At 44.1% G+C, this 54,432-nt stretch overlaps 2 protein-coding genes across 2 annotated transcripts; both read right to left on the bottom strand.

Moving 5' to 3' along the window:
• Positions 1-26,980: 26,980 nt before the first annotated feature.
• PGAM2 (phosphoglycerate mutase 2) lies at positions 26,981-34,958 on the bottom strand. The gene is made up of 3 exons (XM_034436922.3): positions 34,452-34,958; positions 30,411-30,591; positions 26,981-27,202 (listed from the first exon to the last, which is right to left on the bottom strand). The coding sequence occupies exons 1-3, from the start codon at positions 34,863-34,865 to the stop codon at positions 27,033-27,035; spliced, it is 765 nt and encodes a 254-aa protein (XP_034292813.2). The 5' UTR covers positions 34,866-34,958; the 3' UTR covers positions 26,981-27,032.
• Positions 34,959-42,823: 7,865 nt separating this feature from the next.
• On the bottom strand, positions 42,824-45,904 carry PPIA (peptidylprolyl isomerase A). Its single transcript, XM_034436921.3, has 5 exons — positions 45,504-45,904; positions 43,948-43,978; positions 43,771-43,859; positions 43,346-43,518; positions 42,824-43,136 (listed from the first exon to the last, which is right to left on the bottom strand). Exons 1-5 carry the CDS (start codon positions 45,570-45,572, stop codon positions 43,001-43,003), a joined length of 498 nt encoding a protein of 165 aa, XP_034292812.1. The 5' UTR covers positions 45,573-45,904; the 3' UTR covers positions 42,824-43,000.
• Positions 45,905-54,432: the final 8,528 nt, after the last annotated feature.

Raw genomic sequence — 54,432 nt, 5'->3', positions numbered from 1 at the left:
AATAATTCATAATGACCAGTCAGGGTTCATAAAAGGGAGACAAATGAAATATAATGTTAGACAAATTGTAAACCTATTGGAATATTTGGAAAAAAATAACCAAGTCCCTGCAGCATTTATATTTTTGGATGCAGAGAATGCATTTGATCGTTTGAACTGGCAATTTTTGTTCAAAATAATAGAGAAAATGCATTTTGGGGAGTATTTTACACAATCAATTAGAGCGATATACCAGCAGCAAACAGCACAAATAATAGTTAATGGAGGTTTAACAGAGGTTTTTAGAATTGAGAAAGGAACAAGGCAGGGGTGTCCTCTGTCCCCATTGTTGTTTATCTTGACTCTGGAAGTGCTACTGAATAAGATACGTGACTGAGAAAAATTGAAGGGTATTGTAATCAGACATCAAGATTATAGATTAAGAGCATTTGCAGATGATTTGGTTGTTACCTTATCTCAACCCATAGAGTCGACTCCATATATATTGGATTTAATTGATCAATATGGGAAAGTATCAGGATTTAAAGTCAACTCATATAAGACAAAGATGATAACCAAAAACATGTCTGTACTTGAAAGAGACGAACTAGGAAGAATAACGGGGTTTGAGATAGTTAAAAAGGTTAAATATTTAGGAGTGTATATAGCAGCTTCAAATACAAAATTATACAAAAATAACTATGAAGATCTCTGGCACAAGCTACAGAAGGATATGGAGAATTGGAGAAAATTACAGCTGTCTTTATTGGGAAGAATTGCAGCAATTAAAATGAATGTGTACCCAGATTTTTATTCTTGTTCCAAATGATACCAGTGCTTAAGAAAGATGAAAATTTGAGAGAATGGCAGAAAGGCAGAAAAGGAAATACTTTTATTTGGGCTGGGAAAAAACCCAGAATAAAGATGAAAATTATATAAGATACACGTGAAAGGGGCGGTCTTAAAATGCCTAATTTAAGATTATATTATGAAGCAGCAGTCTTATCACAAATTAGTGATTGGTTTAACTTAACTGAAGGGAGAATGTTGAATCTGGAAGGTAATGATTTACTATATGGATGGCATGCCTATTTGTTATATGACAAAAAAGTGGATAAAGTATTTAAGGCTCATATACTTAGAAATGCTTTGTTGAGGGTTTGGAAAAAATATCAATACAAGTTAAATTATAAGATACCTGTATGGGAAAATCCTAGACATGCAATAGAAAATATAAGTATAGAACAAAAACAGGAGGTGATTACTTATAAAGAGCTTCTTGTTATGGAAAGGGGGGTATTATATTTGAAATCTTTAGATACATTGAGAGAAGAAGATATAATTTACACATGGTTTCAGTATGGTCAGCTTCAAGCTAGATCAAAAAACTGGCTTTGTGCAAAATGAGGAAAATTTGGTAAAACAAATTAGAGATCAAAAACAAATGCATATCAAAAGGTTGTATAATGCCTTATTGGAAATAGACTCTGAGACGGAATTGGTTAAAGATTGCATGATTAAATGGGCACAAAATTTTCAAGAGCCAGTGATGATGGAGACTTGGGAAAAGATTTGGATTAGAAATGTGAAATTTACACAAGCACAAAATTTAAGAGAAAACTTTTATAAAATGTTTTATAGATGGCACTTAGATCCCAAAAAACTATCATGTATGTATCCTAATGTGCAAGCTAAATGTTGGAGATGTGACTGTGATGATGCAACTTATTATCATATATGGTGGACTTGTAAAAAAATCAAAGCATTTTGGATAAAGATTTGGTGGGTGATGCAGAATATTTAAAAAAAAAGATTGAAATTTACTCCGCACTTGTTTCTACTGGGTATAACTACGGACTGTACAGTTGTAGAGACTAAACTGATTCTGAACTTAATAACAGCAGCAAGATTGTTGATAGCACAACATTGGAAGAAGGACTTTTTGCCTACTATTGATGCTTGGATATTGAAAGTAACTAACTTAGCTGAAATGGCTAAAATTTCAGCATATTTGAAGGATCATACACAAGAAAGATATATACAGGACTGGAGAAGATGGATTGATTATATTCAAAATAAGTATCAGACTAAAAAATATCAAATAGCTTATGAATGAATTTTTAATTGTATAAGCGTTATATGAGTGATATTAGAAGTATTATATCCAAGAAGCAGGATTTTATCTATGGGGGGTTAAGAATTATTTTTTAGAGGTTGTTAGTTTAATGGATAGTTAAGCAATTTAGTTTATTGTTAAAAGTTAATAGAAATACCTTGTGTTCTGCTCTGGGAAGTCGGGGAGGGGGAGGGGGGTTGGGTGGGAGGGTTGTGGGAAAACTGTGTTTTTTCTTTAATAAAACTTTTTCAATAAAAAAGAAAAAGAAAAAGACCAGGGGCAACACAGATCCCAAATTGTAGGCGCCGGCATTTGAAGGCTCCCCGGTGGGTGACGATGGTTTGAGCCTCGGCCAAGGCATCGTCCACTGGGAGCTGCTGATATGCTTGGGCCAAATCTAATTTAGTGAATATGGAACTGGGCCCCAAAGAGTGTAGCAGATGTTGGACTACAGATACTGGGTAGGAATTTGCTTGCATGGCCCTATTTAAGGTACATTTAAAATCACCGCATATTCTCACGGAGCCGTCAGGCTTAATGGCAACCACTATGGGAGTTTCCCATTTGGAGTGGTCAGTTGGCTCTAGGACCCCTTGGGCAATGAGCTTGTCCAGCTCTGCATCCACTTTAGGCCTAAGAGCAAGAGGGACTCTGCGTGGCTTAAGCCTTATTGGCGCCACATTAGGATCCAGGTTCAAAGAAATGGGGGACCCTATATATTTTCCCAATGTACCTGCAAAAACGTCGGCAAATTCAGTGAAAAGGCCTTCCGCCCCCAGAACCGACGTACTGTGTACGCCAGATATTTGCAACCCCAGCGCCCTGAACCAATCCATGCCTAATAAACTAGGCAGGGCCCTTTTGACCACAATTAAAGGTAAATGCCCCACAAAACCATCTGATTCCACTAGGAATCGCCCCTGTCCCAGGATGGGGATAGAATTTCCCTGATAGTCCCGAAGTCTGATGGGGCACTGCTGTAGCAGACTCTTGGTAATTGTCGGGATCAAACATCTCAAAACCCCCAGGACACTATGGATTTCACAGACCCAGTGTCCAATTCCATCTGACAGGAGGCGCCTTCTATTTTTACTGTCATGGAAAGCTTGGCGCCATTCAGCGCGGAGGAGCGTGTGGTCACCTCATTAACGCAGCGTGCACGGAAAGTGGGAACACAGCTCTCCTTTCCCGGACGGCAAGGCTTTGATGCAGCAGACGACTTTGCCATTGAACGGCAGACCTTCGCGATATGCCCGTTTACCACAACGGCGGCAAACAGCTGACCTGAAATGACAGGTCGCTCTGGGGTACCCCTCTCCACAACTGAGGCAACCGGCTTGAGGCTCCGCCTTCACTCGGGGGCTCTTCCGACGGTTTTTTGATGCTCGCAGGCGGCTCACGCCCATCTCCTCCTCATCCGTGGAGTCGTCTGAGGCGATGTCCTACTGGTGAACTGAGGCAGCCGCCTGGGATGATGCAGGGAAGGATTTCCTGATGTCAGCGGTGGATTTTTCAGACATCTCTGCCGCCTGGGCTTCTTCTATGGTGGTCTGCAAATCTAGGTTTTTCTTAGCTAACAACCGCCTCTGCAGTCGAATGTCCCTCACCCCGCACACCAGCTATTCCACCAGCACGTCGTCCAAATCTCTATATTCGCAATCCAGAGCGGCCGTTCTCAGACAAGCCATGTAATGATTTACTGACTCCCCCTCCTCCTGTATAACTTGTCACAGCTGGAACCGACGGGCTATTTTAGAAGGGGCCGGGGAGTAATGGTTCTTCAGCTTTTCGCGTAACGAGTCCTAAGAAGTGGTGTGCACAGGGGCGGGAGCGAATAAGGCTCGGGTGGTTGCAAATATCTCAGGGCCGCAAGAATTTAAGAAATGCGCCCTTTTTCTGCCGCTGGAGAGATCAGTGAAATCATTTGCTTCCAGGAAGCATTCGAATCTCTCCATATAGGCATCCCACGTCTCTGCGAGGGCATCATAGGGAGCAAACATTGGTGGGGCCATCTCAGTCTCTCTATAGGGTCTCAGCAGGGGTTAAATCCCACCTTCGTCGCCAGTATTCTGTCCTTAGCTGAGACATTAATGAGGCAGGGGTTGCATAACAAGAACTGTTTATTTACCTCAACAGCAATGATACGAACAGACAGAACAGAACAGCAACTTCCGCACTGACAGCTCTTTTATACCCCGAGCTGTCAGTGAACTAACCAATAAGAACACAGTAACTCTCCCGCGTGTGTTAACCACACCCCTCTAGCCAATCCGCTGGCGGCATCCCAGTTGCCGGGCAGCTGCGATCACAACAGTAATGGCCAGCAAAGGCAGGAGGAATGCTATTAAGGATTGATAGAGGGTGTACCAGTATACGCTATGGGCAAGTCTATAAGGCAGATCTCTGTCTTGTTGTCACAAAATATCCGGGTGTACAGCATAGCGGGAATAGCCAGAATCAAGCTTCCAACCCATATGCCAACATTGATCATCGTTGTGCAACGCAAGGTTCGTCTCTGGGCAATGGTAGATGAGTACACCACTGCTACATATCTTGAGAAGAGACATGAAGGCTCATCACTTATAGAAAACATGACTAAATATATATTACAAACATAGATTGGATAAGAAAACTCATCCTTTGTGATTACCTGCATGCCTACATGCATTTTCTACAGGGCAGTTAATGAGACCAATGTTGGAGATAGAAGACAGTGTAAGAGTTGAGAAACTGGTCTAGAGGCCTGCTTGGGTTACAGATTCAATCTCTGACATTTTCAAATAAAGCTGGGAACATGCTTATATAAAACCCTGTGTGGGATTCGTTGTCTAGTTTCGAAATAAAGTTATAAATAAAAATTAAAAACCAGCCAAAACGTCCAAGAGAAAACAATGGTAATTTTACTCTTCACTTTGCAAAGACGGTGGACCACGCACACGCAGATACAGTGGACATACCCTAAATCATGGGTCCTCAAACTATGGCCCGTGGGCTGCATGTGGCCCGCCAAAGCCATTAATCCGGCCCTCGCAGGACCGCGAGCCTGCTCCGTCCACATCATCCCACCTACCCTTCATACCTTCGCTAGCCCTGTGGGCTGGAACTGAAAGGTAAGGCAAACAATTTTGGCCTGCAGAGACATTCTGGAGGTAGGTGAGGTGTAAAACGGGATGCACAGATGCCACAGGAGGCCAAAAAACAGGCAAAAACGGTCAGTTTTTGGCCAAAAAATGGGCCGTATTTGCCTGTTTTTGGCCTGCAGAATGCTGCTGGAGGTGGAGGAGGTGAAAAACGGGGCGCACAGACGCCCCAGGAGGCCAAAAATCTTCTGAAAATGGCCTGTTTTTCACCTCCCCCACCTCCAGAAGATAGATAAAGAGAGAGAGGAAGAGAGAGAAAGAGAGGCAGAGGCAGAAAGAGAGAAGAAAGACAGAGATTTCTCAAGCTCCTCGGGGCTGAGAAGAATTGCTGCAAAACTGAGTTTTCTGAAGTGGACAACTAGACTCCTAAACAACTGAAAAAATGATCTAGTAAAAAGAAAAGTCAACCAAAAGAGCAGCATGCAAACAAAAGCAAATAAAACACCCCCAGGAGCAAAACAAATTAAAGTTTAATTTGTGTGCATTGTTTAATGGACTGTTAAATTGGCCACGCCCACCCAATCACATGACCTAGCCACACCCACCCACTCTGGCCCCCCAACAGTCTGAGGGACTGTGAATTGGCCCTGTTTAAAAAGTTTGAGGACCCTGCTCTAAATCATCAATACATTTGCTTTATATTCTCTAGTGTCGTTACAAATTTACCTCCCACCTTTTCCTCATTGGCTCAGTAATCATGTCACTACCTATCCAAAGTGTCTAAAATGAATACATTATCTCCACCCCCTGCCACTACTCTAATTCTATCACCCCCTGCTCTTATTTACAAATTACCTTTTATGGTCCTAGTTCCTAGGGGTTGTCTCTAGAGTAACTATCATATCAGCAAATTCTGGTTAAGGCTGGTTTCTAGCATAGCAGAGGCCTTCCTTCATACAATTCTTAAACGTCAGCCTATCTCATGAGATTAGAAACATATACAATGTATATGGCCAGCATGTCTTCTTACAATTCTTTAAAAACAATATGCTGTTTCCCACATCTGGAAAGCTGGTAATAGTTAAGGTGACCAGATTTTAACATTGGTAAAGAGGGACATTGTGGGCGTGGCTTATTTTGTGGGCGTGGCTAGCTGGTCATGTGACTGGGTGGGCGTGGCTAGCTGGTCATGTGACCGGGTGGCCATGGCTATGTCTATAGGGTAAGGTGAACAGATTTTAACATTGGTAAGAAGGACACCATTGTGGGCGTGGCTTATTGTGTGGGCGTGGCTTGGAGGCCATGTGACTGGGTGGGCGTGGCTACCTGGTCATGTGACCGGGTGGCCATGGCTATGTGTATAGGGACTACTCAGAGGGCTGAAAAGTCATTTCTGACAGGTCCTCACACTTTTGACTGGTCCTCACACTTATGACCATCCTCACATTTATGCCCGTGCAGCATTCTTAACAACCATGTCACTCATTTCACAACTGCTTCTCTTCACCATGGTGATAAGATAGGGCAAAAAACGTAAAATGTGAGGACAGTCGTAAGTTCGAGGACTGGTCAAAAGTGTGAGGACCAGTCAAAAATAACTTTTTCAGCCCTCTGAGTAGTCCATATGCACAAAAGGACTAATCAGAGGGCTGAAAAAAGTCATTTCTGACAGGTCCTCGCACTTTTGACTGGTCCTCACACTTATGACCATCCTCACATTTATGCCCGTGCAGCATTCTTAACAACCATGTCACTCATTTCACAACTGCTTCTCTTCAACATGGTGACAAGATAGGGCAAAAATGTAAAATGTGAGGACAGTCGTAAGTTCGAGGACTGGTCAAAAGTGTGAGGACCAGTCAAAAATAACCTTTTCAGCCCTCTCAGTAGTCCATATGCACAAAAGGACTAATCAGAGGGCTGAAAAAAGTCATTTCTGACAGGTCCTCGCACTTTTGACTGGTCCTCACACTTATGACCATCCTCACATTTATGCCCGTGCAGCATTCTTAACAACCATGTCACTCATTTCACAACTGCTTCTCTTCAACATGGTGACAAGATAGGGCAAAAATGTAAAATGTGAGGACAGTCATAAGTTCGAGGACTGGTCAAAAGTGTGAGGACCAGTCAAAAATAACTTTTTCAGCCCTCTGAGTAGTCCATATGCATTAAAGGATTACAGCAATAGAGAGGGATGAAGGAATGGAAATTAGAGTAGGAGTGAGGGTAAGAGAGGGAGGAAGAGAGGAGGAGAAGGAGAAAGAAAGAGGAAGTAGGGAGGAGAAAAAGAGGGTGGGGGAAGAGAAAGTAAGAAGGAAAGAAAAGAGAGAGGTGGTAGGTTTGAGGAGAAAGATTGCTGTACAATAAAAAAGATGAAAGGGAAGAAAGCCAACCCCAAGCAAATATAAAGATATTAAGATAAAGAATGAATTGTTAAACTTTAAAGAATAAAAGAGAACAAATATGAATAAATAGCAATAATTAGAAACACACATACAAACATACAATGTATTTTCTTTGAACAGAGTATTTGGCCGGTTCACAAATTTAAACAGCGTTTAGTCATTTCAATTAAATTTACAATTTCTATATTTCCTTTTTGCCATATTTATTCCTCATCTATTTTTTTAAAAAACCAATATTACCCTTCATCCTCATCTCTAATCTTAATCAAATTCAATTTTTCCCTTCTATTCTATATTATACCCCTTCCCATTGTCATCTATTTTTATATCCATCCTCACATTGTTTAATTATGTAATTATGTAATACAGTTGTTTAATACAAATTCAACATTTTAATATAAATCAATTAGTTATAAAACTATCTTTTTTGTATATTAATCAATATGAACATGAATATTCCAATTATTTCCATGCAATCCAATTTCTTACAAATCAATTAATTATATTTACCAATAATAATAAACCAAATAATTTCTCCCATATATTCCTCCGAACCACAACTTAACCATTTCTGCTTTCAACACAATATACAATTAATAGTATCTCAATTATTACAATTCCCTAGTTAAATACAGCTTTTTTTCCTTTGTGTTTTAAAATCTTGAACTCTCCTCCTAAATTTCCCATTGTTTGCAGTTTTTCACCTACCTTTTTTGGGGAGGAAAAATAAAAATAAAAATAAATCTCTCTCTGCCTCATTTTGTCACGCTGCACCAAAGACCCTGGTTTCGGTTTCGTTTCTGAAGCTTAGCTAGGGGAAAAAAAACTGCTTTACACTGATTGCCTGTAGGGCGGCCCTTTGAAGCCCCGGGCAAGAGTTTAAACAGTTTTTTTTTCTTCTAGCCATCCGCTGGGGCTCAAGAAAAATCGGGACTTTTTTGAAACGCCGCGGGACGCGGGACAAATTGCTCAAAAGCGGGACTGTCCCGCCAAAAGCGGGACGTCTGGTCACCTTAGTAATAGTGCACACTGTGCACATTAATAGTGCACAGATTAATCTGAGCTGATGGTCTCACTTAGCAGCCCCAACCTCCCTGCATCTTTCCCTCCTTCCTCTGACCTCCCTGCTCCTCTGGAAACTGCCAGAAACTTTCCCATCAGCCACCTTCCCCCAAACATATCATATTGAGGGTGCTAAAGCACTTCAAGAACCACAAGGTTGTGAAAATGTGATTTATGTTGTTGGTAAGACATGCCAGCATTCCCTTATTCCTCTGACCAGCAAGAACATTTCCCATCTCCTTCACGTGGTTGCTGCCAAAGTGCAGAGGAAGGTTAGCTAATGCTCTGCCAGACTGACCTTCTGGAAGGACCTGATCCAAGATATACAGATAGTCCTCAACTTATAACTATTTGTTTAGTGACCATTCAAAGCTACAACAGCATTGAAAAAGTTATTTACAACCATTTCCTTTTGAACATTGTAGCATTCACGTCACATGGTCAAAATTCAGGCAGTTGGCTACTGACGTATTTATGATGGTTGTAGCATTCCTGGGTCATGTGATTCCCATTTGTGACCTTCCCAGCCTGCTTCCAACAAGCAAAGTCAATGTGGGAAGCTGGATTCCTTAAACAACTGCATGATTCACTTAACAACTATGGCAAAAAGGCTGTAAAATCAGACATGACCACCTTGCTTAGCAACATAAATTCTGGTCTCAATTGTAGTTGTAAGTTGAGGACTATCTGTAGTTGGTGGTAAGTGGCTGCTGGGTTACAGGCAGTACTCATCTTACAACCATTCGTTTAGTGAGCAAAGTTATAACAGCACTGAAAAAAGTGACTTATAACCATTCCTCACACTCAGGTGGCTGCTGACTCCTGCTGTTCTACCTCTCTCAGGAAAAAGGTTTTAGCCCCACCTACCCCATCTTAGATGTAGATTAGCCCTTACCTGTCTATGCAGAGAAGAGTGATGATAGCCACACTGCTTGTGAGGGATCTCACGAAGAATGATGGTTCGTTGAGGGCGCTTCCAAGAAAAGGTCAGCACGCAAGGATGCAATCAAATCAAGTCTTTATTTAGAAGTAAAAGTGGGGTAAAATAAGGTCCCAGGCATGGAGGCATCCATGCCTGGATTGAGCCCATGGGTCAGTCCCATAGGAGACTAGAACAAGAGCAGGCAAAAGGGAAAGGGTAAAAAAGGAAAGGGAAGGAGCAGCCCCTGTGCAGAGGTTCTTATAGGGGCCCCTGGCCTCTCCCTTACAAGGTGTGTGAGGGGGCCGGAGGGCCATTAACTTTCTCCAATGGGGCTGCAGGGGCCGGAGCCCCTTGACCCACCAGTGGGATCAAAGGTGCCTCTTTGCCCCCATCTGGTGGCCTTTGAAGTGACTGCCATGGCTGGCACAAAACACCTAACAATTCCCTTCTTGCCAGCCAATGACAGGTGACAGTGAATATGTCTGAGAGGGTGAGCAGGTGTCCTGCCACCTCTCCCGCTCTTTAATGGGCAGCTCTTGGATTGCAGAGAAAGTCTTTGGGGTGACCACGACGCTGTTGACGGATGCGATGTGTCAATTCTCTTAGGTGGGACCCCCTTGTTGGACCACTTTGACCTTCTGACCTCCTGCCACTCACCACCCTTCTCCTCTGCGGGTTCTTCGCCAACTGGCTGTTCACGACCGGGATGTGGAGGCCCTCGGTTCCAGGCGTTGGGCATCATGGGCCTCTGGAGCGTCGCTGGAGGCGAAGAGTCAGGTGAAGATGGCGTGTCTTCCCCCTCAGGACTGGACGGCTCATCCTCCTCATCTGGACCAGGTAGGCTGACCTCTTCGTCCTGTTCCTCGCTCTCATCGGTAGCAGGGTCTGTGGTTGTCTCAGGCAGTGTCATGGTTGGTGCAGCTTTGCTGGGCCGGTTAATGTATGGACCCAGATCATTTGAGTGGATCTGGGTCCAACTGGAGTCCTCTTCGAAGGAGGCAGATTGGGAGGTCACAGTCCTGCCCCCTTCTCCCAGGAATCGGTAGGCCTTGGAGCCAGGGGCATAGCCCAATGTTGTGGCCCCGCCCTCTGAGCCTGTCCCATCGGAGGAAGAAAGCTCCGAGCATGAGGAAGAGGAGTCAGCCAGGCCTCCCTCTCCAGGCCCCTCCCCTCTGGCATTGTCTCAGGTGCCGGCCGAGGGAGAGGAGATCAGTAGGGAGACAGCTGGCTCAGATCAGAGTGACGAAGAAACATCATTCCTGGACGCACGCCTCCGAAGGCGTGATAAACATTTGCAGCAGCTTAGGAGGCGTGCTAGGGATTAGAACTGAGTCACTGGACCACACCCCAGAGACTATATAATAGAGGGTAGTAGTCAGTGATCCTTGTGACGAACAAAAGTAAACCTTGGATAGTCACTAAAGCCTCGTTCGGAACTGCGGAGAGAAATATTATTTCTGCTTGGACTTTTTGCACGTTAAGTATCTTATCTTTCTGTTTGTGAAAATAAAGGCATTTGGCAGACGGTGTGTCTATCGCTGCCAAGTGGGAGATAAGACCTGGGTGCGTTCCAAAGTGTTTCCTTAACCCTCGGCTGGCTGTGTTTGTGTGTGTGTGGGTATGGGGACAGATCACCCAAGAACCTCAGTCTCTGGGAGACGGATCTCCCCTTCTTCCGCAGCTGCTTGGGGATGTGCACCCAAGCATAGGAGCCAAACACACGCAAGTGTCCCAAATTTGGCTTCCTACCGTGGACCAGAAAATATGGGGTCTGGTTCACAACGCTGCTCCAGGTGTGGTTCAGGGTGTAGTTGGCGTAGTGTACCGCCTCCGCCCAGTACAATTCCACAACCCCAGCATCCGCAATCAGGCTGCGCACCATGGTCTGCAGAATGCCGTTACGTTTTTCTGACACACCGTTCTGTGCAGGTGTAAAAGGCGCTGTACGAAAATGGTGTATGCCCTTGTGCCTTATCCAGTCCTGGAACTTTCGGGACATGAACTCAGCCCCCCGGTCGCTCTGCAGCTGTGCGATCTTGGTCTTGTACTGAGTTTCCACTTAGTTGTACAATGATTTTATGGCAACAAAGGCTTCAGACTTTTCTGTGAGGGTATACACATGGCCATACCTCGAGAAATCATCGACAGCAGTGAGGAAATACTGCCTTTTTCCTAGGGACGGTGTAAATGGCCCAACCAAATCAACATGTATTAATTGATATGGGTATTGAGTTTTACGCAGTGACGCCTTAGGTATTGGGGCGGCCTTCCCCTTTGCCCTCTTACAGATGGCACAGTCCAGAAACACCTCACAATCCTGGAGATGAATCCCCTCAGCGAATTCCCCCATCTTTTTAACCACTGGGAAACTCGCATGGCCTAACCTCTGATGTAAGAGGTGGGCACATTTAGTATGCAGCGGCTTTCCCACTGACACCCCCTTGGCTCTGGTTGCCTTGGGCGGTGCTGGCACCTTAGGCCCTTCTTTGGGCTTACCTGCCTTAGGTGCCTGCTGAGGCTCGGGTTTCTTGCCCGCATTGGCCTTGGAAGGCCGTGGTACGGTTGAGGCGGCGTGGGCACAACTGCCTCAGTCTTGTGCATCTTTGACAGCCTGGGAGCTGGCTGTGGAGCCTTTCTCTCTCTCTGCGCGCAGGCCCCTTCTGGGGTGGCACCCTGTGAGCTGTCTCCTGTGGCTGGGTACTCGGGGGAGAGATATGGCAAACCATTTCTAATGGTAACATTCCCAATGACCCTTTTGTCTCGAGTGACATGACCTCCCCCTTTGCGAAACAATACCTCCACCCTGCCATCATCACATAGCTTGGTTATGCTTAACAGGTTATTGGCTATAGAGGGAGCGTGTAATACACCTTCGACATTGCCCAGCCCTGGTACAGAGACAGTGCCCTCCCCAACAACCAAAGCATTGTTACCATTTGCAACCTTAATGGAGGAGTTAATTCTCCTTAACCTTTTAAAGCCTTGTGTCCTGCTCCCTTCCCCCCCTTTGCTCCATAACTAATCCCTCCCCGTTTCTTATGGCAGCTGAAGCAGGCAAGCTGAGGCTGACATTCGGCCCCCCTTGCAGAAGAGGCATTAGTCCTAAATAAAAGGAAAGGAAAGAGAGAGAAACAGAATATGTACAATAATTATGGTTTATGGTTTATCTGGGTATTTGGCATAGAATTGTTGTACTTTCTTGGGAGCTCGGGCATCCCGTTTATTTACCCATTCAGCCTGAGATAGAGGGAAATGTTTCCAGGCAATCAGATATTGGACTTTACCATGGTGTTTTCTAGAATCCAAGATTTCCTTAACCTCAAAATGTTGCTCCCCCTCTATGAGAATGGGAATTGGAGGGGTGCTTTGATCAGCCCTTAGGGGAGATGAGTGTTCAGGTTTCAATAAGCTAACATGAAATACAGGATGTATTCGTCTCAAGGTTTTTGGAAATTCCAATTCAACTGTCACTGGTTTAATCAGTCTAATCACACGGAATGGTCCTACATACTTAGGCCCCAGTTTTTTGGACTTCTGGGTGGTTTGTAAGTATTTGGTAGACAAATAGACTTTGTCCCCCATTTTATAAATGTGAGCTGGGGACCTTTTCTTATCGGCTTGCGCTTTATGAGCTCGGTGTGCTTCATCTAATGCCTTCCGAGTCACTGCCCAGGTGCTCTTTAGTTGGTCAATCCAATCCATCAAGGAGGGATTTTGGGGATCATCTTGAGGTAACTCGGGAATGGGTACAAAATCCTGGCCCGATGCGACCTTAAAAGGGGTGAATCCGGTGCTACTGTGTACAGAATTGTTATATGCCACTTCTGCAAATGGCAACAAGTCTACCCAATTGTCTTGTTGGTAATTTACGTAACACCTAAGGTATTGTTCGAGCACCCCATTGGTTCTTTCATAAGCACCATTTGTCTGAGGGTGGTGACTGGAACTCAACCCTTGTGCGGAGCCTATCAATTTCAAAAACTCTCTCCAGAAACTGGAAGTAAATTGCACACCCCTGTCAGAAATTATTCTTTTCGGAGATCCATGTAGTCGGTAAATCTGCCGAATAAACAATTTTGTGAGGGTTTTTGCTGAAGGGATCTTTGAGCAAGGGATGAAATGTACTTGTTTGGAAAACAAATCAGTTACTACCCAAATGACAGTGCAGCCCTCACTGTCTGGTAAGTCCACAATAAAATCCATAGATATTTCCTTCCATGGGGCGTTCGGTCTAGCCACACTTTGCTGTAATCCAGGGGATTTTCCTGGAGGCCTTTTAGCCGAGGCACATACTGGACAGCTAGCCACATATGCCTCTATGTCCTTTTTAAGTGCAGGCCACCAAAACTGTCTCTTAACAAGATGTAAAGTCTTGACAAACGCAAAGTGTCCTGCGGCCTTGGCATCATGAGCATATTTCAATATAGTTGGCCTTAATGTAGTCGGAACATACAATTTCGATCCAACCCAAGCTAGTCCGTCGCGAAGTGTGCATTCATTCGAGTGGATTTTAAACCACTCGTCAGCTTTTAGCGCTTCTCGTAACTTTTCGAGTAAATCCCCCGAGAGTTCTGGATCGGTTTTACTCTGCGCTCTGGTAGTGACAGGTGTTGCCAATTGCGTTAAGGGGATCATTGGTTGAACCACTTCCTTCTTGATGCTGTTGTACTGTGGCAATCTGGAAAGTGCGTCCGCCATGAAATTTTTTCCCCCAGGAAGGTAACGTAAAGTGAAATTGAATCGCTTGAAATGTTGGGCCCAGCGTGCCTGTTTGGGTGATAGTTTGCGTGGTGGTTTTAATGCTTCTAGATTCTTATGGTCAGTCCACACCTCGAAAGGGTGTTTCGCCCCTTCTAAAAATTGTCTCCATGTTAACAGCGCCCATCTAACTGCAAACGCTTCTTTCTCCCATATGCCCCATCTCCTTTCTGTCTCGGATAGTTTACGGGATGTGTAAGCACAGGGTTGTAATATTCCATTCTCATTCTTTTGCAAGAGTATTGCTCCTACGGCGACGTCGCTAGCATCAGCTTGTACTACAAAAGGTTGTTCTATGTCGGGGTGTTTGAGCACAGGTTCAGCTGCAAACAATCGTTTCAGTTTTTCGAAAGCGGCCTGACAGTCCATGGTCCATTCTAGTGGTTTCGAGGGTTTGGGTTTTACTTCCCCTTTGGTTTTTAGCAAGTTTGTAATTGGCAGTGCGATTTTCGTGAAAGAGGGGATAAATTGTCTATAAAAATTAGCAAACCCTAAGAAACTCTGTAACTGTTTACGGGTGCGTGGTGCGGCCCATTCCATTACTGCCCGGACCTTTTCCGGGTCCATCTCTATTCCCTCATGCGATAAACGATATCCAAGATAGTCGATTTTGTCTTGATGAAATTCACATTTAGAAAGTTTGGCATAGAGTTCAGCTGCTCTGAGTTTATTCAAGACCGCTCGAACCAATCTTACATGGTCGGCCATGTTGTCAGAATAAATTAGAATATCGTCCAAATAGACCAACACCCCCTTATATAGGTGCTCATGCAACACTTCGTTGATCAGCTGCATGAATATAGCCGGGGCCCCCTGTAGTCCAAAAGGGAGTACTCTAAACTGGAAACATCCCAGTGGGCAATTAAATGCTGTCTTCCATTCATCTTCCTCTTTTATTCTCACTCGGTAGTATGCCTCTCTTAAATCAAGTTTGGTAAAAAAAATTCCCTTCCCTAAATGGGCCAACATGTCCTTCATAAGTGGGAGGGGATAGACATTTTCCACGCAAATGGCGTTTATGTTTCTATAATCAACTACTAATCTGAAGGATCCATCTTTCTTTTCGTGGAACATTACTGGCGCTGCCACCTTGGGTTTGGCTCGTTCGATGAATCCCCGTTCTAAGTTTTTGTCAATAAAATTTCGCAATTCCCCCAATTCTCGAGGTGTCATGGGGTATATTTTTGGTTTGGGAAGCTTCACCCCTGGGAGTATTTCAATGGTGCAGTCAGTGGCCCTGTGGGGAGGCAGAGCATCCGATGCTTTTTCACTAAACACTTAACACTTAACACTTGAGGTCCCAATATTCCTTTGGAATTTTCTCTTCTCCCTCAATATAGTTAATGGCTACTGCCCCCCTTTCTGGTCTCATGTCGTCCCTTAGGGAGGGGCCTTCCTTTTCCGGAGTTGGTTTTGCCGTACGGATGCGCAGGACTCCCGTTTTCCAATTTACTCGTGGATTCCATTTACGAAGCCAGGGCAGTCCTAGAATGAGGGGCCTTTCCATGCCAGGTGCTACAATAAAGCTGAGCTTCTCTACATGATTCCCCAACTGCAGTTCAAGGGGTTCGGTCATAAAACTAGCTGGGCCCCCTCCTGCAATCGACCCGTCTAATTGACAAAATGCAATGGGTCTTTTTAAAGTTTTCAGTCTCAGTCCCATTTCCTCCACTACTTTGGGGCTAATTATGCACCTAGTGCACCCCGAGTCCAACAGGGCTAACAATTGCGCGTGAGTTCCTGTGGAGGGCACCCTTACTTCTACGGGGATGAGTAAGGGTTCTTCCGTGTGACTCACCCGTTCGTTGGTGTCAGAGTCGGAGTCCGTCTCGCTGTCGTCATCGTTGGTCGGAGTTCCCAACTCACCCTGGTTCCGGGGAGTGAACTCAACGACTTCTCCTTTCAGGGCGGTGCCGCGGGTTTTGGCGGGTATTTTATCGCCTTTCTTTTGGCTTGCCCCGGTGGCTTTTGGCGGTGGTTTGGAGAAACATTCAGCCGCCCGGTGACCCTCCTTCCTACATTTGAAACAGGTGAAGGGCTTTGACTTGGGTTTGGATTCGGTCTTCCCGCCAGTCATCTTGGGCGCCCCCTTACAGTAGAAAGAGGATGACTGGTCCCCCATCCGCCTTCCTCGGAGTTCGCTCCGTTTCAGCTCGATCTCCACATCCTCAGCTACTATGTACCATCTATCCAAATCATCGGGGACCCCCATGCTCCTGCAGTCTCGATATATCTCTTCATTCAATCCATCTTTGAAACTCTCCAAAAGAGCCATTTCTGACCAGCCTGTCATATAGGGTGCCAGTTCACGAAACTCTTGGATATACTCTGCCACCGGCCTCCGGCCCTGCTGAATGCTCTTCATTCTGAGTCTCGCCTTTCGTTCAGCTAGATGGTCTTCAAAACGCCTTCTAAGGGCCCTCATGAACTGGTTGTAATTTCTCAGCAAGGGGGAGTTATTATTGTGGAGAACCACCATCCACTCAGCAGCTACTCCCTCTAGGACATTCGCGACGCTTCTGACTTTTGCCGCCTCTGTTTCGTAGTCCTCCCCCCAGTCCTGCATGTGGTTCCACACTTGGGTCAGGAAAAATCCCAAGGCTTTAGGATTCCCATCAAACTTCCCAGGAAGGGGGGGGATTTTTGGCTTTTTACGTCTGCAGGGAGGGGCCTGCAAGGCTGGGGTTCTCTGGCCGGCTGCATCTCTCCCTCGAGCTGCCGAAGTCTGGGATGCTCCCTCCTCAAACTCTTCCTCTCCCCCACAGGCTGTTTCTCCTGGCTCCCCCCTGGGGCTTTCTCTCTCCTTCTCCCCAGGAATCCCAAAAGACTCACGGTTTCTTCTGCTTTCCTCTACATCACGGATAAGTTGCAAGGCTTGGTCTATCATGAGACGTTCCTTCTGTTCTTGCATCCACACTGCCTCCTTTTTCCGGGGTCTGGAAATTGTCACTCCCCGGGGTTCCTCTCCCCAGTCCGGCAGTCTCCCCACTCCCTTTGACCATCTGGCCTCTTCCGTCTCCAAATGGAGTTTTTCCAACCATTCTGCAGTCTCCTTTTCCGACTGGAGGGCAGTTGAACTGGCTGCCCCCATCTTCTCTTCTCCATCACTCCCCCGATCTGACATATTTTGGATTTACAGTCCCCTCGGTTTTTGTCCGGGATGACTGGTTGTGACTTCCAGCTTAATGTCAGGTATGCTTCCTTCAATATCCAGGAAAGAAAACCCCAAAGTCAAGCATTTTGAAGAATTTGGTACTTTTACTGAATATGAAATGATTAACAACCCAGTTAAAGCTGGAAGTGAGCAAAACGCGCGAAATGCATCTACTAAGCTTCTTCCCCCCCTCGTGTTTATAAATCATCAGCCAATCCAAAGGTCTTCCAAAGGTCAGGTGGCAACACGTCTGGCAGTGTCATTCATCAGGAATGTCGGACAGTTGGTCAGCCATCCCCTTTTGAAGATTCAGTTTCGTTTCTCACGAAGTCCCCTCCTACAAAGACAAAACCACCTCCTGCTCCCTTCCCCCCCTTTGCTCCATAACTAATCCCTCCCCGTTTCTTATGGCAGCTGAAGCAGGCAAGCTGAGGCTGACACCTTGCCTCAAGTTAGCAATGTGAGATGAAGCCCCAGAGTCCAGTAACCAGAGGCCAGTAGGGCCATCAGCCTTTGTGGTGGGGGTGAAATAGTTAGTATTCACAAAATTGCCCTTAGCACCACCTTTGCCCCTGCCAGGCCCCCTTCTCTGCCCCCTGACCCTTCCTTGATTGGAGCCACGTTTAGGTCCTTGCTGGTAATGGGGGCAGTCCTTCTTCAGATGCTCCTCAGAGCCACAGATGAAACACTTGGGTAGAGCATTAACCTGCTCTGAACTCTGGTGCCTTCTGTTGATGCGATAAGTTGTGGCCCTGGTGTACTCTCCCGCATCTCTACGCCTCCTGTCTTCCTCATTGAGCCTCCCTGTGAGGTAGGACAGAGTCATGGCTTCCTTTCTGGTTCCCTCTAGTGAGACAATAAAATTGCCCCAACTTTTGTCCAGGGATGCCAGAATGACAGCGATCATGTTGGCCTCGGTCACGGGGTAGTCCCTGAGCACCAGTTCTGCCCTGAGTGCCTTCAACTTTCCCAGATGCTCAGCCATGCTAGCCCCAAATTTTAGCTTGGTGTTATAGAACTCAGTTGTGAGTCTTGTGGTGGAGCCCAAGTTATCACTATTAAATAGGCTATATAACAACCCCCAAATTTCACCAGCTGTGAGCCCATCTGGTATGCTAGGGTACAATTTAGCATCCAGTGAGCTCAGTAGAGTGGTATAGGCTCTCCTGTGGTACCACTCTTCTTGAGGTCCCCAAGGGAAAGGTGGGGGGTCTAAAACCATTTCTAGGGTCCCCTCTTTTCAGAGACATACCTGAATCTCTTTGTTCCATATATTATAATTATCCCCTGCCAGATGTAATTTCTGAAAATTATCTGGGAGAACAGACACAGCTGGGGCAGAAAATGCTGATATATTTTGCTGTCCAAGGTATCTTTGCTTTGATTCCATTGAAGTAAATGGGAGAGGGATCCCTCTGCTGGCCAGTGTAGGTATTTTTCTGATTATTCTTTTCTTTTTCAGGTGGAGCGAACTAAGCATGTGCGAACTGCTGAGCATGCCCAGATCTCATTCCAGCCCAGGAGCCGATGGGGGCGGACCTCTCCCTCTGTGCTTCAGGGCCAGGCCTGGGCCCAGGCCTGTGGGGCTCTGAAGAGTCTTCTGGAAGCCCCCCTGGTACTAGAACACTTACCAGGGGGCGAAGGCTGCAGGATGGGGCTGGAAAAGCCCGAAAATGCTGAGGATTGCCTGGAGGGGCCCACCGCTGGCCCTGAAGACTCCGGAGGAGGCAGCCATCTTGGGAGGTGGGAGGCTTGGCTGGAGGCCCCCTGAAGTCATCCAGGTGAGTCCTCCATTGCCTCGGTGGGGGTGTTGGGAAGGCCGGAGCCCCCAGGGGTTCTTCTGGGGCTCTCTGGAGGCCTGCGCCCTGGCTGGGGGGCTCCGGACTGGACGCACCCCCCCTCGCTGGTCCCCTGGGGTTGTTGAGGGAGGCTGGCTGCCCCCGAGGTTGAGGCCATGGTCATTGTGGCCTCCAGGGCTGCGACCAGGACTTGGATTGCAGCCCTGATGCCTGCTGCAGCAGGAGCGGCTGGGCAGACTTCGAGGCTTGCCTATGGGGGGGGGGCGAGCAGTTTGCATGCTGCTTTGGCTGGCTGCCATCCATTGCTGGGCCTCATGGCCTAGCTGAGGCCTACCAAGCCTCGCTGGAGTAGGTGGCCTGGGGGCCGCCATGTTGGGGAGCCTCCTGGGCACTGGGGAAGGACTTATCCGGTGTCCAGAGGCCCTCTGCGCTGGTGTCCCACGTGGCTGGGCTCCTGGCGTCCCTCGGGTTGCCAGGAGCGTTCGTAGCAGCTCTCTGCATTCCTCACCAGTGAGCTGGTCTACGCTGGGGGTGGCCTTGTCCCTGGCCTCCTCCCCGGTGTCCTGGCAGTCCTGGGTGGACTGCTGGTCTTCCATGCCTTCCTCTGTGGCTTGCAGCTGCAAGGAAGCATGCAAAAGGGTCCCTTGCATTCCGCTGGGTCCTCTGGGGGCATAGAGATCATCTGTACCCTCCTCTGGATCAAAGCTTGCATCAGGGACTGGATGCAGGGCTGCCAACCTTGCTCCGAGACTCCTGGTCATGACCGGGGAAGTCCTGCCATCCATCTCTTGGGGGTTCTTGCTGGAACCTCCTGGCATCTTGCTTCTGCTGGCTTGGAAGCGTTGCCTCAAACCATCCTCTGCTACCACTTTGTGAGGGATCTCACGAAGAATGATGGTTCGTTGAGGGCGCTTCCAAGAAAAGGTCAGCACGCAAGGATGCAATCAAATTAAGTCTTTATTTAGAAGTAAAAGTGGGGTAAAATAAGGTCCCAGGCATGGAGGCATCCATGTCTGGATTGAGCCCATGGGTCAGTCCCATAGGAGACTAGAACAAGAGCAGGCAAAAGGGAAAGGGTAAAAAAGGAAAGGGAAGGAGCAGCCCCTGTGCAGGGGTTCTTATAGGGGCCCCTGGCCCCTCCCTTACAAGGTGTGTGAGGGGACCGGAGGGCCATTAACTTTCCCCAATGGGGCTGCAGGGGCCGGAGCCCCTTGACCCACCAGTGGGATCAAAGGTGCCTCTTTGCCCCCATTTGGTGGCCTTTGAAGAGACTGCCATGGCTGGCACAAAACACCTAACACTGCTGAACTGGTTATTGAGATCAATGGTAGTTGCAGCCGAACAAAGAAAGTCTCCAAATACCAGCCTCGCTCCTGAAGCAGCTGATGGATGATGAGAGGCATGCCAAGCAGGAACAGCAGATCAGCCGTGGCCAAGTTCAGAATGTAGATGTCCGATGCAACCTTCTGTTTGCAGCCCAGGACCACTGACATCACCAGCCCATTGGCCAGGACACCCGAGGCACAGATGAAGGCATAGATGATGGGAAGCACTAAGGAAACTGCTGGACCCGGAGAGTTGTCATCCGCTTGGGTGCCCTCTGAATATGGCTGCACCAGTTCACTGTCCTTCAGAGACTGGTTGACTACAAGTGGTGTAGGAGTTCCAGATGAAATGTTGAACCCAAGAAGAAAGTCAGAGTTTCTGTTTAGCAAAACACCCATGGCAAGGGAGTTGGCAGTCAAGATAACTTCAACCTGGCCACTTAAAGGAACATGGGGAGGAGATGTTTTTGAACCCCAAAGACGACTTCATCTCTATTTAACTCTTACAAGTCATTCAGGCGCAGCTTCTGAAACAGCTGGGAGGAAGCTGTTTCAGGAAGCTGGGATGTCCATCGTGTACCTCTGTCCCAGATCAGTACCTAGAGTTCTTTGAGGAGGAACTGTCATGCTTCTTGTTTCCGTTCTTTTTCATGCTTGCATGTTCTCCCTTAGGAAGAAATCAAAGTCCCTGAGTTAGTTTCTTCCACATGAAATAAACAATAAAACATAAATGTATCAGACAAAAACTATTCTTGTATCAGAGGAGAAGAGAAAGGAAAGGAGCTTAAGCAACTGGGCTGAATAGACAGTTCTGGAAATAAATTACTTTCCCAATTCCCCAAAATTAACCAGCCTTTCCCAACCAAGTAACTTTCAGATGTGTGGGTTATAGCTATAATACCTTCCAGCCAGCAGAAGCAGCAACCAATGGAGGTTGTAGTCCAGTGGTGAAATGCACTTACCTTCGCTACCGGTTCGGGAATGTGAGCACCCGCATCTCTTCTGCGCATGCGCAGAGGGTCAAAAACGGGACATAATGATGTCCTGGCAGGTGGGCGGAGGCTCCTGTCACTGGTGCTCTCGGTTTGCGTGAACCGGATATATCTGGCCAGATTTCACCACTGTTGTAGTCCCATGCATCAGAAGGGGTATCTCCTAAGGACCAAGGGTACACTAAGTCCTTCTCAGGCTGCTATCCTTTTCTGGAAGCTAACATTCATCACCATCATCAACCTGCATTTGTATTCAACAGTAAAGCTGCAATTGCTCCAGATGTCACCCATGGGCAAGCCCCAGGCAAAATATAGCTCCAAGTTTCATACAATTGTGTAAATCCATATTTCTCATTTTTGGCAAGACCCCCAGTTGATTGAATGACTATTCCGAAAGTACAGGTAGTCTTTGACTTACAACCACAATTGAGATCAAAATTTATGTTGCCAAGTGAGAAATTTGTCAAGTTTGTTCCATTTTATGACTTTTCTTGCCACAGTTGTTAAGTTAGTAGCACAGTTGTTAAGTGAATCTGGCTTCCGCACTGACTTTGCTTGTCAGAAGTTTGCAAAAGGGGAACACATGACCATGGCAACCATCATAAATATGAACCAGTTATCAAGCTGCTGAATGTAAATCACATGACAATGGGGATGCTGCAATGGTCATAAATATGAAAAATGGTTTTAAGTCACTTTTTTCAGTGCCATTGTAACTGAATGGTCACTAAGCAAACTATTGTAAATCGAGGACTACCTATACTTTACTTTGTTACTTTTTATTGTTACATGTTTATTTGTTTAACAGTACAGGGTTTTTTTAAGGGTTTAACATTTTTATTTTATTTAAATGGCTTAGGACCTGGGTACCTACGAGACCGTCTTTTGCCACCAATAGCCTCCCACAGTTCGTTCTCACAGGGAGGGACTATTCAGGGTACCGTCAGTCAAATTATGTCGACTGGCAACTCCCAGGGGGAGGGCCTTCTCTGTGGGGGCTCCAACCCTTTGGAATGAACTGCCCCCAGAGATACGGAATATCCCTGATCTCCGTGCTTTCCGCCGTGCCCTCAAGACCCTGATGTTCCAACAGGCAGGGCTAAACATACAAACATGCGAATGATTTTTTAAATGTTATCTAATTCTGGGTTTTATTTAATTGACCAAACTAAGTAACAATTTTAATTAGCAATTTTATGATGTTTGTGTGTCTATATTTTTCTTGACTGTACACCGCCTTGAGTCCTACGGGAGAAAGGCGGTATAGAAATATAATAAATAAATAAATAAATAAATAATGAACATTGTTCGTTCAAGAAATATCTTATGAATCAATTTTAATTTTTAATATGGTAAATATTGATTAATCTAACCCATACAAACAAGCTTTTTTAGGAGTTCCCACGAGTTTTAAAGGTTGGAAAGGGTCTTTTGAGCAAAAAAGGATTAAGAAACACTGATCTAAATACTAGATGGTGTTTGCTTTAATCTCATCTGTCCTCTTAACAACTCAACAGTTCTACATTTTCCCCACAACACCCCCTCCTCTCTTGAGATATGTTGGATTGGCAAAGAAGGAGTGACCCAAACTTCCGTGGTTGAGGAGGAGCGGAACCTGGGTCTCCCCGGTTCAGAGGGAAGCATGAACCCTGCTCCACGACCAAAAGCTCTTTTCTCCTCAGGAATCCCAGTCTGTTCAAAAGGCCCCACTCTGCGTTCATGTCCACAGAAATGGCTCCTGAAATGTATCCCACCGCTGAAGTCTGAAAGCAGCCTCTGATGCCTGGGGATCACAGACTGGAGAATCGCAACCGGATTTCTGCGTCCCGTAGACTAGCCGGGCTCTCTTCCTCCACGGTCACACATACACACACCCCACCACCATCTGGTGAAGGCAGCTACAGCTGCCAGCAAGCCCCTACCCCACTCCTGGCAGCGGTGCTTGGGCAAGGCAAGAGACGGACGCTAAGCAAGGCGGGTCCCCGCCATTCCCACCCATCAGAGGCCTCGCTCCGCTTTCCTTTCGGAAGAAACGCGCCCGGGAGAGGCGCCGACAAAGACGACGCGCGTCTGCCCCCGCGAGGAATTAGATCCCGCAATACACGAGTCCCGTCTTCTCTCGCCTTCCGTTCCCGGCCTCATCGCAGAAAATTTGCCGCTGGCTCTTCGCCGCGCTGTCACAAGAGCCGCTGTTGCTGCAGACACGTGTGCGCGCGACGGAGCGTGGGAAGGCGCAGCCTTCTGCAGGTTCTCCTGCTTCGCCTGGGCGCCCCGTCATTCGCGCTCGCGGAGCTTTGGTGCCCCCGCTCCTCCGAATTTGACTTCCACCGTCTGTCTTCCCGGGACAGGTGGGAATGATCTTCTTCGGCTGGCTTTGTTTTAATCATCATCCGGTCCCCAAGAACAGGCTAAAACCAGGCCGCCGTCTCTCTGTCCACCCTCTCGGCTTCGTTTGAAAAAGAATCGCGCGCTGTCCACCTTTGTCTGAAACGTCAGCCTTCTAACACGCGGCACGCACACAGGAGGAAAGCGGAGGGGGCCGCCTCGCCGCCCATCCACGCCGAATCCCGCACCGGCAACTCGGCGGATCCCGCAGCCGGGCTGCTATGTGCGCGATCCTGAGCGGCCACTAGGGGGCATCAAAGAGAATTCTTTATTTTGCAGCCCTGTAAAGCAGGGGTCTCCAACCTTGGCAACTTGAAGCTTCGCTGGCTGTGGAATTCTGGGAGTTTAGGTCCGCCAGGCTTGAAGTTGCCAAGGTTGGAGACCCCTGCTCTAAAGGTGCCTTGGAATTCTGCAGGCCAAATGTGGAAACCTCTGGGATGGGAGAAGAAGGGAGGGTGGATGGTCAGCCCAGGCTCCCCTGCCCTCCATTCCTGCTGCTTCTCTTTGACCATACATTCTTCTTAGGGCAGCAAGGAAGACCAGCTGTGTTATCATCAGAGTGGGATCAGCCAGAATGCCAAACCATGGCTTAATTAACCAAGGCTAAATGATCCACAGGACTGAGTTCAGCAATCCAGATGAGTGAACAAAACTCACTTGATAGACTGCAACAGATTCACACGGCACACAAAGATCCAACCACACACACCTAAGATGGTTTTGATGCGAAGGATGAACCCACCTCAACCCCAGCCACCTTTCTCAATTTAGGTCTTCCCAAGTGATTGACATGGTCTATTCAAAATTTCCAACCAGCTTTGCTCCTGACAGATGAAAATCTCTTGTATTTGGAACTTGAGGGTAAAGATATGCAATAGTCTCTATCAGGATGTGGAGGGGAAATTCAGCACTATTTATAAACTGTCACCTTGCAGGATAGAACTATTACCACTTCTTCCAAACCCATTTTGCTGACAACATGAACTGGTATGATTCATTCCAGGATCTGCATCTTTCCACAGAATTGTCTTAGGCATCACTTCTTTTGTCCTCTGCTGCAACTACAAATTGCAACTTTGGGACCCTGATTTTGTACTCTGGAGAGATCCAGCAATGTTTTCCCTTTGGAAACAGAATTCTAGGCTGTAAATCCCACTGCCTTTCTGGGTGAAAGAACCTCATGAAGGTTAAAGAGTAAAATAAAGAAATAAAGGACACCATGGAAGTCTAAAGTTCTTCCACAGGTTTATGGATATTTTAAAATTGCAAGATGGACACAAAATTCTGTGTTTTCAAACTGGGGAGGGGCGGAGATTGTGTAGTAACTCTATAATCTTAAAATCTAGACATAATGATTCTTCAGGGGTGGACTTCGAATGTCTATGTTTATTAGTTGCCTTCTCTTCTATCTCTGACTCTATATTCTTGGTATCTTAAAGCAGAACAGCATACTGTATTTCCATAATTGGACGAAATGTAGGTGATCTTCCAAAATAGTCTTCAAAATTTATGCAATGCATAAAGAAAATAGGAGTTGGAACAAGTTAATACCCTATCCCTCTAAAAAAATAACTAGTCTAACAGAAGAGAATATTTATAGCTCAGGGTTGAACTGTGGGGTTCTTGGCACTGATGATCTTATCTAGTTTGGTAATGAAGTGAGTCAAGTGGTGCAAGAAACCACCAAGAACCCCACAGTAACTACTCCAGAACAATTAGAGGTGAAACAATAGGAGGAACACAGAGCTCTGTTTATCTTAAAGTCAGATTGGATGACATTTGAGGGCCATGTTATAAAACATACTGGGAATGACAGGACTAACATTAAATTGGGTTTTGTTTCTGTGGGGTTAAGATAAAATTAGCTTATACAATGACTAAGGCAGTTTCCTAATGCAGCAGTGTATATAAAGTACAGCCTTATTAATTGCCGATAGCAAAACACCCACACTCTGGCTGTAAATTAAAGACTGTTCTTTTCCACCTAATATTTTCTGGAGGATTTTCCTAATAGCCTTGTCAGTACCAGAGAGCATCCATAGCTTAATGCATTCTTTATTCACCCTCTAACTGCACATACACATACTGTATCTGCACACAGGAAATAAGACAAAGTGATGGGTTTATCTGAAACAGCTGCCAATGTGAATCACATTTCCAATCTTCTCACCTGCCAGAACTGCAGCAATTGCTTGTAATCATGGTTTGCTAAACCCCTAGTTGACTGGCAAGGGAGGAAGACGCCCTCCAAACCCCTGGTATTTTGTGATTGTGAAATATAGGTTCCCTGTGCTTGGGGGGGTGGGGTCTAGGGCTGGAGAGAACAAAGAATCATAGGGTTGGAAGGGACCTCAGAGGTCTTCTAGTCCAGCCCTTGCTCAAGGAAGGAGACCTTATATCATACTGGTCAAATGGTTATTTAGTGTATTTTGAAACCTCCAGTGATGGAACACCCGCAATTCTGGGAGGCAAGCTTTTCCACTGATTTTTGCTGTCGGAAAATTTCTCCTTAATCCTAGGTTGAATCTCTTTAATAATCTTCCACCAGTTGCTTCTTGTCCTGCCCTCGGGTACTTTGGAGAATAGGTCAATCTCTTCTTCTCTATGACAGACCCTCAAGTACTGAAAGACAGTTATCATTTCCCTCCCCCAATCCTTCTCTTTGATAGGCTAGACACACCCAGTTCCCTCAATCATTCATCATAAGATTTAGCCTCCAGATCTGTTATCTGTATCACCCCATAAACCTAACTTTGGTGCCTTAAAGGGCCCCCTTGCCTTTAAGGATATCTTGCAGAAGATCTGCAATTGAGTTGCACAGATATTGGCTCTTCTGTGGAACATCTGTTTTGATGCCAGCTGATGAAAAAAGCAGTGTTTGATCCAGGTCTCAGCAACGTGCAAGGACTCTAGTATGAAAACCTATATTGTTAACAACAGGAAGGCTAAAACAAGAAGGACCCCATTTTTAACCGAACATAAAGATCTCACTCACACAAGTGGGGTTTTCACTTTTTTTTTTAATTTCACCAATGCCCCTTTGCTGTTCCTCTCACTTTTTGACCTTGCCCTGTGCTGCCACAGCTTCCATGGCCTTCCTCACGGTCTCTTCGTCACCCAAGAACTGCATGGGCTTGGTAGGCTTCAGGTTGTCATCCAATTCATACACAATGGGAATCCCAGTTGGAAGATTGAGTTCCATGATGGCAGCATCAGACATCCCTGTGCAGAGACAATGGAGCCAGGTCAGATAATGATCCACAGAAGTCTTCTACACCGAAGTCAACAATAAGACAAAGCCAGCTAAGTACAGATAGTCCTCAATTTACGACAATTGAGCCAAAAATTTATGTTGCTAAGCGATACAGTTAAGTGAATTTTGCCCCATTTTATGACCTTTCTTGACTCAGTTGTTAAGTGAATCACTGCAGTAGTCAAAGTTAGTAATATGGTTGTTAAGTGACTCTAGCTTCCCCATTGACTTTGCTCATCAGAAGGTCACAAAAGGGGATCACATGACTCCGGGACACTGCAACCATCATAAATGTGAGTCAGTTGCCATGCATCCAAATTTTGATCACATGATCATGGAGGTGCTGCAATGTCATAGTGTAAAAACCAGTCATTTTTTTCAGTGCCATTGTAACTTCAAACAGTCACTAAATGAACTGTAAGTCAAAGACTGCCTGTAACTTTCTCCTTTCCATTTTAAAGCTATAGGTTAAGAAGGGTTGGTTGTGGGGAAGAAAAAGTTTCTTTTCTGTGGACCCAATATAGGAAATTTTTGTTTCTCTAGACATGGCTTTTTCTCTCAAGAAATCCAGATTGGTGTTTGGGGAAAAAATTCTCACAATAAAAAAACTTACAGTGGGCAACAGGACCAGACCAAACCGTAAAAGTAAGAAAAATGCTGTGCTTGACGGTACCACAGTTCACAGTATTTATCAAGATGATAAATGTCTTACTTCATGCAATAACTCATTTGAAAAGAGTTTGATCCTAGGGTCCTTGTTACCTCTGCAAATGTCAAGATAAACAAGCATTTGTCTAATCTATCCTGTTATTCTCTAAAACTAAACAACATCAGAGTCAGCCAGGCTTCCCAAGAGATAAAAATGCCTTTTATTCATGTGGTTGGATGGATAAAGAGCAGTTCTTTTCATAGTCACCCATCATTCCTTTTCCACCAGCTTCTTCATACACTTTCATTGAATTCCTCATCAGCAGGACAATTAGTTAAATTGCTAAATGTTACATTAGCCAGTGTCTAAACAGATTGCATCTTCATGTAGCTTGCTTTTAACTCCATCCCTTTCCATCATTTTGAGATTATAAACCATGGAAAGCAATTCATCTAAGAAGCAATTAAAAAAGGACTCAACAAGGACTACAGTCTATGAACCAAAGAAGGCCAAAACCAGGCCAGAAGGTTTAGAGAGGGATGAGAGAAGCTTTCGGAGCAACTAGTAATTGGCTGAGGTCACCACCTCAGAAGCAGCAAGGAAAACCAAGCAGCCTCTTGTAGTTTTTGTTGGAATTATTGCCCAGATAGAAGCAAAGGTGATAGATGTATCTGTATTCCCTAACTACTATCTAGCAGTGGTCTGGTGCTCTTGAGAGTCCCTTGGATTGCAAGGAGATCAAATCATTCAATCCTAAAGAAAATCAACCCTGACTGTTCTTTGGAAGGACAGATACTGAAGCTGAAGCTCAAATACTTTAGTCACCTAATGAGAAAAGAGAAGTACATTAGAAAAGACCCTGATGTTGGGAAAGTCAAAAGGAAAAGGGGACAGCAGAGTATGGGATGGTTAGATAGTGTCATTAACACAATGAACATGAATTTGGGCAAACTCTGGGAGATAGTGGAGAAGGGGGGGGGCTTGGCGTGCTATGGTCCATGAGGTCATGAAGAGTCAGACATGACTTAGCAGCTGAACAACAGCAACTAATGGTGGTCAGGATTTCTGCAATCTAGATATGAGAATCCTTATGAAATATCTCAGCAGCTACCAGTGAAGGATATTAGCAGAACTTTGGAAAGAAGCAGAGCACTTGTTTGAGCCAAAGCAAATGATGTCTCACCTCCTTCCTTATTTATGAGAAGTACCTTTGCAACATTCACAACTTTGGGGGATGTTAGGGAAACACGTTCTTGGGGCAGAAGTAGGGGAGACAGAAATGCTATTAGTGAGAGCCAAGGATGAGATGGAAGACGCAAAAACCTCCCAGCTGCCCTTTTAACTTTTGTAATGTGACACCAGACTGGAAATAGCAACACAACCTTCAGCGGGCAGCATATCAAATTGTATTCAATTCATTTCAAACCACAGCTCAGGCTTGGTAGCAGCTTTTCCAGGACCATTGCTATAGAAAGAGTGTTGATAGATGGAAGGGGAGGGGGAGGGAGGGAAGGAAGGAAGGAAGGAAGGAAGGAAGGAAGGAAGGAAGGAAGGAAGGAAGGAAGGAAGGAAGGAAGGAAGGAAGGGTTTGAATGCTAGAGAGGATAAAAAACAATCTTTCCACTGTACCTTGTGATTAAGTTTAGTAATTGGCTTTATTCATCATGATAACCATTTTAAGGACAGACAGCAACTACTAGGTGAGAACTCCATGCCAGATGTGCTTGTTGGCTCTCATGATGTAGTAATGGTGTACAACCATCATTCTGTTAAGCTGGTTAATACTATGTTGCAGCAAAATGCTTCCTACAGAAGATACTGCAGAAAGGTTAGGATGGTCCAAGAAGACAGACACAAGTTATCAAAGTTCAAGGAACCTAAGTACATATCTGAGAAGCCACAAATCTGATGCTCTGACCATCTAAAGGTCACCTGTAAGTGATATACTCCTTTATGAAGGCCAGGACTCAGCTGTCCTTTGGTGCCCTGGCCTTACAACAACTCTCTTAGCAAACCTGGTTGGTCTGTCCAGGCAACCAAAATTTTATATACTATAAGTAAGTGCTGAGACCTAATCTATACGGCCTCATATGGGTCTATGTATCTGAACACTTTTTTTTCGTCTTTTCAGTAACACCCTGATTCAGTTCAGTTTCAGAAGAGCACGGGATAGATTCATCTTCACTAATCATGCTAAATCATGCTTTGCTTAACAAACTACAATTAACTGGATCTGCATGCTCATTAAATGATCAACCTACCAATCCCATAATGGCTCAACAGTGACTTGGTTGATCTGGAGGCTTTAGTAAAAGAGCTTGAGGTGAAATCAAAAGGTGCTTTTTCCTAATCAAAATATTTAATTTTTTAAAAAAATGAATGGAATTAGCTTGATGGCTTCTACTTCTCTGCCCCCATCCAAACAAAGACATTGCATGAGGCAAGCGGGATGGGAAAATATATTAATATCCATAATATATGGATATTATGATTATGCACAGAGCTGGGTGAAGCATGGTGGTCCTTACCTTCCAAGTGTTTGACAATGCCCCGGAGGCTGTTGCCATGGGCAGCAATGAGTACCCGGTTACCCTTTTTGATCTTGGGTGCAATCTCATCATTCCAGAATGGCAAGGCCCGGGCAATGGTATCTTTCAAGCTCTCACAGGCTGGTAGTTCCCCAGGCTTCAGTCCTGCGTACCTTCGTTCCTATGTAGTTCAAAAGGCAGAGGACATTAGAGCTGAGAAGGGGAGGTTAGAAAGCTTTGGGTCAACCTTGGAGATTGGGAATGACTTCTTGGGAGGAAGAGAGTGATGAGGAGTAAAGCAGAAATACATTGATTCTATTCTTTATTCTTGATCCTTCACTTCGTCCAGAATTTGATGTATGTTTTTAAATTTATATTGTATGGAAGAAAGTTGGAAGTATTCTTTTTCTGCTATTCTTACTTTTTCATTCGTCTTTTTGCATCTTCTGCTTTTGTTGATCTTTTCTTTTTGTTCTTATTTATCTTTTCTTTTTGGTTTTTTTGAATATATATATTTAAAATATATTGATTTTCATGTGCGTGTTGTGTATCGAATATATATATTAAAAAACAACCAAAAACAAATTAAAAGATAAATGAGCAAGAAAAGTGTGTGTGTGTCCGTATGTATGAAAACCAATATATATATAAAGAGGCAAAGGTGTTTCCCTGTCAGTTGTGTCTATATATATGATTTTTATCAATATATATATAGGGGGCGCGATGGCTCAGTGGTTAGGAAGCTGAGCTTGTCAGCTGGAAAGCTGAGAGCCTGAGTTTTAGACCCAAGCGCTGTGTGACAGGGTGAGCTCCTATGCTTGCCCCAGTTCCTGTCTACCTAGCAATTCTAAAGCATGAACATGTAAGTAGATAAATAGGTACCAATTCAGTGAGAAGGTAATAGCATTCCATGTTTCACGATGTCATGCTGGCTATATGACCATGGAAGTTTCTTCAGACAACGCTGGCTCCCTTGGCTAAAAAACGGAGATGAACATTGCGCCCTAGTGTCTCAGTGGGCAAAATGTGCATTACAACCTTCCTTAACTAGATCATCCCAGCCAGTCATGTATCAGGTTGGGGAACTCCAATGTACTTCAAGTCCTGGTCTGTCCATCTTAGTCTGGTACTTGAAACTATGGCATATAGTAGGTATTTTTTAGATATTGCTGAAAAATAGCACAATGAAATAGCAGCGTAGGAAACTGCTATACTTTCTGATTCTTAATGAGTAGGGAGTATGATTTTTTCCCAATATGTGGAATGCATCTTTGGAAGGCGGGGGAAACACGTTTGCGTTTGTCTGGGTGTTTTGATGAACTAAGGGGTAGCTAAATGTTGATGAATACCAGAAAAAGCAAACTATTTCTGTGACATTTTAGAATAATGTATTCTGGAGCATCAGAGAAACTGCTTAATATCCTCCCCTTCTTTTATTATGACTAATAGCATTTGAATAATTTCCACACAGTCCCTTTGTTAGTCTTTTGTAGCAAACACAATAAATATTCTTTAAGAATTAATTGGCTGATGTTTAAAATGTAATAGTTTAAAATTAACAAATGCCTTCATCTTCTATCTGCTTTTTCCATTTTGTTTGCAATTACCCCGCAAGTTGGAGGCAAGGGCTATCAGGTTTTGCAAAGTAGCCTCTAAAGAGCTAATTAAGTAGCATCCTTAACTCCCTGTAGACTAACTTTACACCTTTCATTAAATTACACCATGGTTTAATTGTGTTATGGCTTAGAAAACATGGTTGATGGCTTAGAGTGATGAGTGAACCCAGAACAATATGGCTCATTCAACTAACCACTGCAAATTATGCTAAAGTGTAGGGAAAATATATCTTAGTGCAGTGTTGGTGAACCTTTTTGGCCCCAAGTGCTGAAATGGGGGCGTGCGTGAGCATGCACGCACACATGCGGGAAACCGGAAGAGCAGCCACCCAGTGTGCATGCATGCATTGGGAAGATGATCTTCCGGTTTCCAGTCAGTTGGTCTTCACGTGTGCATGCGTACCAGAAACCAGAAGACCAGGTGGCCGGTGTGCATATCTTCCCAGCGTGCACGTGCATGCCGGGCAGCTGCTCTTCTGGTTTCTGGCATTCCCGCACACGTGAAGACCAGCTGGCCGGCGCGCCAGAACCTGGAAGAACAACGGGAGACGGCTCGCATGCCTGGAGAGATGGCTCTGTGTGCCACTTCCGGCACACGTGCCATAGGTTCGCCATCACGGTCTTAGTGCAATGAGGAAAACCTTTAGTGTTGGCCTGTAGATTCCCACCTCCTTTAGCTAGTCAAAATTTCAGGCAAAGACTGGATTGGAAATCATTTCCTCATGATATAGGACTCTTTCTCAAAATTATTGGAGATTTTTTTTTCAACAAGTTCCATACAATTCCCATTTTAAATTGGTGGCTGTAGAGCTGTGGGATATAAGAACTCTTACCTTTTCATAGAGCTAACAATTGCTTAGAAGGGACATGGTGGCTCAGTGGCTAAGATGCTGAGCTTGTCGATCAAAAGGTGTGGCAGTTCATTGGTTCAACTCCCTAGTGCCGTGTAATGGGGTGAGCTCCCATTACTTGTCCCAGCTTCTGCCAACCTCAGCAGTTCGAAAGCTCGTAAAAAATGCAAGTGGAAAAATAGGGACCACCTTTGGCGGGAAGATAACAACGTTCCGTGTGCCTTTGGCATTTAGTCATGGCAGCCACATGACCACGGAAGATGTCTTCAGACAGCACTGGGTCTTCGGCTTTGAAACGGAGATGAGCACCGCCCCCCAGAGTCGGGAGCGACTAGCACATATGTGCAAGCTGAACCTTCACCTTTATCTAACAATTACTGTATTAATGGTACTGTATTAAGAAAGTTCTGTTGGGAAAAAGACTGGGAGGGGGGTAGGAGGTAGAGGAAGAGGACAAGGAAATAGATAAGAGGGGGAATGGACAGGGAGGAAGAGAAGGGGTGAAGAAGGACATAATAGATCCCATATTCAAGCTTCCTACTTCTTCATTCCTAATTAAAAAATATCAGGAAATGCTGACTTCTTTGCTGGAGAGATCATCAGACAATCATCTCATCCTGCACTGATTAGGAATCTGAATTATTTATTCTGAACAGTGTCTCCAAGCAAGCCATGGTTTATTAACTGAACCTCACCTAGCTTAACATCTCCTATTGTCCACCAAACTAAAACCCATCCAAGCATATTATAGGTCAGAGGATTATGCGAAATCTTAGACTTTTTAATTTTTAAGATGGACTTTCCTTCGCAGAGCCCCGTGTTCCTTGCACAGTATTCTACCCAGATGGAAGATCTTTATGCAGGGACATAAGGAGGTTTTCCTCTAAATATGTTGTAACAGACAATCGATTAGCTTTTTGCTACTCATATTTCGAACATTCCTCCAAAAAAACACAAGGCAGCAAAACAGCTCTTCCTTCCTTTCTGTATCTCTTATTCTCACATCCTTGTTGAGAGTTAGATGAAGAAAAAAAGAAAGACTGAGAGTCAAGGTCACCTTTGACTCCCAAGCTTCCTACAAATGAGATACAGGTAGTCCTTAACTTAAAACAGTTCATTTAGTGACCGTTCAAAGCTACGACGACACTGAAAAAAGTGACTCATGACCGTTTTTCACCCTTATGATCTTTGTAACAGCCACATGATCACGGGATCAAAATTCAGATGCTTGACAACTGGCTCATATTTATGACCATTCCTATGTCCCAAGGTCATGTGATCCCCTTTTGCAATCTTTTGCCAAGCAAAGTCAATGGGGTACCCAAATTCGCTTAACAAGTGGGTTACTAATTTATCAACTCCAATGATTCACTTAATAACTGAGGCAAGAAAGGTCGTAAAATGAGGCAAAACTCAGCCTTACAAATGTCTCACTTAACAAAAGACATTCTGGGCTCAATTGTGGTCGTAAGTCAAGGACTACCTATAGTTGAATCCACATTTCCGCAGCCTTATTGACTGCCCCAATGCCCACCAACTGTTAGTACTCTATCAAACGTTGAGCTGCCACTGACCTTGCTGATGACTTTATAAAAAGGGTGGCTTTCATCCATGGGGGGAGGTGGAATGTCATAAGATCGCCTCCAGATTTTGACCTGCTCCTCCCCATGCTTGGCTGCGGTCTCAGCCTTGTTGAGGCCCGTCAAACCCCCGTAGTGGCGTTCATTCAGGCGCCAGGTGCGTACCACGGACACCCACATCTGGTCACAGCCGTCCATGATGTACCAGAGGGTGCGGATTGCTCTCTTCAGTACCGAGGTGTAGAAACAATCAAACTCATAGCCTGCTTCCTTGATGGCCTGGGCTCCACGCTTGGCCTCCTCCTTCCCCTTTTCACTCAGTTCAGCATCAAACCAGCCGCAGAAGCGATTCTCCTGGTTCCAGGTACTCTCACCATGGCGCACAATCACAAGCCGGTGGGTTGGCATTGTTCTGGAGGAAACAAACACCGTCGGCCTCAACAAGGAGCCAGCAAACGCCGAGTTTGGCTGCTGCCCGGAACTACCCACACGGAGAATGACAGTTTTGATGCTATTTATACAGGTCTTCTGTTCTGCCCTGCCCATCTCTCCCCTCCTGACCAAGCAGCTCCATCTTCGGAGCCACTCATGCTGACGGAAGAGCAGCTCTCCCATTCTGGCTAAAGCTTCCTGATTAAAAATAGTAAAAAGATAACTTCTTCTCCTGAGTAGGCCAGAAATAGCAGAAGACTTGGCAGCGCTCAGAAGTTTCTGATCAGAGGCCTCTGGCTACAAATGAAAGGGAGGAATGGGATGGTGAGAACTTCACCACCACCAGCAGCTTTGTGAGCAATTGGGAACTGCCAGGAATCTCCCCTTTCTTAACTGCCACTTATCACCAGGCTTAGGAGCAAAGCAGAAAGGCCCCTCCGGGAGTAATAGAGAGTTTATGTCTTGTTTCTTCACATTTCGCTTCTCATTCAAAAAGCTCAATTCTCAGAAGAAGAACTGAACTGATGAACAAAACTGAAGAAGTTTCCTAAATGAAAAGCAAAATATTTTCAAGGAAAAGACCAAGAAACTCCAGTTGCCTTTTGGAAAAGCCCCTTTGGGAAGCCCTTTTTTCTCTTCCACATTAAGAAGGATCCATGGCCCAAATAGTTTCAAGAATTTTAGGCAGAAAATCAAAGGCAGGAAGTTATTAAAACTCTTAGCTGCTTTTCTTCTTTCTTATTGCTCCGGCTTTTGCTTACTTCACCCTCTAAAATATTCAGGGAGCAGGCTGGCATAGAAAAGGCAATGACATTGGTTCCCCAAACCCATTCAACTCAAAACTAGGACTGGTAAATCAGAACAGCTGGCTCCACACAATACAGAAAACCTTGATATGATCTGTGAATATTGCTGTGCATATTTAAGGTTGGATCTTATTAAAAATGCATCAGGGTCTGAGCTAAAAACTAAAGATACAAGAGCAGCAAGACTTTAATTTCCACCCCCACCCCCCTTCTGTATAATTGGCACTTCTGCTCTGTGGTAAATGCAACACGGAAAGGCCCCTGAGCACTGCACCACTGGGAAGTGAAAAGGGTGGTGTAACTTGGTTTCTCTAGCAAGTTAAATCACCATTAGAGAAAGAAAAACAAAAGCTGCAGTAACCATAAAAATCTAGAATGCGCCCATTTGGACCACCAGGTGACACTGTGAGTCACAGTCAGAAGGTTTTATTTAATTAGTTCTCTAAATGTGCTGGACTTCTATTTTCTTTGTCAAAAAAAAGGTGTCTGGGAATTATGGGAACTGAGATCCAACCCATGGAGAAAGCATCAGGTTTGAGGAAAGCTACTTTTTTGGAGGCCAGGAAAGGACATGGACAATACTGTAATCTTAACAGGAGAAATATCTAGTCAGGGGAACCTAAGTACAGTAATGTAAGACTTCAGATTTACTCCTTTTTCTGCAGCTTCCTCTTTGGATACAGTATTAGCTACGCATCTTTCCACAAAAAAATAAATAAATCACATGCTTCTTACCTGCTCAAATCCAGAATCTATGGCTAACTTTTTTTGAACCAATCACATCACAACATGCAAATACCAATCAAACCAGGTCATAAACATTTCCAAGGGAGGGAGCTGCTTCATTATGGACCAAAGCCAAGAGCTGCAGGTATTTTCTGGGGCTCCAGAAATTGAAGCCCTTTGAGGTAGGATAGGCCAGGAAACAGACCCCAGAAGGACTACTGGAATTCTTTTGTAGCCATAGTCTGATCAAGATAATTAAATCTTGAAAACCTGATAGCTTACCTAATTTTCTTTCCATTCTTACACCAAAGAAAATCAAGGCAGAGCTATCTTGAGCTACTTTCTCACCTGCTCCTCTTTTTCAGGGTTAAGCTGATGTATACGTACGTGCCCTTGCGCTCTTCACTGTTTCATCAGTGTTTCTCTACAATACCAGAACAGCAAGAGCAGTTAAGGAACATGCCCATCCCTATGAAGTCCTTAAATGCCTAGGGACCAGTTTATCTCAAACTGAACCTGGCTTACACATAAGACCAGCCTTAGGGATCCTGCTCCATGCTACCTTAGCCACTGAAGAGAAAAGTGGATAAGATCTCTTTCAAATCAATGGGATTTAAGATTGATTACCAACTGAACTTCCATTCAGTGCCTTCCCAGGATTATGTCAGCTGTAGTATCTTCATCTGCCAGTATTCTGTTATTTTCACTTCCTGGTGGCAATATATATATTTTCTTTGTACCTTCTAATATTGTTTGCACTAGATTTCAAAACAAACATTTAGGACTTGATTGTCATATTTCTGTTGCGATTCTATGTTTACTGTTAGCATTTCATTGTTTGTACTGGTTTAAGTATATCATGTTGGAATCTTTTGAGGTTTAACAGCAGGTAAAAATAAGCATTTCAGAAAGAATCCTGCCTGCCAGATAATCTTCCAGTAAGCCCTCTCTCAGCCTTCCACAAGCTCTCCTACCCATGTGTCTTCAGAATGCAGTAAGGAATTAAATCAGGTGCTCAGCCTGGCAGTGGTTAACCCTGAGTGGAGTAGAAACTAAAATATTGGGCCTTATTCCCTCAAAGGGATTTTGCAAAGTGGCAAAACATGCTATGGATTTAATAAAGGCAACATCTGCGCAAGTCTTCCAAGTCATTTTTTGAAACAAGCAAATTTATTGCAGGTGAGATTGTATCACACAAAATGCTAAACAACAGTGTATTTAAATGGTTTTGCATTTGGTGAACCCAGCCCGTTTTAAACCCAAATTGGGTCCACTTATCCATCTAGATCAGCTTTCCTCAACCTGATACTCTCTGAATGTATTGTAACTCCAGCTCCCATAATTCCCAGCCAGTTAGTATGAGAAGCGAGAAATGCACCTCACAGTCTTCCAGTCTGACAATTCCATTTGCTTATGAATACCACATAGTTCAGTTTTAACAACCAGCATACAGTTTTCCTTCTCAGTGGGCTGTTTTGTAATTCTCAGCCCAATGAGATTTGGGGATTTGATTTTAGATAGCAATCTTTTGGGATTGAGGAAACTGATGGAAGAAAAATCCGGTCCGGTTCCAAGCCAGGAGAAAGATGTTGGAAATAAAATGTGAGGCTGATTGGAAAGAATATTTATTGATGAGCAGAACCAACCACAGCATGCAGTTCTGGGACAGCTGATAAATTGGTTGAATGAGTGGATGGCTCTTTATAGGTTTCTGTGACTTTGAAGTTTGAACTGTTCTTGTACAATGAACGGGTTTTTGTGTCAATGGTGGTGGGTTAATCCTATTATGTCATAAAGTTCAGGTCCTGTTCTTAGAATTTGTGTGAGGAATCTAAATTTTAATCCCAGTCTGGGGGAGCTGTGGCTGAAGGTGTTTTGTTTGTAAATAGACTGCCTGGATTTCTTAATGGGCATAAAATATCCATCTCTAAAATTTTCAGGCATCTGCTGGCAGCTGTTTTACTATGCGGGAAATTGGGGCTGCTTTCTGCCTTTAAGAACATGTTTCTCCATTTCTCCTTTAGGGAAATATAATATTCTGCCTCTTAATCTTCCTCAAAATATTTCATTGGGGGGCGGGGGGGGGGCTTCCCACAAAACCTTTAAACTACCTTGTTCCTTAGCAGAACCCAGAAAAAGCGCATAATTAGCTCTGGCCGATTGCAAGTTCTCCAATAACCTTGAGAGCGGGAAGAGGGAAGAGATTTTTTTTTCAAACCGCAAGTCGACTGGTAGGTATTTCCTTGTCCACAAACGCAGGGAAAGACGTCATTTTTGGTACCAAACTCGCAAGCGCCATCCTGGGCTCCTCAGGGCCGCTAGGGGGCGCGCTGGGAGCGAAGCCATTGCGGGCGGGCGCTGCGGCGGCGAGAGCCTGTGGGATTGAAGGCTGGGCGGGAACGAAGCCTGGCTCGGAAAAGGCGCTGTAGATTTCCACTGCCCCACATGGGGCTGGGTTCTTCCCCGCAGCCGGCTCGGCCTCGCCCGCGCACAGGGTCGAGTGAGTCAGCAGGGAGCCGGCTCCGTCTTCTCTCCCTCGGGGCTTTGCTCGGTTTCTGCAAGGAAGGGCGGCTGCCGTGGCCGCAGATGGGAGCGGGAAGGGCTTTTCGCCGCGCTGCACAGCTCGCCCGCTTTTGCAAGCGTCCTGCTCGGCTAGCCTGGCGGTCACGCCCTGGCACGAAAGCGAGGCAGGGCCCGAAAGCCGCCATTTGGGGCTCCGACCAGGGCTACGGAGGGGCGGCAACGGACATCCCTGCCTCACCCCCCCCCCCTTTCCGGCCTCCCCTTGTGTTGCATTGCGGCGGTTTCAGCCGCGCGGGCGCAAAACTGCGGGGCTACTCCCGAGCAGGAGGGAGAAAGGCGTCAAACACGCTTTGTTGCAGCAAGAGCATTCAAGGGATCCCGCTGGGGACCGACCGTCCTGCGGGAACTCCTAAAATGCCTTAGCAGTCCCTTTCCCTTTACAACGCGGAAAACTGTTCTTCCCGGGGGGGGGGGTGGCAGGGCAGGAGAGGGAGGATGGGGTCATCTGTGGTCTAATTTTATGTTTCCATTTCATCACATTGAGGCTGGTATGTTGGGACTACAATTCCTCTCTGCCTGGCCATGCTAGCTGGGGATGATTGCTCCCTTCCGATTTAGTTATGTGTAGGCAATTTGAAATGTGGGGTGATGCGGCTGGCATGCAATTCTCTGCTGACCTTCAGTATCAAAGATCCTGGACCACCTCTGATGGACAAATGGGAGGAAAACCAGGACATTCTGCTAGGCTGGGTTGATTTCCTCCCCCCTTACAGTAACAGTTGCTTTCTCCGGGAAGGCATAAATGCCCCTCCTCCCTGTGTTCCTCTCTAGCAGTAGCCAAGGTAAGCATAGGAATTGAACTAGGTCTTGCTGCAAAACTCACTTTTATCACATGCTGCTGCCAATATAGTTTTGATAATGCTGTAATGTGGAGTATTCAATCTTCCGTAGGGATTTTCAAGTTATGGTCTGATCCTGCAGACCTTCATAAGTGCTTTAAATGCAAAATCCTTCCAAACATTTTGACAATTCTGTGTTATCTTCACCCCTTATTTTTATTTGTTATTTATTTATCACCTGTCTGACATGGAGCTACTGTAGGGAGCTTACAAAGTAGAATAAAATAATGAAGTAGAACATGAGAATACATCAACATAACAAAAAAATTAATTACACATCTGAAAGAGGACCCAGTGGTTGCACTGTTTTGGATTGACAGATTTAAGCCTGAAAGAACCGACTTGCCGGAGGACGGAATGAAGAAGCCTCAGATTGAAAGAGAAAGGATGCCTACCTCATGCCAATTCTTTTCTTGCTGAAGAAAATTAAGGCTGTATCTGTCTAGGAGAGGGAGACAATTTTTGAGAACTCACGAATTTAGCAATAGCAAAAGCACTAAGACTTATATACTACTTCACAGTGCTTTACAGCCCTAACCGGTTTAGTCAGCCTATTGCCCCCAACAATCTGGGTCTTCATTTTACCTACCTCGGAAGGATGGAAGTCCGAATCAACCTTGAGCTGGTTAGAATGGAACGGCTGAACTGCTGGCAGGTGACAATCAGAAGTAGCCTGCAGTACTATAATTGTAACCACTGGGCTACCATGGCTCATATATAAGGGGTATACATGTTCAAGCATTTTTAACAGTGTGTCAAGGGCCTGTTACTTGGCTTTTCTATTAGTTGATTAATCATTACTGTTTGAACTTATTTTATGGATGATTTATTTTGTTTGTTTTATAATTTTAGAATTGTATGCTGCCCAGTCACTTGGTTAGAAATTGAGTAACATTCTGAATGGCATTTGAGGCTGAAATAACTTCACAGGATTTTTTCTCATGAACAGTATTAAGAGTTGAAGGTTCATATGCAGCTCGTTCTCTAAAATAGCCTGAATGGTAACTTTGCACTTTAACTTCGGTTTTATTTGTTTAGATACAGTGGGGATGGGAGAGATTTTTTTTCCAAATTCCAAATCAAATGGTAGGCATCTCCTCAAACAAATGCAGAGAAAGATGTCATTTTTGGTACCAAATTTGCAAGTGCTGGCCTTAGCTTTTCGAAGTCCTATAGCCCATGAGCAACTAAAGAGTAGTTGTGTGAATGTATGTCAGGTTCCTAAACATTTCTTGATCTTGCTTTGTAATACTTAGTAAATTACAAACCTTATCTAATGGCATTTGCTATTAGAAGGCAGGCCAGTTTGAAGTCTAAACAGTTTAAATGAATCTCACATTATTTTATATGGGAAGATCTCAAATCTTCTGAGCTTGCAATCATGATCAGGAAAGAAATATTGAACACCTTATAAGCAGGGGTATGAAACTGTCATCATGTGACATGACTTTTTTCCTTCGCTAAAATGGGGTGGGCATGGGCATGGCCATTGTGATGCATCTGGCCCACAGGCCTAGAATGACACCTCTGCCTTATAGCTATTGCAAGACTAAAAGAAATGAACCTCAACCCTGCATTTTTCAAAGAAAAACCCTGAGGTAGGCACACCTAAACATTAATCACTAGCAAATCACTCTGCCTATTGAGGGTATCACCAATATCCTGCAATATTAGCAAGAATGGAAAATGTGAAATGCACTTATTTGCAAATTATAGATTGAAGGCTTTTTTTAAAGCTCAGACACTGGAAAAAATGGTTGTTTAAGATCCTTAACTTTGGACATTTACTGGGAACGCATCTGGACTTTGCACTATTCTTAGGACTGCACTGCTGGATATGCTGCCCTATCAAACTTTATCCTTCACATTAAACTCTTTGCAAACCTGGTGTAGCAAAATTGGATTCCACCCAATAAATTTAACAAGGCATTGACAGGACCAAGAGGATCTCAATGGAACACAGTGAATTAACCAGTCCTGTTATGCTGACAGTGTTATGAAACCAGGTTTTAGGAGGCAAATGCTGAAGCAATCCAGATTTTATTCCAGTGTACATTTTCTTTTATGATCTCTAGTCAGTTGTTACTCCTGGCACTGCTGTATAGTCCTTGTAAGACAGATCTTCTGATGACAGGCGATTGGTAGCATTAACCTAAATGGGAGCCATTATTACATAGAGCTTGCCCTAAATAAAAATACTGGGTAAAGGAATCCCTTTTATGCTTCTTAGACAACTTAAAATGGATCTCTGCAGGAATGTCATGCTTGGGCAGTCAACCAGGAAAAATGTAGACTAAATGTGGGAATATGGCAAATATGCAAGTACTGACCTCTCCTGTAGGAAGGTAGCCTCATAGTTACCATAGAATGAAAAAATGAGGCATTTAGAAATATTTCAATCAAGGAAAGAAGCCAGCAGTGGGTGCACCCACAATCTTAGCAAAAATCAGAATCATTTGAAGCTAATCACTTGCTAAGATACTGGTCTGCTTTTGAGATCCAGCAAGAAATCCATTAATGAATACTTTATGAGGAAAAGCTTGAGCACATATGCTCTAGTAAGTTTGTTTCTCATTTGTTTGTTCAATACATCAAACTTTTGGGACAGCACTGTTTCAACCTTAATTCTTTTGATTGTTTCTAAGCTATGCAGCTTAACCAGCCTAATTACATAAGTGCAGCAGCCTATTTCATAATCCCTGTCCCAACTGTGAATTGGAATCTCCCACAGCCTGTATCTTAAATCAGTTCAAATAATTTTCACTTATTTATGTATCAGCAGAGCAAGAATTTGCTTTAGTAAACTGATACTGAGCACTCTATAGCCATGCCCTCCAGAACACCAGGAATAAAACTTTTTCCTACTGCCCAATTTGTAGTCTATCCCCAACATCTGTAATATCTGTTATGCTCTCGGCATAATTCATCAGTTTTGCTACAGTGAGCTTTTGCCTGCAGGAAGAAAACACAAAATCAGCACCTGGTTTAACTTGTTTTATTTCACTTTGAAAACAAATTTGTCTTCAGTCCAGCTGGACTTGTGAGGGAGCAGAAATTGAAACCCAATAGAAACGCAGCAGTAAGTCAGGAGCATAAAGATTCAGAGGGGACTAACCCCAGCTACAGAAGGAATGGTCAATTTGTTAAGACAAGAATGTTATTTCATATCTCCGCAATCAGAGATGATGATCTTCTTGCTTGGTTTGCCATTCTTTGAGCCAAAGCTCTCTATTTTCCTCACAACGTCCATTCCCTCTCTGACTTGGCCAAAGACCACGTGTTTCCCATCCAACCTAAGGAAGTAGAGATGAATACCATGGTGAATACAACCTGCAATTCCACAAACGAATATCCTGTCGGCATTCAGGACATGGCAATAGCTATTTTAGCAGGAATTACACCGATGGTTACTTGTGCAACTTCAGACAAGGCTCTCTATTCCAGGACGATTGCTTAAACAAGTCAAGTAAACCAATTCACTCTCAAACCAAGGCTTACTTACCATTCAGTTTTCTCGGTGCAGATGAAGAACTGAGACCCATTTGTATTGGGACCAGCATTCGCCATAGATAAAATGCCAGAGCCTGTGTGCTTGAGTATGAAGTTCTCATCGGCAAACTTCTCACCATAAATAGATTTACCGCCTGTTCCATTATGGCGGGTAAAGTCACCACCCTGCAGAAACACATTCCAAGTACAGCTGAAACATCAGTTTAACCAGGCTTTCCCTATCATGGTTTTCATCACTTCCAGCCAAGATGGCTAGGTGAAAATCCACCTGAGAGACTTTAAAACACAGTGGACCACTTGCTATCACATTAATGTACAATGGTTCTTTTAGTAATTCCAGTAATTCCAAGGCTTCTCAAGCAACTAAGAACATACACTGGTAACAACACATGCTACTAAATTGATTTGACTATATACCTGACACATGAATCCAGGAATGACTCTGTGAAAGCATGATCCCTTGTAACCGAAACCTTTCTCCCCAGTGCTCAACACACGGAAATTTTCTAAAAAGAGATTTCGGAATTCGTTTAGATATTTGACAATGTATAAATTCAAATGAACATGCCAATAAATGTTTCTAACTTTACTAACCTGCTGTCTTTGGAACAGTGTCTGAAAACAGCTGTAGAAAAAAAGTGAGACAATAATTAATGCAATTCATTGTTACACCAAAATGCACATATTTCTCCAACTAATGTAAACAGTATTCTCTCCATTAACTAATCTTAAATACTTTGCACTAAGGAACTATGATCAATAGTACAAAAGTATATAATATTGGCACAATTCATTTAGTCAGATTGAGAAATACCTGCAAATGGTTTACTGGCCTACCACCAGGAAACAGGCTGGTGAGTAGAAAATGTGTGCGCTTTCAAAAGTGCAAATACAGGGGAAATCCAAATTATATACAATCATTTCTTGGATCTACCAGACCTCAGGAAATGATACCAAGAGGAAACTATACTTGTGGAATTCTAATTACATTGTCAACCCTAGTAATATAGACCCTTGCTCAGATAAGCAAATTTTCCAAAGCACTGCAATTTAGCAATTTGTATTGAGAAACCTAACACTCTAAATATTTGGAGGTCATACGTTTTCAGCATGCAAGAATTTTATTCTGAGCAATCAGTTTGAAAGTTCTCCTAATGGAGGGCAAGTTTAAGTTACATGTAGCTGCATTCACAATGGTTTTTCCTTTACAAGTTACCTAGAATTTCTCTCTTCATTTATGGCTTTTTAACCATACAATGTAACAGGAACCAAGAACTGCTCCAAGAATTGACTGCCGCTTCTCCCCGTAACAAGGAAGCAAGCCTTCCAAGCCATAGAAATTAACTAAAGCTCACCCATCTCCATTCATCTAGATATAGAATTCTATACAGAGATGGGTTACAGTATGGGTTATCTTCTGCTAACTTTTATTTTTGTGGCTTGCTCTTTTGCTCTCCCTGTACGAAATCTAGATAAGAGGGCGTCTCAAAAAGTCGTGACCCGGCTCGATATATCTCTGCCAGTGTCTAGAGCTACACTATAGCGCTTTTGGGACGCCCTCCTTGCTCGTTTTGTCCGGGCAGAGTGAAGGAGCAAGCATCCCATTGGAGGGAAGTGCTTCTCCCCCACCCTGTAATAGGAAAAAAAGCGATTAAGAGGCGAAAGCAGCCATCCTCTCTTCCCGCATCGTGGGCACTCCCTTCCCCCGCAGCATGGAAGGGTGGGGCGCGGACAAGCGCAGCTGGAACCGTGCAAGAGCAGAAAAGGAAATCTCAAACAAGAGGATCGCGCGGCTCCATGAGAAGTCCCGCCGAGCCTCCATTTCCGAAGCACGGGAGGGAAGCAAGAGGAAGGCAGCGGCGAGAAGCGGGCGGCGGCCACGTGGAGGCGGCAGCGGCGAGGACGTGCGCGCTCCCGCGCCCTCCCTCCTCCTACACCACCCAGGTGCGCGCGCAGCCCCTCCGGCGAGGCGGTTGCCTTTCTCCCCCCCCCCCGCCCGGCCCCCGTTTCTGCTTCCTCCCCTCCCGCTGCATTCAGCGAAATCCCAAAATGGCCCCCGCGCTCCCACCCAGACAGGAAATGGCGGCACGTCCGCCTCAGACCGTGCTTTTCCCACCCAGACGGTCTTTTTCTTTTTCCCGCCTCCGTACCTCGAAGGTGATGCGCCCAAGGGGCTGTCCGTCGGCGGCAACATCGAAAAACACGAGAGGGTTAGGCATAGCTGGGGGAAACGCACCGCGTGAACGAAATGTAAGGGTTTTTTTCTTTAAAAAAAAGCGCGGCACCAGCCACAGACAAGAACCAGCAACCACAGCTCCAGACCAGCGAACGCGGCGCAGCGGGAAAGAAAGCGCCTATTCCCAGCCCTTATATAGACGACGCCCCTCCCCCCCTCGCCCGGACTTTCCCTCACGCGACCTTCCGCCAATCACAGTAAGGGCAAGTTAGCGAAATGAAAGGAGCGCCGGCTAATCCGGGCGCTCCTTGACGGACAAAGGCGGGCTCGGCGCGTCCCGCGCCTCAATGTAGGGGCGTGGCCTTAACGAGAGGCGGGAACCGAAGAAAGGTAGGCATGTGGCGCATGCGCGGTACTAGACTGCGTTGAGTAAAGGGGAAGGATGGCTGGAAGAAGGAGGGGTCGTAGCTGTTTGGGGGGGGGGTTCGCCTTAAAATTATTTTCTGAAGGAATTGCTTATTTGCCATTAATTTTATTACTTTTTTTAAAATTGAGCGCGCATCCATTGGCTGAGAGAGAAATTGTCTTGAGGGGGGTTGGCACGCGAATTGCAACCCAAATGGGGAGATGCCCTGAAGGGGACGAGACAGGCATGAAAAGCAAATCTTTTAATTAGGAGACCAGGGCGAGGAACACGCGAGGATTTGGGATCTGCAACCAGGCCTTGGAAAGCAGCCTGTGCCCCGAATCCAGGCCAAGGAAGCTGATTTGCTGCTGATTTTATTTGACGTCGCCAGTTTTCTTCAAGTGATTCAAAAGGCTTTTTTTTAATCCCACAAACTACCCCTGCGGAGTAGGATTCAAGCGAGGAACTAGCCCCAATTGTAACCAAGCTCTTGGTGCAAAATTAATTATTAGTGCGAATTAGCTGAGTCAGGATTTGATTCAGATTGACTGCTATGGCATACTGACACCCTCTGGCTTTGATTCCATTGAGGTTGGGTAATGTTTCTCCTTAATAAAATAATAATTAAAATTCCCATTCTCCAGTAGAGAAAGATTACATGGTGCTACCTCTATGGTCTATAAAGTAGATTAAGCCACAAAGTTGCCAAATCTGTTCACAATGAATGGCAGTTTTACAGCATCATTCTGGCTGATCTAGGATTTTTCTCCCTAATTGTAATCTTTAAACTTTGCAAGGTGCTCAAAAATAAATTAAGTGCCTCATTAGTTGAATTGGTCATCATTTGCAATATGTCAAAATGATCTGGAATCAGTGTCTTACTGTTTTTTTTTCTCCCCCTTCAGTATGTACCAGATCTATATCCTGATACCTAATGTTAGATGTAGTTTGAGTTTTATTGATAGTAACTGGCATGTGGGTTAACAGCAATAGATAAGCCAGTAGCTTTGTGTCCTTCATTGGTTCCAAATTACAAAAAGCTTCCAAATTTATTCTGCCACCTCTGCAAAGCCTATTTAGTGTAAAAGATAACATTGGGAATAACAGTTCAGAGTCCTTCAGCCTATTCCAGTAAAAGGAAGCACAGAATTCATGCTGCTTCTTTGGAGTGAATTTAGACACAGCTTTCAAATGTGTGACCAGCTAAAGTTTCAGTTGTGAGACAGGCATGTGCTTCAGGAAGGCTCAGCAGACACAGACCCCAAAGAATCTTATGAGAACCTAGTGGCTGAAATTTCCAAATCTGTTCCAGGTCCAGTTTATGAGGATTCTGCAATATAGGTAGTCCTCAATTTATGGCCACAATTGGGACCAGAATTTCTGTTGCTAAGTAAAATGGTTAAAGGAAATACACCGGATTTTATGACTCCCCCCCCCCATGGTTGTTAAGCAAATCCAGCTTCCCCATTGACTTACTTATTGGAACTCAGCTGGGAAGGTCACATCATAATCTGATGACTTCACAATGCTGTAACCATCATAGATACATGTGGGTTTCTAAGCGCCTGAATGTTGAACATGGGACCATGAGGATACTGTGACAGTGCAAGGATTGGTCATAAATCACTTTTTTCAATATCCTTTAACTTCAAATAGTCACTACATGATTGGTTGTAAATCGAGGACTATTTGTATACTCCTAACAGATATCCTTCAAATATCAGACCATTCAGATGGGTAGGTGGTTTAGATAAAAACTAAAACCTTTTAGCCTCATTTGCTGTCCATTATGTGGTTCTGGCAGTTTTGAAATCAACATTTTTGACCTCAAAACATTTTTCACTTAAAAAATTTTTTTAGAAGCACTCCCTTCTGAAGGAAGCTTTCTCAATGTAAATAAACATTGGAGAAAAGCCTTAAGCAATTGGCTGCTTAAACTGCAAAAGTGGAATAAAGGGTGCTTTTGTAATCCTTGACGTAGTCTAGCATCAGTATCAACCTGAAATTGATAAAAATGCCTTCTTATACCTTGAAACACACCTAGTTAGTTTCAGCAACCATGCCTGATGTTCCTTCAATTCCACAAGCTGTCAGAAGCTAAATACATATTGGGAAACTTTGTGGAGTTGGTTGGAAACTCTTAAGATTAATAATTCCAGCACCTGTGGAGAAATACCATTTTGAAAAAAATCTGATACTGTTGGGAACGGAAATCCTGTTCATCTTGCTTTTTTAGTAGCCCTATCCTAGGTGCACTTGGACAGTCTCCTGGATGGTCGTGAAATTGACTTTGGTCTTTTTCTTGCCTGTCTCCCCACCCTACTCTATGACTTCATTGCTCTTTTAGTTCCAGGTCTAGCAGGTCAAGTATCCTTAATTCCCCATCTCCTTGCATTTTTAGATAAATAAGGCAGAAAATAATATTTATATGGTTGCAAAAGTGCTGACTTTCCTCCAATAGAATCATAGTGACTGGCTCCTTTATTTCAAATTGTAAACACTGTTATATCCCAAAATTAGGATTAGGATTTCCCATACTCAGGAAATAATTTCAATTTATTCTTACTCTTTAAAAACTAAAGGATCAAGACATTCCATAATGGAGTGGATTCGTTATTTCAAGCAAGAACATATCTAAAATTCTGACATTTGACAAGGAAACATCAATCAAATACACAACACTACTACTTAGGTTGATTTATCTTGTCTCATGTCAGAAATCAGGAACTAGAAAGGGGAAAATATTTATTTTTTTGTTTTTTAAAAAATAATTTTTAAACAGTTTGTCTTTAAAAACAACACAAAAAACAATCACACACACACATAAAAACAAAACGTCAAAACGTAATGTATTGAACATTACATAACATTAATGGTAATTTTACAGCATTTCGTATCAACATACATACTTTGCTTTTGTAGTTCTCTATTCTATCATTTCTATTTACTACTCAATAGTAGAATAATCGCATTATTCCAACATATATATATATACACATAATATTCATTTGTTCCTATCTACACATTTATATTCATTTATATTTACCTCTCTTTATTTAATGTTGTTCAGCTACTTTAAGTTTCATCAATATTAAGTTTAACATTTCTTGTTCTGATTTCTATTTTTGAGCCAACTGTATATTTTATTCCATATTTCATAGTAGTCCGGATCCTCTCTCTCTTTCAACTCCATAGTCATTTTATCCATCTCTCTGCATTCTAGAATTTTCCTTATTACAGTTTCGTCTGACGGTATATTTTTTTGTTTCCAATATTTTGCAGATGTGATTCTTGCTGGGTAAGTATGTGCAATATAATGTATTGAAGGTTTTATTCATTTTCAGCTCCAGTATTCCTAATAAAAACAATTCAGGTTTCATATCTATTTTTTCCTTTGTGATTTCTTCCAACCATTTTTGAATTTGACACCAATACTTCCTTGTAATGGGGCACGTCCACCACATATGGTAGAATGTTCCGGATTTATAATTACATCTCCAACAATTAGGTGATAAGTTGGGATACATCTTGGCCAATCTTGCTGGTGGCAAATGTCACCTATAAAAATTTTTATAGAGGTTTTCTTTGTAGGTAACTGCTGTTGTGAGTTTGTAGTTTCTTTCCCATAGTTTGTCCCACTGTTCTAATTCTATGCTGTGGCCGAAATTCCTTCCCCAACTAATCATCGTTTCTTATACAACTTCCTCCTCCATTTTATGTCTTAGTAGAAATTTATATAATTTTGTAATTATTTTTCCTTCGGTTCCCAATAAAATTTTATCCAACTCCAATTGTTTTTCATATATGCTGAATTGATCTTGATCTTTTTTTAGTCTTGTTTTGATTTGTAGGTAGGGCCACCATTCTATATTTATTCCTTGTGTTTTCAATGTTTGCACTGCTTTTAATTCTCCTTTCTCGTCTAAAATTTTTGAGTATCTTATCATTTTACTGAGGTCTGTTGTATTTGGGTGTGTCATTGCCTCCATTGTCGATAGCCAATTTGGGATTTTCATATAGTGGTGTTTTTTAATCTTTAAGGGGAAAATATTTGATTTATCTGCTGCACCGGGATACCTTGCCATGCTCCAGGAGTGAAACAAATGCTTACAGTTAACCTGCCCCACCAGTTATTTTCCTTAAAGTGATAATAGGGCTATAATATTAGCAAAAATTCTCTTGTCACTGGTCAAGTGGCATGTAGTCTTAACCTTCATGCCACTTGACAAAAGGATCAAGATGCTAAGAGAAAGTGCTTTGCAAACCCAAGGCATTTGTACCTTAGCTAAATACATTTTCTTATCACAATGATCTTAACTTATGTGTGCCCAGCCCTCCTAAATATCCAAGAGGAAAGGTCAAGATAAATGAGGCCTGTTGCTAATATACCAGCTCCTATACTTAGTAGCCCTGTACATAAGCAATCATCACAAAGAGAGTGAGATGGATCAAAGCCAGTGACACAAACCATCAACTTCCCTTATAAAAGTTGGACCTACACAAATGCCCAATAATACTGATCCTAAATCCTGGCCCTGGAAGCTGCCTCATCAGATTTACTAAAGTGCTTCACTTTTGTTCTTCCAGTACAATAATTTATCCCATTGACTGTTAGTTTATTCAAGTTATAAGAAAACAAGATATTGGGTAAGGTCTTGTATTTTTTGTATCCGTCCCAGGGGCTGTACTTTGAGGACCCCTGATTTAGTGCAATATAAAAAATGCAAATGATTTTTCTGTGGACTACCAAAATTTTCTCGCAGACCACCAGTGGTCCATGGACCACCAGTTGGTGACCACTGTTTTAGAATGAGACCTTTTCAGTCAGAATGTAAGAATCAGAATCGACCTGGAAGGGACTTTGGAGGTCTTCTAGTCCAGCCCCCTGCTCAAGCAGGAGATCATGTACCATTTCAGACAAGTGACTGTCCAGTCTCTTATTAAAAACCTCCAGTGATGAAACACGATGTCTGAAGGCAAGCTGTTCTATTAGTTACCAGTAATTGTCCTTACTGTTAGGAAGTTTCTCCTCAGTTCCAGGTTGCTTCTCTCCTTGATTAGTTTCCATCCATTGTTTCCTATCCTGCCCTCTGGTGCTTTGGAAAATAAATTGACACTCTCTTCTTTGTGGCAGCCTCTCAAATACTGGGATACTGCTATCATATCCCCCCTAGGCCTTCTTTTCTCTAGACTAGCCAAACCCAAATCCTTCAACCGTTCTTCATATACAGGTGAAACTCGAAAAATTAGAATAGTGTGCAAAAGTTCATTTATTTCAGTAATGCAACTTAAAAGGTGAAACTAATATATGAGATAGACTCATTACATGGAAAGCAAGATAATTCAAGTCTTGATATGTCATAATTTTGATGATTATGGTTTACAGCTCATGAAAACCCCAAACTCACAATCTCAGAAAATTAGAATATTACATGAAATCAATAAAACAAGGATTATACATAGAACAATATTGGACCTCTGAAAAGTATAAGCATGCATATTTTTTATTTTTATTTTATTTTATTAATTTAATTTGTATACCGCCCTTCTCCCAGAAGGGACTCAGGGCGGTGAACAGCCAAAATTAAAAAACATACAAATGCAAAAGTTAAGATAATTAAAAGAATTAAATCATTGGCTACCCAAATTTAAAACCCCAAATCCATAAAATTTAAAATCCCAATTAAAAAACCATTTAGGCTAGGCCGGCTTGATGAAATAAAAACGTCTTCAGGGCTTTACGGAAGGTCCGGAGGTCCGGGATCAATCGTATTCCAGGAGGCAGCTCATTCCACAGGGCGGGTGCCCCCACAGAGAAGGCTCACCCCCTGGGGGCCGCCAGCCGACATTGCCTGACCGACGGCACCCCGAGGAGGCCCTGTCTGTGAGTGCGTATTGGCCGGTGGGAGGTTATCGGTAGCAGCAGGCGGTCTCGCAAATACCCTGGCCCTAAGCCATGGAGCGCTTTAAAGATGAGAACCAACACCTTAAAGCGCACCCGGAAGACTATGTACTCAGTACTTGGTTTGGGCCTCTTTTGGGCCCCCTCAATGCGTGGTGGCATGGATGCTATCAGCCTGTGGCACTGCTGAGGTGTTATGGAAGACCAAGATGCTTCAATAGCGGCCTTCAGCTCTTCTGCATTGTTCAGTCTCATGTCTCTCATCTTTCTCTTGGCAATGCCCCATAGATTCTCTATGGGGTTCAGGTCAGGCGAGTTTGCTGGCCAATCAAGCACAGTAATCCCATGGTCATTGAACCAGGTTTTGGTACTTTTGGGCAGGTGCCAAGTCCTGCTGGAAAATGAAGTCAGCATCCCCATAAAGCTCGTCTGCAGAAGGAAGCATGAAGTGCCCCCAAAACTCCTGGTAGACGGCTGCGTTGACCCTGGACTTAATGAAGCATAGTGGACCAACACCAGCAGATGACATGGCTCCCCAAATCAACACAGACTGTGGAAACTTCACAGTGGACTTCAAGCATCTTGCAGTCTGTGCCTCTCCATTCTTCCTCCAGACTCTGGGTCCTTGGTTCCAAATGAGATGCAAAAGTTGTTCTCATCAGAAAAGAGGACTTTGGACCACTGAGCAACAGACCAGTTCTTTTTTTCTTTAGCCCAGGTAAGACGCTTCTGACATTGTTTGTTGTTCAGGAGGGGCTTGCCGAGATGGCCCAGTGGTTAGAGTGCAGTACTGCAGCTACTTCAGCTGACTGCTAGTTCAGGAGATCAGCGGATCAAATCTCACCGGCTCAAGGTTGACTCAGCCTTCCATCCTTCCGAGATGGGTAAAATGAGGACCCAGATTGTTAGGGGGCAATATGCTATTTAATATACTGTCTTTGGTGTAAGCCGCCCAGAGTCCTCGGAGAGTGGGCGGCATAGAAATATGACTAATAAGATAAATGATAGATAGATAGATAGATAGATAGATAGATAGATAGATAGATAGATAGATAGATAGATAGATAAATTTGAAGCCCATATCCAGGATCCGTCTGTGTGTGGTGGTTCTTGATGCACTGACTCCAGCCTCAGTCCACTCCTTGTGAAAGTCCCCAACACTTTTGAATGACCTTTTCCTGACAATCCTCTCCAGGCTGCAGTCATCCCTGCTGCTTGTGCACCTTTTTCTTCCACACTTTTCCCTTCCACATAACTTTCTATTAATGTGCTTTGATACAGCACTTTGAGAACATCCAACTTCTTTTGCAATTACCTTTTGAGGCTTTCCCTCCTTATGGAGGGTGTCAATGATGGTTTTCTGCAGAACTGTCAGGTCAGCAGTCTTTCCCATGATTGTGATTCCTACTGAACCAGACTGAGAGACCATTTAAAGGCTCAGGAATCCTTTGCAGGTGTTATGGCTTAATTAGCTGATTAGAGTGGGACACTTTGAGCCTAGAATATTGAACCTTTTCACAATATTCTAATTTTCTGAGATTGTGAATTTGGGGTTTTCATGAGCTGTAAGCCATAATCATCAAAATTATGACAAATCCAGGCTTGAACTATATCGCTTTGCATGTAAAGAGTCGATCTCATATATTAGTTTCACCTTTTAAGTTGCATTACTGAAATAAATGAACTTTTGCACAATATTCTAATTTTTCGAGTTTCACCTGTATTTTAGTCTCCAGGCCTTTAATCATCTTAGTTGCTCTTCTTTGAAAACTTTGATTTCAAAGAAGAGCAACCAAGCTTTTAAATCAAGGTTGCACAGTTTTAAGATCCCCTCTACTAAGGAGATCCATCTAGTGTGGACCAAGAAGAAGGGCCTCCTCCTTGGGGACCACCATCCTACAGAGATCAGATTGGGCCCCCATCTTGATATTCTCTCAAAAGGCCCTGAAGCTGCAACGATGCCCATCAAATGGTTTGCTTATTCTCACCATGGTGGTGAGTGTTTATTGAGTTTTGTATTTTGGGTTTTACTTCCGACATAGTTGGGTGGCCACATCAGTTTTCTTAATAAAGTTGTTGCTATCAGATGTGTGGGGCCACAAGTCTTAGAATTCCCATCCAACTTGTGGTTTTCCAATTATATGAATGGCCCCAGACCAGAGAAGACTGAACTAGGGAAAGAGAATGACATCAATGTGATAGTCATATAGTTAACATAGGAATAAGCTTTGTGAGAAGTTAAAAAGATTTGGACTTCTACTACTGTAGCAAAAAAAGACCAAATTTGGAAAGAGGAAAGATTACTAGGGTTAGTGCAGAGGTCCCCATATTTTTGGGATGCTGAGCATATTTAGAATATGTCCAAGGGATTGTTACAAAATAGAGACCAATAGTGGTCAGTTGTAGCACTTCCCTTACCAGATGGGTGAGATTGCTTCAAATCACGGTCTGCACTGTACTAGATTCAAAAGGGCAAAACTACCTGGAGCACACACGAGTGTTCATAAAGCACTGATCAGGAATGCCTCAAAGCAACTGGGTCATGAGGAGAGGACATATTTTGTCCTTGTTCAGCAGAACACTACATTTTGAGAG

Source organism: Pantherophis guttatus, chromosome 9 (genome assembly GCF_059756535.1).
Source record: "Pantherophis guttatus breed Tessera chromosome 9, ASM5975653v1, whole genome shotgun sequence".
In the NCBI taxonomy this organism is placed as follows: domain Eukaryota; kingdom Metazoa; phylum Chordata; class Lepidosauria; order Squamata; family Colubridae; genus Pantherophis; species Pantherophis guttatus.
The sequence above is the reverse complement of the archived record's forward strand: the minus strand, read 5'-3'. Positions and strand labels throughout refer to the sequence as shown.

Excerpts from the sequence above, each read along its gene's own strand:
- PGAM2 (XM_034436922.3), bottom strand. The coding sequence starts at position 34,865 with ATGCCAACCCACCGGCTTGTGATTGTGCGCCATGGTGAGAGTACCTGG. Across the intron at positions 30,592-34,451 it reads TTTATAAAGTCATCAGCAAG|GAACGAAGGTACGCAGGACT; the intron begins GTCAGTGGCAGC and ends TGAACTACATAG. Across the intron at positions 27,203-30,410 it reads CATTGTCAAACACTTGGAAG|GGATGTCTGATGCTGCCATC; the intron begins GTAAGGACCACC and ends GTCTCTGCACAG.
- PPIA (XM_034436921.3), bottom strand. The coding sequence starts at position 45,572 with ATGCCTAACCCTCTCGTGTTTTTCGATGTTGCCGCCGACGGACAGCCC. Across the intron at positions 43,979-45,503 it reads TTGGGCGCATCACCTTCGAG|CTGTTTTCAGACACTGTTCC; the intron begins GTACGGAGGCGG and ends TTTTTTCTACAG. Across the intron at positions 43,519-43,770 it reads TTCCTGGATTCATGTGTCAG|GGTGGTGACTTTACCCGCCA; the intron begins GTATATAGTCAA and ends GTGTTTCTGCAG.